Source organism: Ahaetulla prasina, chromosome 2 (assembly GCF_028640845.1).
Source record: "Ahaetulla prasina isolate Xishuangbanna chromosome 2, ASM2864084v1, whole genome shotgun sequence".
Lineage (NCBI taxonomy): Eukaryota > Metazoa > Chordata > Lepidosauria > Squamata > Colubridae > Ahaetulla > Ahaetulla prasina.
In genome coordinates, this window is record NC_080540.1 from 274409145 (window position 1) to 274481233 (window position 72089).

General features: G+C 36.9%; 1 protein-coding gene across 3 annotated transcripts; it reads right to left on the reverse strand.

Annotated features, from left to right (window-relative positions):
* Positions 1 to 461: 461 nt before the first annotated feature.
* Positions 462 to 60173, reverse strand: RNF180 (ring finger protein 180). Of its 3 annotated transcripts, none has more exons than XM_058169609.1 (6): positions 59978 to 60173; positions 48893 to 48988; positions 40400 to 41316; positions 19469 to 19682; positions 17014 to 17139; positions 462 to 2980 (listed from the first exon to the last, which is right to left on the reverse strand). In XM_058169609.1, the coding sequence occupies exons 2-6, from the start codon at positions 48945 to 48947 to the stop codon at positions 2784 to 2786; spliced, it is 1509 nt and encodes a 502-aa protein (XP_058025592.1). In that variant the 5' UTR covers positions 48948 to 48988; positions 59978 to 60173; the 3' UTR covers positions 462 to 2783. The 3 variants fall into 3 exon arrangements, with proteins under 3 accessions (XP_058025592.1, XP_058025590.1, XP_058025591.1); XM_058169607.1 differs by having other exon boundaries at positions 462 to 2983; XM_058169608.1 differs by lacking the exon at positions 59978 to 60173 and adding an exon at positions 59868 to 59967 and having other exon boundaries at positions 462 to 2983.
* Between the last annotated feature and the right edge of the window lie 11916 nt (positions 60174 to 72089).

Sequence of the window (72089 nt, forward strand, 5' to 3'; positions counted from 1 at the left end):
TTTATGCATATGTGAGTTTATATATATGTGATGAGAACTTGTTTATGAATTATATTTGTTCAATAATTATAATCTAATAATGGAAGATCAACATTGTGTGCAGCTCAAAATTCTAGCCAATGATCACCAGAACACACTACGCACTATAACTCCTCTACACACAAACAGATGCACTGGCAGTCTCTGAGAATCAGATATGGTTGAACAGAAAAAAAAACATTAAAGAGTATTGCGCTATAATAATTGTTATGTATTGATGTTATTGGATTAGTGCGGCAAAGCAATGCAATGGAAATTTATAATTAAAGTTTGTTGGACTCCTTAATTTTTCAGATCTTGCATTATCATTAAATCTTTTCACTTTATATGAAAAGCACCTCCTTTAGTTCTTTATGCATAAAAAAATGAAAGTTAACACTATAGATTTACAAAAAAAAACCTTAGTTTAATTGCTCCAAACATACAGTAACACTCTTAATAGTGATTAAAATTTAAAAGTTACTATGAGCACCATAATATTATAGATAAAAATATACAAACTAGGTAAAAAATATTCCAAAAATTAAACCAAGGCTCAGAAGCTTACTAGGATATCAACAGCATATTCATTATAGTTTACTTAACAAACAGACTTAAGCCTAAATATTTCAGAATTGTATTTACAAAGAATTACAGAATTAAAAATAAATTAATACTGTTTCCATTTCTATTGCTAAAATTTCTTTTCTCAAATTTGAAGTAATATTCCCAGTTGTTCAGTAACATATACCTGAATCCAAAAGTCATTTCTTCCATTATAATTTAAGAACCTTTTATACTGATTATGATTATAGTATATATTCAATCTTCTGGATTCAGACATTTGAGAAAGTCACTGTATTTACTGGAGTCTAGAAATAAGTATTTTAGAGATGGGAATTTACTTAATATCATGACTATTCAGATAGAAAGGTTACACTGTATCTTTGAAAATAAATTAGGCCAGGAATTTTAGAGAATTGTTACTTATATATGAAAAATAGCAATCAAGAATGTGATCCCAACATTTAATCAACTGCAGGTACAATTTTCAATCATTAATATTTTCAAGGCTGACACCTATCTCCAACTCCTACAACCAATACAGAATATTCCAAACTGTTAAAAGTATTTCCACAATTTACTTCAATCTGTAAAAGGTTTTTTAAAGAAAATATACTGCATAATTATACATTACTTAATTGAACTTCATCTTTTACTTTCCATTCATGTAACTCAAGGCAGCTGGAAATGGTATCACTCTGTAGCATTTTGGTAGTGGAAACTGTTCCAGAAGTGAAAGGAGACGTTGATGACTACTGGAGAAAATCTGGTCCATAGCCTAACTTAGGCTTTCCGCAGAAGTGCACTCCTAGTATACCACGTAATGCAGACTCCTGCTGATTTTCACTAACATCTTGTTTCAACTTTTGAGTCAGACCGTAATCTTGCACCTTGCTTTAGGTTTCAACCACACACATTTAAATGTGATTGCTATGGAGATTAGCAATTTTACTTCAAGGCTGAAGAGATAAACAGCAAATGAAGAATGTAAACAAAACAGAAGCTAACTTGTAGAGTTAGTTTTCAATAGGAGCACACAGAAGAATAGTCCAAATCCAAGCCAGAGTTCCAAGAGCCAGGTCAAGGTTGTTAGTTAGTCAAGAGGTCAGAGGTTCAAGGTTTCTTACAAACAGAATTTATAGGAAATCATATAAGAGTCAGGGATCAGACATTTTCAGCAATATGGGTCAAAGGTGCTTCTGAGTTTCTCTTTCTGGCCATCTCTTTTTTCTCTCCTCATCTTCCCAAATTCGGGGAAATTGGGTAGATGTTCACAAAACATTAGAAATAGCAAAATATACAGACTTACAACTAGATAAAATTAGAATAAAGTGCTCCTTCCTTCCTTCCTTCCTTCTTTCCTTCCTTCCTTCCTTCCTGAATCAATTATTCTTGGTTCTATATACATAGGTAGAAAATCTGATTTTTGTTTCTTTAATGTCAGCTCTTAATATAAACATGCTGATCAATAAGGCAAACCAATGAGTCTTTTGAGTAATTTGACAGACATCCACAAATAAAAAGGAAGCTAAATTGTCTCTGCTGAAAAACTGACCACCATAGGCACTATACACATTTCTCTAACAAATTTTCCCAAGTCATATCCCATATATCTTAAAGTACGTAACACATTTTACTATTTAAAAAATCTCTCATAAAACTCCTGAAATGATTTCAAGAGGTGGAAAGCTGAGACTTAACATGACCATTACATGCAATAAGCACTGATATAAAGAAAAACATCACACTGTACTCCAAAGTTGATGAAAAAATATTTTAACTGAACATAAGCATTAGCATGTGAACTATCTCTACAGAAACCATTAACTGTGAGGTGATAGTTTGTATACGTATTTTATACATACCAGGTAGTAGTTGAAGTTAATCAGTGAAGTTTCACTGCTTTATGAATACTCTCATGAACCTGCCCAAGTTTATGTACAGATTGCAATCATAGATTCAAAGCACCAGATCATCTTAATACGTATTAGAAAAAGCAATCTAACATTTTTAATATGCAAATGTTTTTTCACTTCAAAATATAATAAAAATTAGTAAACCAAAACACAGTAAATTATTGTTGTGCAGTTTTATCAGTGTTATACAGGAGACCCGAGATTGTATACCATCTGCATTCTTTAATCCAGATTTGTCTATTTCTTTGTCTTGCTGCTCACATACAAAACAGGGAACAGAAATCCTTAAAAAGGAAAGAAAAAATAGCAAAGAAAACAAAACACGATAAATCCCAAGACCCAGTTGATGGCATAAATGTAGATTATCACCATGTCCATGTCAAATCCCCATCCACGGCTATCGTCCTCAAAGTCCATATAATCCATTCTGTGAGCAGCATGTGGAAAATGCCTTCGTGTAAAGGAGTCTGTACTCTGAAAACCTGCTGAATAAATATAATAACAATTTGATAAAACAGCTTATGGAAAATAATTTGATTTTATAACCTTTACAACTATGTATGCCCAATACATGGAAATGAAAATGCATAAAGGAAAAGAAGGAAACTTGTGTGGGTTAATTCAGCGGCCCCCAACCTTTTGGGCACCAGGGACCGGTTCTGTGGGGAGAGGTTTTTCTATGGATCTGAGAGGGCGTAGTTTTGTACGCTGCCTGCATCCGGTTGCTGGCATGCCATGGCCAGTGCCAGTGCCAGTCCACGGACAGGGAGTTGACAAGCCTGGGGTTTAGGGTTTCTATAACCTTTATTAGAAACCAAGAGTGAAGTAGGAAAGACTCAGAATTTTCAATCAAAAGTCCTGTAGCAATAGAGCAATTCCATAGCGCTTTACAGCAGTGATCCCCAACTTTTCTGGCTCCAAGAACCAGCATTGGTGAGAGCAGTGAGCAGTGGCCAAGAGGATGATTTTGCAACCTAGATCCCCTGCTTGCGCAAAAGAAGCTTTACACACTCACCTGCCGCTTGTGCGGCCCAGTTCCCTTTATTTAAATGAAAGACTTCATTGTGCAAGTGAAGTGTGATCTCAATATATCTACCCGTTATATATTTTAATATGTATTAATGGCTAACCTTATCAATTGTACTGATAATATCCTATGCTGTTGCTAATAATTAACTATAATTATAATGAAACCAATTACATGATAATAATTTGCTTAAATCTATAAAGAGAGCTTGTAGCCAACCCACTTTAGGCTTACATTTCCTTGCTTCTTATACTGAATCTGTCAAACAATCAGTTTGGTATAATGTTTGGTATAATGTATAGTGTCTCGATCGCTAAGTTAAATGTACCTGTTGAGAAAAAGCCCTCTCCTTCAGGGATGATGCATATCAACATTATGATATCCATCTTTAAGTTTCCTGGGCCAAATAAGAGATTCTCTAGAAGTTCTGACCAGGTTTGGATGGTTAAAAAAATCTATTCATTTGGCATATCCCAGACAACTGATAGACTCAATGTGCTTTCAAAGGGAACTTGGTGTTTTTTTTCCTGAAGTATGGTGCATGGTTCAGTTAAGGCCTTGGTTGCAAGCATGGAATGAAGCCCATTATCTGGCACCTTTTTACTCAGGATTCAGTTGAGTTATAGTACTGAGGCAGTATCAGTTACACTTGTGATTGACTACTGGAGTGTTCAGGATCAGGATGGACCAACCATCCTGGACCTCTCAGATCTGTTGGCAGTCTTTGATACCATTAACCATTTGGACTAACTTCAAGGACTGGGAGTGGGGACAACTGTTTTATAGTGATTCTGTTTCTTCTTCTAGTGATTCTGTTTTTTCTTCCATAGTGATGGACAGAAGGCCTGATTCTAGACTCCTTCTAAGTGATTTGGATCTCTCACTGCTTCTCTTGGTAAGATAAATCCTCTTGGTAAGGTCATTTGACAATAGAGTGCAATTATTAACAGCATGCCGATTGTACCCAATTGTATATTTTCACTCCTGGCTGGGACAGTGATGCTGTTCAGGTACTGATTCAGTGCCTGGAGTCTATGAGGGCCTGGATGGGGAAGAATCGGCTGTCACTCAGCCCTAATAAAACAAACTTGATAGGTGCGAAAGACCAGTCCACACATGAAGGTCCAATTAAACTGATCTATTGCTAAAAACCTATGCATAGGAATATTTTAATCAACAACTAGCTCCTAATGGAGCTAGATAAGTCAATGAAATTCAAGGGGATTGGATTTAGTCCACTTGTAGTTAAATAAGGATTCTAGGCTGCTGCCTCTTGATTCTGCACCCTGGTTCTGCTACAGGCTTTGGATCTTTGGCTCTTCTGGATCTGGTGAAATGTAATCTCTGATTCTCAACTGGTAGCTCTCTCCTACACAGAGCTGGTGTGCAACTGGGGGAATCTATCTGGAGTTTTTTTTAACAATCACAGAAGTTACAACTGGAACAAAATGTGGTGGTACACACAATTTCTCTTGGCTTGCTCAAATTACATTACTGCTGCATGAGCTGTACTGGCTTCCATTTTGTTTCCAGGGAGAGGTTGTCTGCAAGACTCTCCCTCCCTGACAATATTTGTCCATTGTATTAGGTCAGTTAAGCAGTTAAGGTAAACATGCTTAGATCCTTTCCCTAAAATGTTATCTAGTGTAGGGATCTCCAACCTTAGTAATTTTTAAGGTTTGTGGACTTCAACTCCCAGAGTTCCTTAGCCAGCAAAGCTAGGACATGTGCCTTCTTAGTAGCAGTTCTCACCCTGCCAACACCCTCCCATGGAGATCTAAAATATCCCTACCCTTCTAGTCTTAAAAATCTGGCTTCTCTCCAAAACAGTGGGATAGGTTTGGATTGGTGTCCAGTGATTGTGACTGTTAATGTATTGGGGAGTGGTTTTTTTAGAGTGCCAAGAACTGGAAGGTTTTTGAGAAAGGGAGCTCATTTTATTGCTAATTTTGTTTTTATTGTTATAATTGTGACCCACCCAGAGTTATGATATATGAGATGAGTGACTGTATATGTCTCATTAAGAAACAGATTCAGACTCAACCATAGAAGACAGAATGATCATTTCTTTAAAAGGCTGTTGATTCTGGCTGTACCATCTTAATGTAATAATGGAGAACAGACTAGCAATTTGGAAATGCTTCTGAACTCATGGCTCCTGTTAAAAAAGCAGATGGAGACCATGGTCAAATGTCTTAATCTGGCTCCACTAAGACAACTACTGTGGTTCTTATGCTCAAATGAGGCACTGCATATGGTCACTCACAATCTTGTTCCCTCTAGCTGGATTATTGTAATTTGCTTTATGTGGAGCTGCCTATGCAGAGCACCTGAAAACTCATGCTGAGAAGCCTCTTCACTGTGATACAATATTTCTGCTGAAAGCACTGAATTGACTTCTAGCATAGTTCCATGTATAATTCAAGATTTAAAATTAACATCCCAAGCAAATTCTACTATCCTGCTCAGTCTACTTGACCAGAAAATCCCCGTGGAAAATGTCTACCTTCTAAGAAATAAAATGGGAGGGTGCTCAAAAGAAGGCATTTTCTGTGGTAGACTGAGGTGACTTATACATTTCTTACATAAATAAAAATATCACTATGCAGTGCAATTCCTTTGTCATCTTCCTAATTCAACATGGAAAGGGGTCTTTCCACATCTACACAAAAGAAAAGAAACAGGTCATTCCATTTGCTTGGCTTATAAACTTCACTTGGTCCTCTAAAACAGGGGTCTCCAACCTTGCTAACTTTAAGACTTGTGGACTTCAACTCCCAGAATTCCTCAGCCAGCTTTGCTGGCTGAGGGATTCTGGGAGTTGAAGTCCACAAGTCTTAAAGTTGACAAGGTTGGAGAGCCTTGCTCTAAAATGTTATCATTCAGGATAGTTTGAATTTACTAACAAATGAACTCTTAATATAGAAACAAAGAAAACCGATGGCAGAAAAAGTCCCAGTAGTCCATTGAGTCTATCCTTTGAATTTTTTGTTTGTTTTCTTTTTAATTTATTATTTTTATTTATTATATCCCATTCAAATGATCAAGCTATTCAAGCCAATGAAGACATCATATGTAACAATAAATATTTTATTCCAAATTTGCCAAATTTAATTTCACAATGTAGAAATGAGGTTTGATATTATTAGAGTGGCATTGTCTCAAGCATGTTTGATATACTATGTTAGTGAAGCTCTTAAGATTTAAATTACAAAGATAAATGTTTGATTTTATATCCGTCCAGTGGTGGGATTCAAATAATTTAACAATCGGTTCTCTGTCCTAATGACCAGCTGGGTAGGCATGACTGTATGGGCGTAGCCAACTCAGTGTTACTACATCGATGGGCGCTTTGCCTTAGCTGTTACAATGTAATAATGGTTAACCAGAGAGGCAGTTTCTGTAAGCAGGACAATAAAGATTAGGCTGGAAACAACACCAGAATGTTTCCTTCCTGCCTTCCTTACAGGATTAGCCTTATAAAGTGGAAAAAAAACAAAATAAAATTTCTTCCAACAACTGGTTCTCCAAACTGCTTAGAAAGTTAACAACCGGTTCTCCCGAATAGGTGTGAACTGGCTGAATCCCACCACTGTATCCGTCCTTTTGCAAGTTCTTAAGAGTGTTTCAGTTCTGTGCTGGCTTACATCCTAAAGATTATGCCTGTATAATCTGTTTTTTAATTTGATTTCCAAGAAATGAATTTGTAGCTTCAGCTGAAAACACTTTACTATTTACTGACCACATAGAAATCCTCTATATAGTATATCCTCTAGAGAGCTCAAATCAAATTGGCCACAAGTGATTCTTTTATTTATTTCCACTCTTACAGAAAACAACACACAAATATGCCAAGGGGCTATTTTTGCATCATCATCTTAGAATCTTCTTGCAATCTCTAATCAAGGCATAGTTATGGAAACACTTAGTGATATTTTATGATATGTTGCTTCAGCTGAGAAGATTTGAATGAATAAATGTAATAGTTGATTTGTATCTCTGTTGGTTTTACTTTAAGCAAATCTACATTAAATTTATCCTAGATTAGACTTTATAATGTAACCATTCTTCATTCAATAGTAATTTTATTACTGTAATTGTTTTTGCTGTAGGAACCGGAGATATATCTAATATTGCATTAGTTAAATGCCTGACTCAGTTTTTCTCACCTGAGAACATACGGCGTCCATCAAATGAAGAAAACAAACACAATCACAAATCTGAAGTGTAAGTGGCCGCGGTGTGGCTCAGGCTGTAAGAAGCTTGTTATTAGAACACAGCTGCCTGCAATTACTGCAGGTTCTAGTCCCACCAGGTCCAAGGTTGACTCAACCTTCCATCCTTTATAAGGTAGGTAAAATGAGGACCCAGATTGTTGGGGGGGCAATAAGTTGACTTTCAACCTGACTTAAATATACAAATAGAATGAGACTATTGCCTTACACACTGTAAGCCGCCCTGAGTCTTCGGAGAAGGGCGGGATATAAATGTAAATTAAAAAAAAAAAGTTATAGGCTCACATTTTAAAAAGCTTCAAAATTCTAACACATGCTCTGGCTTTAAGATCTGCGTATGTAAGCACGGTGAAGATATTCTGCAATCTCAGAAGAGTTAAATTTAAATGAGCCTTGATAGACCTGAATATTACTGAGTGGTTAGATCTACCCTTGCCAATAGTTTGTGGTTCAAATTATGTGGTCATGAATAAGCAGAAAATTTTTCAGATGGCAAATTTTCTTAATTTTATTTTTCATAAATATTTTAATATATTTTTACTTGTTTTTTTAACTTGAATCTTAAAATTAGGTCATATAATGATCCAATTCAAATTAAGACTCTTATGTTTTCAGATTCTAAAATCTACTTCTTACGTGTAATGTTGAAATAAAGAATTCCAAAGTGAGCTGCATTTACTGAACTGAAAAGAGTTGGGCTTTGCTCCAAGCATGGAACTGAGATTCAATTAACAGTCTGCTCCCATCTTCTTTCCTTCAGCTCCTTTCATTTCCTTGCATTGATTTTTGTAGCATTTAAGAAAGGAACAATTCTACTCTACCCACCCCAGTAAAGAAAATGATAGTCAAAAATCCATTAGATGGCATTAAGGAAGAAGATGCAAAATGATGACAACAACAACATAGCATTTTCATTTTATTAAGAACAAAAGAATGGCACACAGTGAAGTGATGAAAAATATGGATATTATTTGTTCTAAGTTGCTCTTCAAAGCGAGCCAACATTTTAGAACATTCCCAGCAACATCTGCATTTTTCAGTTAAAAATTATTTTTATCAAATGAGATTTACCCTTGTATGATAATTGGGCAAAGCAATTTATATTTAGACGCGAGTATGGTGTGATGTTGAGAAAATCATGTGGAAGACAGTCACTCAAATTCCTTTTAGGCTTTACATAGCCACAGCTGTTAATGAACATAACTAATATGGGTGAAGCTTTATATAAGAAGACAAAAGAAAAAAATAGATATTATCTGAAAGTTCTATTGAGATGAAAATATTAATCAAGCAATCGGTCAATTTTTAAAAAATGACTATCATAAGTATGAAATGTAATATTAGCATTAAGAACAGAGGAAGCAGACATATAACTGTGCATCTGCGCCACTGCTCTCTATGAGCCACAGTGGCGCAGTGGTTAGAGTGCAGTACTGCAGCCTACTTCTGCTGCCTGCAATTTGACAGTTCAAATCTCAACAGGCTCAAGGCTGACTCAGCCTTCCATCCTTCCGAGGTAAGTAAAATGAAGACCCAAATTGTTGGGGGTAATATGCTGACTCTGTAAACTGCTTAGAGAGAGCTGTAAAGTACTACGAAACATAATAATATCATCCCATAATAATAATAATAATAAGCCATAATAATCTAATTATCCAGCAGGACCCCATGTAGCTACCGGCACACATGGGGCCCTGCATAATGCACACACATAATGCAGCAGGCAAGCTGAGAAATGGAGGGATGGAGTGGGAGGCTGGCCTTGGGAGGCTTGTCTTCACATGTCTCAGCTTTCCCACACGGCCCACACAGCACGTCGGGATCACCTGTCTTCCCCACTGCATCTCTGCATCTATCTGCTGCCAGCGCTGCTGCGTGAAGGCGAGCCTCTTGCGGCCACCCGCCCTGTCCAGCCTGACTCTTGGTTTTCCCACCTCCTGCATGGCATATCCGGATTGTGTGCCTCTGCCTGCTGCTTGGACAGGTAATCAATTCACTTGTGCTGTGCAGACTGCAGCTGCTGCCAGACCGTGTCGGCCCTCGCGCCTCCATTGCTGACCATGCCCCCTCCTGATGACCTTAAATAGGGCTTATTTTTTGGGGTAGGGCTTATATTAGGAGCATGTTAAAAATCAGGCTAGGGTTTAATTTTGGAGTAGATCTTATTTTCAGGGAAACAGGGTATTAGGATAAATACTACAAATACTAGATGAATAAGTATATCTTGCAATGCTTTGGGCAATATATATAGTACCTATACATCTTTTTCTAAGTATTTACATTTAGATTACAAATGACATTAAAACAGAAATTTGATGTGTAATCAACATGAAGATATAGTATGCTTCTTTGTTCCCTACATTTTAGTATAGATTGTCCTTGACTTACGACTATAATGGAACTTGCTCATCATGGTTGTAAATCGAAACAGTCATAAATTAGGTTTGCTGTCAATTTATCCAATTTCTATTGGAAAATAATTCCAATAGAATTAACTATTAATTAGAATTAATAAATATTCTATTTATAATAATATAATTATAATTCTTATAATAATAAGAATTAATAGAATTAAAATAATTCCAATAGAATTAACTATTAAATAGAATTCTATTAAATAGAATTAATTCTATTAAATAGAATTAATAGAATAGAAAATAAACAGTGTCAGCTGGCGGCCCCAGGAGTAGGGCCTTCTCTGTTGGAGCATCGACGCTCTGGAATGAACTTCCCCCTGGCCTACGTCAAGTGCCTGATCTTCAGACCTTCCGTCGTGAGTTAAAAACATATTTATTTATTCAAGCGGGACTGGCATAATGGTTTTAATAGTTTTAATTTTAAATTGGGGTTTTTTATTGGGTTTTTAAATCTTTTATAATTTTAAATTTAAACTTTTAATTTTCAGCCTTTTGTAATTTGCTAGGTTTTAATTGTTGGTTTTAATTGTATATGTACTGTATTTTATCTTTGGCTGTACACCGCCCTGAGTCCTTCGGGAGAAGGGTGGTATAAAAATTTAATTAATTAATTAAATAATAATAATAATAATAATAATAATAATAATAATAATAATAATAATAATAATAATAATAATAATAATTTTGTACCACAGATTATTTCTTTTCAATACTGATTTTAAGAAATGATTAGTTATAAAAGTAAAGAAGAAATTAAAAAAGAAACTTAATAATGAGAATATAGGCTATTAAGAAAAAATTCACAAACGTGTGGAGCAATAAAACTTATGTACTCTGAATGTTTTGAAAGTCTAGAAAGGTGAGAAAAGAAATATAATCCATTATGTTTAAAATATAACCCACAGAATCTTTGGGAGGAATGACCTAAAAGACTTTAGAGACATTATAAATATTTAATCAGTTGTAAGAGATACAATTTAGAAAGAATAGATGGCAAGTAATTTCCCAACAAGTATACAGCATTACAAAGATACTCTTTAAGGATTTTGCCAAAAGCACCCAACTGAATATAACTTGATAGAAATGCACAAAACAATTCCCATTTTAAAAAATACTGGGGATTGTTTTAATTATGACTATTTAAATTGGAGGGAAAAAAAGGAAAAATCTGTTAAGAGTAAACTATAGTTTAAAACTTCATCTAACAGAAAACATGTATTTCTAAAGCAAAAAAGGACATATGGATTAATACTATAAAGAATATGAATTAATACTACAACATTACCAATGTTTTCCTAATATTACTTGTTAACCCTGGGAAATTGATATCTAGCAAAATATCAATTGACAAGACAAAAACTATGTCAGAAACTATGAATTTTTTTGGTGAACCCTAATTTGTATTGATCTTGAAGATACATATTGGCACTTCTAAAATGTGGCAATATTTTATATTTCCAGTATTTGAAGGATGGATTTATATTCAAATATATATAATTTATATTTAGGAAATGTTTAATAAAGAGGAAAGTAAGTGTTGAACAGAGAAGGGTATCACAGGTAGTAAGTTGACTGTATTAAAGAAAACATAGTATGTATCACTTTCAATTGGCTACAAAAAAAGGCAGCTTTCTAAATCATATTTGGCACAATTTCAGCTTTATTTAATTTTTCTTCTGATTTTCAAAAAGGTATTTTGAAGCTGGAAAGATTCCCCAAACTAACAATTAAAAAAGATACTGAATCTAATGAGGAAAGTGTAAAAGTTAAGATTATTATTGTAGTATTTGATGAAGTAGACATTCTAGATGTATGGAAACTGCTGTTCACAGCAATGCTCATCTTGATCTTATTAATAAACAAATAGCTGCCAGCACATTGGTTGGTATATAATATTCCTCATGCCGCTTCTGCACGCGTGCCACAGGTTCGCCGACACTGCTCTACGGTGACAGGAATACCTGACAGTCGAGCATGTCTATAATTGTCCCTAGGTATAATAGGCAATTTGTTGGGTTCAGATGGCTCTTCCCCACATTTATGGAGAAGCCATGTGCCTGCAGTTAGCGTATCGTTGTCCACAAATCTTCCCCTGCCTGCACGGAAGATGTTGACTGAACTGGAATATCCCCCAGATAAGCCTGAAGACGAATCGGTCTGGCTCTGAGTGAGGCCCCCAGTGCTGCCAGGATTTTGTAAAAATCCTGGGAGCGGATGCTAGGCCAAATGGGACAGCTCGGTTGTGGAGGTGTCTGCCGTTGTAGTAAAACCTTATCTACCACCTGTGATCCCAATGTATTGGGACATGCAGATACGCCTCCATGAGATAGATGGAGGTCAAGAAGTCTCCCCTCCGGACATTCTCTAGGATTGACCGGAGGGAGTGCATCTTGAAACTCTGATACCTCAAATACTGGTTTAGGCCTTTTAGATTGTGAATCAGTCACAGTCCCCCGAGGCCTTCTGGATGATGAACAACATCAAATAATACCTGTCCCCGTGTTCTGATATCGGGACAAGTTCCACCTCTCCAGTGTCCATCAAATGCTGAATGGCAGTGTCCATGAGTTTTCTTTTGGCCGCATCCCGTGATGTGGAAGAAATTCCAGGGAGAGACTGGATGTTATGGTCTCCCTCACCCAGGCGTCGGTGGTCGTTCTCTCCCACTGGTCCGTGAAGAGGCCTAGATGGACGCCAATGGGAGCCCTGTCCCTATAGTCAATGGGGTCTGTAAAAGGAATGGTTGTTCCCTCCATGAAACGGTCACTTAGACTGCACTCGTGGCCTGTTCCTGTCAGAAAAATCCGTCCCTGACTGGTAGAACTGTCCTGATTGGCCTGCCTGACCCTGAGCGAACCCTCATTGGTACCTATTAAATCCTGATCCCCAGTAGGGATGAAAATAAAGCCTCCGAAAGGGCATTGAAACCCAAGTATTTCCTCTCTGTGACAGGGCCAGCAGCATCTTTCTCCTGTCCTTAGGTTCTGCCAACAAGGAATCTAAGGCCACCCCAAACAACTTAGAACCTTTAAAAGGCACCAAAGCCAGGTGCCACCTTCGTTTGGTGTCCGCCTGCCAATTTCTAAGCCAGAGAAGCCTTTGAGCCATGACTGTGGATGTGATGGCCCGTGCTCCGAATTTAGCTGAGGTCAGGGTAGCATCTCCTGTATATTCCGCCACTATTTTGTTGAAATCCTGGTGTGCCCTAAGATCCGTCACTGGCACCCTGTCCTGCATTTGTTTCAGCTACAGCAGAGTGGCCCTAGTAAAAAAAAGATACTGCTGTGGCAGCTTTGATACCCCAGGCAGCCCCCTGGTGTGCCTTTCTGAGAGCCTGCTCCAACTTATGGTAATCAGGCTTCAGTACTTCCTCTGGCTCAGCCAACTTAGCTGAGGATGATGACAATGCCAATACAGGTTCATCTACATACGGAACTCAAAGGAGCTCCGTCAGATCTGGTGTTGTATTATAAAATCTCCTCTCATAGGACATATTAGGGTTTGCCCCTGAAGACTCCGAAGTTTTGAATTATGTCTAGGAACAATTGGGGAGCAGTAATTGTCTCAGTCTCAGTGGCTGGTTCCAAAAAAAGCAGGTCCGTCGGATCCTGCTTGAATCGAATACCTGCCTGCTTCAAAGAGGCCCCTTGTTTAGTAGATGTTTTGGCTTAATAAGCAGGGGTTTAAAGAGATGTGGTCTGAACAATTCCTTGAAGGTGGGTTGATCTGGCAGTAGGCCCTCCTCTTCTGATAATTCCTGTTGCCATTGTTGCCTTATCCCCCATGGATAAGGAGTCATCAGTGTCTGAGGCAGGGGTGAAATCTAAAAATTTTCCCTACCGGTTCTGTGGGCGTGGCTTAATTGGTGGGCGTGGCTTGGTGGTCAGATGGCTTGGTGGGCGTGGCCAATAACAATAAATAATAAAAATAATAAACAAAGTATAAAAAAAACAATAAGAGGTACCAAAAACCAACTTTCACACTTTACACACACACAATACAACACAACTGACTCACACACAATGTAAAAGCAGCTGCACTTCACACTTCACATAGCCACAAAAAGCTCAAAAACCAATTTTCACTTTACACACACACAACACAACATAACTGACACACACAATGTAAAAGCAGCTGCACGTCACACTTCACACAGCCACAAAAAGCTCAAAAACCAACTTTCACATTTTACACACACACACACACACACACACACACAATATGCCACATACAGCTTTCTGAGATTTTGTGTGTTTGTGTAGTTAGAGTGAAACACTACAGAAACACACCAAATCTCAGAAAGCTGCACAAATATTTTATTATTTTATTTTATTTTATTTTATTTTATTTTATTTTATTTTATTTTATTTTATTGTGGACTTCAAATCCCAGAGTTCCTTAACCAGCAAAGCCAGCCAGTTGATCACCGAGGAAATAATTAGCTGAACGATTGATTCTGTCTGGCTGAAACTGAAACTGCTTTCGGGCTATGGCCATGCGTTCATCAGTAATCAGGTAAGTGCCTTAGAATCTCTACTCTTACTTGTAAAAAACATGTTTTCTACAAGTAAGAGTACAAGTAAGGTTCTGCTGTTTTTTACTTTTAAAGGCCTGTTTCGGCTGAAGCAAAACCGGCTTTTAAAAGTAAAAAAAAAAAAACCTCTGCTGATGGTGGGGCTCAGCAGAGGCAGGGGGCCGGGGCCAGGGATTTTTGTTACCGGTCCTCCAAACCAGCAGCCGCCATCGCTACCGGATCGCGCGATCCCATCTGATCCGGGAGCATTTCACCCCTGGTCTGAGGGCGATGCTGAGGACTCAGAGTTCAATCCGACCCCTGTCCTGCAGACTTTCGGACTGCATGGCTCCTCCTGTATCGCCACTTTGGCCCCATGTATGGATTGCTTGTTGAGCCACTTTCTGGTTTTGAAGCCGAGCTGGACAGCTTCAGCAATCCATAGTTGGCATATCTGCCTCCCTGCTAACTGCCTGCCAATTTCCTTGTGGAGCTAACAAAGTGGTTGACGTTGAAATAGGCCGCATTCTCCTACTGGGGTCACCTCCCAAGGGAGGTGGAGACAAAGCTCTAGACTGCTGACAGGTGGTTGAAGGGCCCAGTATTGGTGACAAGGGCCTGTCTGCCAGGGCAGCGGTCTGAGAAGGGTCTTGCGTAATGAGATGTTTGTGCTTCTCAACAGCCTTAAGACTATTTTCCACCTACTTCTCTAAGGTGCTCTGAAGGCATTTCTCTGCCTTCTCCTGAGCCTTAGACGGGCATTTAAGGGCGTTTGCCCTTGAGTCTTGCTGCCACCTCTTTGCTGCCACTTCTTGTGCTATGATAACGGTTTCTTAAGCCGTCCCCCGAAACTCCCTGGGAGTGAGAAGCCTCACCCAACTCTATCAGGTCACTAAAAGAAGCCTCTGCTGCCATAGACAATATATTTGACCGCGAGGCCGCAGGTCAATCCCAACCGGGAGGCCTAAGAGCAATTAATGCCCACAACTTGGTTTAAACTGACAGCGGGCCTGTCTCCTTTGCCCTCAGCCATACTCCTGCTTTGCAGGCCAAAACCAGCTGCAACAAAATATGATTTTAAGCCTCAGCAGCCTGAAGCGGCCGCACTAAGAGCTAATTCGTAGGCAATTATGTCTGTAATAACTTGGCAGCATTATTTAAATTCCAATCCTCTTCACCTCAGAGGCCCGAAGCGGGCTTGGGCCCAGGGCCCTTCACACTGCCGTCCGAGGGCTTTGCTGTAATGGAGGGCTGAAAACCGAGCCCTAGAACAGCATTCACCACACGGCAAACAAGAGTCCAAAATTGCTCCCGCACCAGGCTGCCTTCCAACAGCTCTGAAAATGGCACTGAAATTTCCTGAGTGCCTCAGCCCTGCCATGGTACTCAATTCCACCCTCTCCCGCTTCTACTTACAGTCTTCTAGGAGAGAGGTGGTCCTTTGAAGCCGGGCAGCTGATGAAGGTGTAAAATGCATCGTGCTACAGCTGATAAAGCGCCGCCGGAGTCGCTTGCAGCCGAAAGGACTCCAAACGGCCCCAGAAGTCTGACTCCCAGGCAAGTTCTCAATTGCAGCAGGCCTAAAAAGAGCCACGCCGCCACTTTTAAATAACCGCCTGCTCCTGCTAGGTGAAAATCTTCCCAATGCTGCAGCCTCCAGTCAAAACAGCCCTCAATGGCTGAGCGCCACCGCAATTATGTGTCCCACGGCTGGTGCATGTTCACCAAATGGCGGCTGCCTCAAATGCCGCTGCCCAGCTGATACAAAAGCCGCCGGAGCCTGATTTTTAAAGAAAACTGCAAACGGCCTCACTGTCCACTGAATAAGAAATTCCAACCCTCTAATTGAGGAGCAACCCAAATCTGTCTTAACAAGTTCTGGAGTGAGTTGAAACTGGGAATCTCTGCAAACCTCTGCGTTTCTTCAGTTTGAACCCAGTCCATAGAGCCAGAAGACAGAGAGATATCCATGCCTGGAGTCTCAAGTTTTCCAGCAGGAAAATAAGAAAATTCATGAGTTTCCCTTTTCGATATCTGCACATTGAAATAGGATATCTTTCTGCATAAACAACTAAGTGAGAATGTTCTGAGAATGTTCTCAGGCATGCAAATATATAGTGTAAATTCAAACAAAAACTCAACTTGTATTATTTCTACTGCAATCCTATATAGTTTATGGTATTACTTTCAGAATGGGCAAAGATAAAAATTCATTAAAAAAATCACAGGGAATAAAGTATGATTCAGTCATGCATATCCTTGAACATTTAACTTTTAAGTTAATGAATTTCTAAGGTAAAATAATCATTAATAATTTACTTACCATCAATAACTCTGAATACTTTTTTGCAACTAGGGAGAGGCCAATTTGCTAAATTTGATTTTTGAAAATTTTCCTTTAATTTTGAATATTCCATTGGAAATAAAGTTTCTGTGGAAGTATTCAGTTCTACAATAAACAAGAAGAAGAAAAATAAACATGTTAGCAACCTTTATTTAGTAACGAAAATACTGGTATCAATTTTCTAGTGTTTTTCATATTTATGAAAACTTAAGAGAATCAGTTCTTGAAAATAGGTCTGTTACTTTCCAGAAGTATTTATTATATCCATCAAGATGATTGAGACAATCTAGAGAATCATCTGATGAACTCTTAGATAACCTCTTTTATCTTTTTGAACAGTTGACAACTGTGCTACCTGACAAATGAGATTTGAAACTTTAGGCTCTTTCAAAGCATTTGCAAAGCAATTATAAGAGAAGTTGTGGGTTTCTCACCAAATTCAGAGAATATGAAGACTATAAGACTATACAGAGCAGAAATGATATTGGCTGGATATAAAGCAATAGATATTTTTAAAATTACATATGTCAAAAAGAAGAGCCAGTTGGACAGATAAGGCCTTCTGGACTGGGGTCAGTCTAGAGTCCAGTAGGTCCACATCTTCACCCTATTTAAATATTTTTTATGCATTAAATTTATATACCACCCATTTCCCCGATAGGTGACTCTAATATTATTTCACTCATCAACATTCAATCAATGAATGCATTTGATGGAATAGTAATGAGACACCCATTTCTTCTATTGAATATAGTTCGAAGAATAATACAGAGTGTAATTTGTTCTAGGACCTTCTATTATGCAAAACCATCTAAAGTGTAAAAATACATAAATAATACCACTTCTCATTTTCATTAACTTTGCAATAAATGAGAGATCTTTATATAAACCACAATCATATGTGTAATTACTGTTTCAGTCACACTTTTATTAAATCTTGTTACTAATGTGTTTTTCCTCTTACACAGAAAAAAAATTAATATGGAATAAGAAAAAAATCTTGTTATCTTGATAAAAGTTCCCAAATGATAACTTATGGCTTTTGTGTATAATGGACAATACAATAAATAATTAGCTAGATGTTCAGTTATTATATATTGCCAAGAACCCTTTCTTCTGTTACTGGCTTAGAGACTTATAGTTCAATTTGAAATACTGCATTTTTAGATTAAATTCTACTTCTGTACAATTTAATGTTACAAAAGGGGAATTCTTTGGTGGTAAGTAACTTTTTCATTAGCTCTTGGAAAGACAGATTATAATGTACTGAAGACACAGTATGCATGTCTGGATCTGTTGAAACTGATTTCTAGGCCTAGATAATGATTATGAGATTATTGTACTTAAGAATCTATGGTTAATTTTAATTTACTAGACAGAGTGATGTTCTGTATGCATCTCAAGGAGGCAATGAAAGAAAGCAGTAAATGTTAAAACTAAGCTAAACTAGTATGGAAACTTACTTCCAATCTAGTTATATAAGGGGTAAGGGCAGTGGTGGGATTCAAATAATTTAACAACCGGTTCTCTGCCCTAATGACTGGCTGGGTAGGCATGGCCGGGTGATCATGTGACTGGGTGGGTGTGGCTCATCACACCCAGCCCCACCTCCCGGCCACTCGCTTCAAAGACCTCAATAAGATAAAATTTCCCTCTCTATTTATTTACTACTACTGAACATCCAAAATGCCACCAAAAATGCCCCGAAAAACAGCCCAAAAACATCCCCCCAAATGGGTGGGGATGTGGCCAGCCAGTGGTAGGATTAGCCAGTTCGCCGAACTGGGCAGAATTTTAATAAACAGTTCACCCAAATTGGTCCGAACTGGCTAAATCCCACCTCTGGGTAAGGGTCTCTGAGAAATGCTTGCCTCATCATAGTTTAACTCCACGAGCGCTTTCTTTTCATTTCTCATTACCGAGAAATCCTCACATATAAGCCTAGTTAAAAATTAAGCTGAACACAGGCACTTATTATGAGATGGGCAGCATATACATTTAATAAATAAAATAAAAATAAAAATATTTGGAATGGCAGACTATGCATATAAATGATAATTGAGGAGAATGTAATACCCGCTACATGCATCTGGATTTTGCCATGAAGATGTGCCAGTTGTTGAACAATTTTGACTGAAATACATTCAAATATTTACATATTAACTATATAACATTGCCATTGATGACACTAATTACTTAGACAATTACACTTTCAGAAACCTATATCAGCTGGCATCACATCGAATTTGGTTATATTTTCATTGGCTATATGTTATTAATATATATATTAATAACTGTATTTGTATTAATAAATGTATTTGGAATACATTTAATATTGAATATTTTCTTGAGAAGGATAGTTAGTTTTAATATTAGTACTAATTTGGAAATATAGGCAGCAGTTACTGAAATGTATTTTAGGAAGGCTTTTTACCTGATTGAAAAAAAACGTGGGTAATTGCAGTACGGCAGAGAGGACATGGAGTGCTAGTTGGATTATCCTTGGCAAGCATACGTAGGCAAGGTTCGCAGAAAATATGATGGCATGGGTAGCACATGTAAGGATTGAAGTAGATATCCAAGCAAACTGCACAGAGGTAGCTTTCCTTATCTTTTCTGTGTTCATATTCTTCTTTTGTATTCATTGTCTACAATGGAATAAAAACATGAGGCAATGTCAAAAACTATGTTAATCATTCAAATTAAAGATGCAATTCATGCCATAATGTCATTTATGACAACGGAATGCTTATTCTAAGTTTATTTTGCAATATATTCTTTGCTTTAAAATATTACTACTAAAATAATATGAAAAATTATAGTGTGGTTCAAATAACCAATATTTAATAAAAAATAAAGAAATCAACCTACTTGGTTAATCACTATTAACTCTCATGATGAGCATACTTTATGATAGTATTCAGTTATAGATACAATTATATACTTTGATATGGGTCTATCAACTGGACTAGAAAAAGGTTTTATCAATATGAATGGATCACTCATTAAATTAAGTAGTTGGTTACTGATGGAAACAAAAAGCTGGAATAAGACTAGACAGGTCCTGATGGCTATTCTTATGCTCTTAAGGTGTATGATTTTGTAAACTAGTAATCTATTTCTAGTAGTTCCAGGATGCTCTTCTGCCAGACTTACTTTTTTTTTAAAAAATGTTGAATATAGGCTTACTTGCTTCATGATAATAATCAAGAGCAGGTCAGATTTTGAGAAGTTTTATCTTGTTAAAAGCTGAGCAAGAATTTATAATCTTAATTCTGGTCTACAATTTATATGACACTGCATTAAGTGATATACATACATACACATTATGAAATTTAAACATATACATTTTGAAAATGCAAAGTTAAAAAGATAAACAGAAAAAAGATCTGGAAAAAAAAAAGCCCAGGAAAGAAAATGTGAACATGCAAAGAAAGAAAGTTAAAGACAAAAAAAAAAAAAGAAAAGCAAATGAATAACTTCTGATTTTCCTTGGTACAAATATATTGGTAAGTACTCTAAGTTTAACATCTGTATTACTTCCATAATTCCATATAATTGTAATCATAAAATCCTACAATCAACATTTCATTTCTTTCAGTTTCTCATAAAAAGTCCAAAAATGGTTTCCAAGTAGAAATAAAATTTGTCAAAGCCTTTTTCTCCCCCCATCAAGGTTGTCAATTTCATCATCCTGACTTGAACGAGCTACCATAAGTCTTCTTCTCCTGACTCTGTTTCAATGTGGGGAAAATAATAGCTCATTGGGGAAAACGAATGAAGAAAGGTTGTTTTTACTTATAACATCAAGAAACAATGATTCATGTACCCTGGTAAAATGAAAGGATGGAAAATTACAGCAGCATTCATTGAACACTGATGGACTCTGGACAACAAAAAAGAGTAAACTGAAGCAGAAGTTCTCGGTTAAAATGTATCTCTATTTGAATTCAAAAGATGGCCTTTAGGAAGTTCTTCTGATTTCCTGTTTCACCTTTATTACCTAGAAGATAATGGCTTAACTTAAATGGCTGTTATAAGGCATACTAAGGAATTGTATATAAATTATTATCCAGAATAAATTCCCTAAAGCACTAAAGCTAAGCATTAAACTTGCACATGACTGAGTATTCCCGTAGGTTTCTTGTTAATAGCTAATAGAACTGCTTGGGGTCAATCCACACATGCTTAATGCATTGACTGGAAGCATGTCAAGTGGATATGTACTTCACCAAGTTATTGTGATGGTTGAAGGAGCAAGAGCTTCACAGGAAAGAGAGCCAGAGAATATCTATTGATCTTGAATGAATCTATATCTCCACAGCCAGATGGAATGGACTCTATTCCATTCCAAACCTGTATCCATTATTACTGAGAAGTTCGGGAAAATGAATTTTACAAAGCATCAAATGATTGAAAAGAAGCAAAGATTTTCCCTAGCTTCTCAAGGAATTAGAAACCAGTCCTCTAAAAACTGACAATTGACCAAATTATGTTATAAATTATTTATTTGTAAATGCTTTAGAAACATGCACCATTAATTAGTCTGTAGACAGGTTTGATAAAAATTTGTGTCATGATTTTTTTCAACGGGTAACTTTCTTAGTGGATTGTAAAAATACTAAAGCATTTGACAAAATTTTCCATGACATTCTGACTGATTCATCAGGTCCACATTGATTCTTAGTGACCAGATAGATAAACCTTCTCCAGAATGAGGGTCAGATAACATGAACTAATAAACATGAGATTCCAATGGTATTAGGATGATTTGCAGATGTCAAAAATGATAGAATGTTCATCAACATTCCTCAACAAACAGAAATAAGATTATCGTGTCAGATGTCACAGTATTCAGTCAAGGGCTGAGTACTCCTCAATATTTGCATTAAATTTTGGATAAAACAATAGACAGAATGTTTTCAAACTTGCAGACAGCATAACATTCTGCAGGATAGCTAATATTCTAAAAACAGAAACAACATTCAGAATGATTGCTTACTGGAATGTCTGAAAATACCAGAATGAACTTTAAATCATGATAAATGAATTTTTTTCACAAAATCGAAGGAATTCAAATGACACTGGTTTGATAACAGCATATATGAAAAGGATCTTAAAAATTGCAATTTATCACAACCTGACAAAGAGCCAGCAATACAACACAATTGCTAAAAAGCAAATGCAATTTTATGTTGATCAATAAAAGTCTACTTTCTAAGTCAGAGAAATTAATTGTTTTCATTCTGCTTTGATAAGAACCCATCTTTAGTTCTAGATATTTTTTAAAAAATGAGAAAAACTGGAACAAAGACAGAAATGCTTAAAGATGACTAGAAGATTGGAAGTTAATCCTATGGGAAAAGACTGAAAGGGAATGTTTAGCCTTGCAAAAAGAAAAAAAATTAAGTTGCTAGTGAACTGTCATATAAAAGAATGGTTTTTATTATTCCAGAGTGCCTGATTCAGTGTAAATATCTTAAGTTTCAGGAATACAATTTCTGGTTGAATGTGATGAAAAATTAGCTGGTAAAAGCAGTTCAATAGTAGTACCAATTACCAAAGATGATCCTCTGTTTTGATGTGCTAAAGCAGAGTGTAGAAACTGAACTTTTGAGGATGCTTTAATTTGGTATCATGTCTTGGAGGGAAGGGATGTTGGACTCAATAACCTAAATGTTCCCTTTAAAATAGGTGATTTATGTAGCATTTTTAAAAAATAAAATAATATGGAACAAAGTTTCATTGAGATTCAGAATCAAGTCATTCTAAGTCAGTAGTGTAACACGAGAATTTTTGATGGCATTATAACCTAGGAAAAAGGGTTCACTTCTCTACCGTTGCGTATATCAGTACTGAATTATTTCACCTCCAGGTTGCAATGGAATTGCAAACATCCTGATTCACTCTCAAGTAATACTTTACTGTCCTATGTAATTTGTTCAAAAGGATTCCATAAAATCAATTGTCAACCCTGAAGCAAACCTGGCTGAGGCCATCTTTGAGGCTTAAGGGTTGCCACAAGGCAGAAGACAGGACAAGGAGGGAGGACAATAGATAAAGGGGTAGTCAAAACAAAAAGTTTTCCTGTGGGAACTAAGAAGATTCCAACAGTTGCTGAGAAGAGGAGGAATGGAGTAACCAAGCAACCAGCCAGCACCTCTACTGGACAATGTGACCGATGACTTGGGGGAAGGGGGAGCTTTCACTTTTTAATTAGGTGAAAACCACGGGAACTTTAAGAATTGGTTTTCACCAGTTGTGCCAATATGATGTATCCAATAAATTGTTCTTTGAATCTACCTGCCTCAGAGTTCTGCTTTCTATGCGTGCATTACTTGGAACGCTGATACCATCTTTATTCAGAGTTCTATATAGAACATATGCAAAACCAATAAACAGTAGAAAGGTCAACAGAAAGACTAAATTTATTTGGCAACCATTATGAATGTAAATAACAAATATATTATGTTATTTCTTTACTATGAATATATCAACAGATTTTATAAAGACAACTGAAATTTAACTTTTACAGTCAATTTTTAAATACAGATTTAAATGTAATTAACATTTCCTTATTTTTCATGTCTAAGAAGCACCAGCAATAAGAATACTTTCAGGGTAACCAACCAAAGAAAAACATAGGAATGAAAATGTTTATCTGAAGCAGAATTATCTACATATTCAACCTGATCCCTAAATTATTATTGACTACACTTACAAACCACAGATTCCATGTCCTTCAATATTATTTCATTTGCAACTGCTATTATTCAATTATTTCTGAACATATTAATACCATTATCTCAGCTTAACATTTAGTTGACTTTAGCTTTGGCTCTCAGAAAATAAATCCTAAATCATTAGTTGAGGAAGAAATGTACCCATCAACATGGAACAGTGTATAAATGTCTACACGTAATAGGCTTAATTTTATTAATTAACTAATTAAACTCATCTTCCACCAAGTCACTCATGTATAAGATGAGATAGAGAAACGCTTGGCAAGTGTTACAAATATACATAAATACAGACTGGGATCAGTCTTAACCAGCTTGATGCGTGATGTAATTCTTGTTCTAAATTGTTCAATGTATGTATGTATGTATGTATATATATATGTTGTGTATGTTTATGACTATCAATCTCCTAAATATAACTCTGGGCTGCTAACAATTAAAACAAAGTAAAAAATAAAAACAATCAAAATTAAAAACAACAGAAAACATATACAATACCAGCTGAGATACTCAAAATACTCAAACTGCTACCTGTCAAAGTGAGAAATCCAGAAATCAATAAGAAGGCCCAAGCCATCATTAATTCCTGAAACTAAGGCCCAAGCAGTCATTGCATAAATGATAAATTCTAACCCATCTCTTCCTTTTCATTATTTTGGAAATTCAAAGATGCAATAAGAAATCAATTTCATCTCTAAAAAAGAAAATAATGTTTGCAGTTTAATGACTAATTCTTACAATGTAGAAAGTTGACTGAAATAGCTATAGAAGAACTCACTGGTTTTTTTAAAATAAACTTCACGGTACGTATATTTGCTTATTTGTCCTTTCTCTACATTAATTGTACATAATTGTTCACATCAAAGTACATTTAGAAGAGTTTTAACAAATTTATCTATGACTGTCTGCAAACCCATGTTCATTATTAGTCCATTTTTTCAAAGTGTTAGCATTACATTACAAAAAAATTGTGTAAAAGATTGAATAATTCACATTACTTCTGTCAAATCTAACTTCAAAAAATAACAGAGCTATACGAGTTTGAAGATATCTCATTTTAATGTTTAAAAAATGTTTATTTGACTGTATTAGATATTTTTACCAGGTCCGCCTGGTTTGCCAGTTGCGCCCCTTTCTGGACCGGGATGCCTTATGCACGGTCACTCATGCTCTCGTCACTTCTCGCCTGGATTATTGCAATGCTCTCTACATGGGGCTACCCCTGAGGTGCACCCGGAGACTTCAGCTAGTCCAGAATGCAGCTGCGCGGGTGATTGAGGGAGCACCACGTTGCTCCCGGGTAACACCACTCCTGCGTAGTCTGCACTGGCTACCTGTGGTCTTTCGGGTGCGCTTCAAGGTTCTGGTTACCACCTTTAAAGAGCTCCATGGCTTAGGGCCCGGGTACTTACGGGACCGCCTGCTGTTACCTTATGCCTCCCATCGACCCGTACACTCTCACAGAGAGGGTCTTCTCAGGGTGCCGTCCGCCAAGCAATGCCGGCTGGCGGCCCCCAGGGGAAGGGCCTTCTCTGTTGGAGCACCTACTCTCTGGAACGACCTTCCCCCCGGTTTGCGCCAAATATCTGACCTTCGGACCTTTCGTCGGGAATTAAAAACTCATTTATTCATTCAAGCGGGACTGGACTGATTTTTTAGATTTTTTAAATTTCTAAATTTTAAATTTTAAATTTTTAAATCTTCTGTAATTTTATATGGGGTATTTTAGGTTGGTCAATTTGACGGTTTTAATTCGGCCACTATTGAATAGGTATTTTAAATTGATTTTTAACTTTGTATACTTATTGCTTTTTATCTTGGCTGTACACCGCCCTGAGTCCTTCGGGAGAAGGGCGGTATAAAAGTTTAATAAATAAATAAATAAATAAATACATAAATAAATGTAGCCTCACTTCAAAATTGGTTCTCCACTGTAGTGGAGACAGCATCCAGGAATGAGTTGTCCTTGTCTGCTAGCCAATAGGACTGAGTCTGCCAAAGCTATGAGGACACGCCTACATCAACGGTCTCCAGCTTTTGACTCAATCCTAGCTGAAGACAGATGTGTTCTTTGCTTAGGACAACTCATTCCTGGATACTTTTTTCCAATTTTATACCCTTACTACCAATATGGCAGCTATATCACCAACTTACCAGCTGTGCCACCAAGTATTCCAGTGAGAAAAGCTTTTAGCTTGAGCCTGCTGAGGGCCACACAGCGGCGATTAAGGTCACCAGAGGGTGACTCTGACAAGGCAGCCAGATCGAGCATAGCTCGCAGCTCTGACTCAGAGCCTTTTTGAAGCCCAATCAAGCTCCAATGCGTTCCGGCTTGGCGGGAAGCTTCGCGCTCCGCTCCTTGCCGATGGTTGGCCAGCCTGTCAGGTAAGCCTGGGACTGTCACATTTGACAGCCACTGCCAGCGTTTTTGGCCTGTATTTGACAAGTCCCCGCCTGATTGCAGGCATACTCGGGAGACACCAGCAACCGCCGCTTCAGAGCATGGGCCAGATCCTGAGCCTCTGGTTGCTTGCGGGCATATTCGGCAGCAGCTGCAAGCCGCTGTTTTTAGCAGCAAAGCCTTTTGAATTTCAGTGGAGTGGCAGTAGCCTTAAAATGAAGAACTCGGTGTCCGCCTTCAGTGGGGAAGCTGCTTTGCCAACCAAACATTTCAGTTTCGGACAGGAGTAGAGGCAGCACCGCAGGAACCTTGGGATCGAGTCCTGCGAGTCAAAAGGCTGCAGCTAAACTCTTCAGTAGTTCAAAGACCCTCACTAAATCCTCTAAAGCGGCTGAGAGGGACGCCAGAAGGTGCTTGACTGCAAGGTGGCCAGGGCACCAAAGACACTAGCAGGGGACTGCCTCAGACTTTTGGGGCAGCTTGCTCCTGCCATAATGCAGAAGAGCAGTTGGCTCTGCCTCAGGCTTCTGACAGCTGACCTTCCCAGTTTCTGTTACCAGATGGCACTGCTGAGCAGCTTTTAACAGAGATTAATCTGCCCAGCAACAGGGAATTCCCAGTTCCTCCCAGATCCTTTTTCTGCCTTAACTGCATGGCAACAGCCTGTCAGAGTCAATATCTCACCTGCAGAGGCAACCTTTACTCCAACTGCAGAGGGGATCTGCTCAGGGGAAATTCAGGAGAGGCAGATACCTGCTGACATGGAATCGTTGATCTCAAAGGCCATTAAGCGGGGCAGAGCAGCTGGCTTACAGCAAAGCCATAGAGCTGCTTCCATCAGATCTGACCGTTCCTGACCTGTAGATCTGCCACTTATGGCCCAGGCTCAGGGGGAAAATTTGCCCACACAGGGCCGTTATTCCCCAGTCCCTTCTAATCACTCTGCCTCAGAGGAGGAACTGCCCAAGGACGTAGACCTATAAGAGGATAAGGGTGTAGCCCTGGATCATCCAGCTTTTGCTGGTCTATTCCGCCCAGCGCTATTCAAGACTTTATTATACAAGGCTTACAGAGCACTTAGCGGGCCATCTACCAGCTCCAGAGCCACCACCGAGTCACTTCCAGACCCACAAGCTCGCTGTTTTCTGAGTCGCTGGCTGAGGCAGAGGTAGTCCCTTCACCACAATTATTTTTGGATATTGTAAAAAGGCAGCGGGCAGCGACTGGGGCGGGAGCAAATCCCAGCAACCTGGATTCTATAATGTGGGCCCAGACTTGTCCAAGGCACTTCAAATGCCTGTAGTGGACAGCGCGGTGGCTGTTGTGCCTCGTCCTCCCTCCTCTCCTCAGCCGGGCCCCTCCCGTCTCCTCCCGGGCCTGCTATCTGAGTCTGATAACGAAGATGAACGGCCTGTCATGCCCGGACAGGATGTGAGGAATGAACAAACAAATCTCACTGATGCGGCGTGTGTTCCTTTGGCTCAGCCATCAGAGGAAGAAAGCCATGGATTGGAATTGCTCGGGCCTACGCCTTCTGACCCCTCCCTTTCTCAAACAGCAGAAAACAATTCAAAGTGGGAAGATCCCCGCTTCCGGAGATCTGAGAGGCAACGTCAGCAGAAGGAAGGAAGGGGCAGGCCTGAATAAGTGCTGAATCATGGAGCCACACCCCACAGCCTATATAAAGGACCTGTTTGAGTCAAGCAACTTTGAGTCAAGCAAGTCTCATTTAGTTTGCTGAAGTCACAACCTGGATTCCTGCCTGCCCTGAGAAATCTGAAAGGAATTTGGCAAAGCTGCAGAGGCTTCGTGGCCATGCTTGATACGGACTTCCTAGACCTGGTCGTCGGAGGGGGAGGGGGACACGACAGTGGCAGCACTAACTGCACCATCCATACTGGCAGACTCACCTGAGGATGCCCTCCAACCCGAGGACAGATGGGCGGAGCAGTCCCTCAGGAAGGGCCACCAAGCGGCAGCGTGGGCTGTGAAAGTGTCCATGGCAGCATCTTTTTTTAACAGAGCCTCATTGATGTGGCTAAGACAATTGCAGGACAGAATTATTGTGACAGATGACAGTCTCAAGACCTGAACAAGCTTTCAGGTGCCTTGGAATTCTCTGTGGACACCACGTTCAATGTGGCATGGTTCGCTTCAAAGGTCATCTCTACGATGACTTCCAGATGACTCCTATAGCCCTGCCAGTGGCAGGCAGATGCCAAACACAAGTGGAGACTGGCCTCCACCCCATTCTCCGGAAAGCGGCTCTTTGGAGTTTCCCTAGATCTGATCCTGGTGGATTCATGTGACAATTGTAAGACCCTCCCATCTCTCTCCTGGTGGGTAAACTCCTGCCCGCCGCCGTACTTCCGCCGTCAGACTTTCAGGGGATCAGACAGTGGCTTTGGGCTGCCTCGGCCACAGCACCCTTTCCAGCAGCAACAGGATCAACAGCAGGATAGGATGGGGAGATACAAGCAATTTCCCCCTAAATGGCCCTTTCGAGGGGAGGAAGCCATTCTTTCAGATGCCAGAAGTAATAGCAGTACTGGCTCTCCCATTGGGGGATGCTGGCCCAGTTTGCCGGGCAATGGGAGAATGTTACTATGGATGCACGGGTTCTGGAGATGGTCCATTGGGGCCTCTCCTTAGAGTTCCTCGCCACACCCCTGAGGTTTTTCATTCGCTGCCCTGTGTCAGGGAACAGGATCAAGCTCATGGAAATCACTATTCAACATCTGTTGGAAATTCAGGCGAGGGGTTCCAGAGGACCAGCAGAGAATGGGATTTTATTCCATCCTCTTCGTAATTGCAAAGCCCTCAGGGGGTGGGAGGTGGTACAAGGCAATTCTGGACCTTAAAAGACTGAACTGCTATATAATCTACAAATGGTTCAAGATGCATTCACTTCAGTCCATTTTGGACGGCATCAAAGAGGGCAACTTCCTCACCTCTATTGATTTCACTGAGGCTTATCTTCATGTCCCCAATTTTCAAGAAAATAGGCAGTATCTCCACTTCTATTATGCAGGCCGGCATTATCAGTATATGGCACTGCCCTTTGGCCTGTCGTCAGCACCCAGGGCATTCACAAAATTGTTGGCTGCCTTGGCAGCACACCTCTGGGCTCTTCCCATGCATGTCCAGTGCTACCTGAATGACATCCTGATCCAGTCCGCCTCTGAATCCCAGGCATGTGATGATCTCAGAATCACTATCCAGGTGCTTCAGAACCATGGGTTCTCAATAAACATCAACAAGAGCCACTTTACACCAACCAACCAATTGCTGCATTTAGGAGCAGAAATAGACACCACTGCGTGCAGGGTACCTCTCTCCCAGGACCAACAGGCAAGAGTATAAGGGAATTGGTGGGTCAGATCAAGAGGGACCCTGTTATGTATTCTTGTCTGTACCTTTAAATATTTGAGCGGGAAATCAGCACGTTGCTGATTGGACGAAGCCACCAGTAGAACTGTATAAAAGGAGAGGTTTTTCCCCAGCCTGTTGCTGGGTTCACCCTATATTAAAGAGCTGTTGTCACTACCCTGGTCTCCAGCCTCGTTACTGAGTTAAAGATTACAAATAAAAAAATGGTGCTGAATAACCTATGTGGATATTAAATATACTAGAAGCAGTGGCATTAGTTAATTGTTGAATTGTATGCTACCTCAATCATTAAAGTAACCTAGGTAGCTTAAACATGGTAACAGTAATCCAAGGTGGTCTATATTCAGTTTTATCTTTACACAAAATAAAAAAAACTAGGTAATTTTTAAATTTCAAATACGTATATATTTACGTATATATACATAAGATATACATATATATCTTACGTATATATTTATAGAAGCATTTCTAAAAATTCACAATTATTATAATTACATAATAATTAGTAGTATTTTGTTAAGTAAAATGTTTAAGAAAACATGTTTCTGAAAAGTTGATTAGAATGTATGAATTCCTTTTGCAGCTGTCATATACAAAATATATTAGTGTTTTGAGGTAGGCCCAGTGATGGGATTCAGCCAGTTCGCACCACTTCGGGAGAACCGGTTGTTAACTTTCTGAGCAGTTTGGCAAACTGGTTGTTGGAAGAAATCGTTAGGGCACAGAACCGGTTGTTAAATTACTTGAATCCCACCACTGGGTAGGCTGGATCAGGAAACAGACCAATGTAACCTTATTTTATCACATATATCACATTTGCTATTCTATAAAGACTACAAGACAAAATGCTGTAAAGATAATTTGGCTTTTAATTTGACTCAGTATGAGCAGCAGCCTTAAAACTCTGACTTAAATCAATATGATTTCATTTAGCCATAATTTACTTATTGTTTCATTGATTTTAATAGGCTCATTGCATATATAGAAATTTAATGTTGATAACAGTCGAGGCTCTAAAACTGAATTTGACATGTTTTCACTTAAATTTTAAAAATATTTGTCAGTAACATTTTACCAATAAAAAAAAAACTCATTACGCATCTTCACTTCTCCAGTAGCTTGATCATGTGTTTTCTCATTGTCACATTGACCAATTTCCTTCGGTTATTTCTATTTGCCTCCATATGCTCATCAATTTTACCTACCTATTCCTTAATTTTCTTATATGTTGGGTTCCTTTCTGCATTAATCTCTATACATCTTTCCAAATTTATTATTTCTGTACATATTGTTAATTTTTCATTAAATATTGAATATTCTTTTTAATTCCCTAACATTCAAAGCTTTTCTTAATCAGTTCCCATATTTTACTATCTTTTACTATCACTATTAAACAGTCGTATAAGTTTGCTTTTGTATTGCACTTGCTGTTGGGGATGAGAGTCTTACAATAACACTTCTGGTAAGGCCTTTATAGTTTTCTTTTCTATTTATCATCAATCAAAGCACCCTATAAAGCTTTGCTGCTCATTTAGCATTAAACACAAGGCAACAGGATCAGGTTGTTGTTGTTGTTATTATTATTATTAAAGAAATATTTGGAAGGAATGTATAAATGGAATATGTTTGAGAATTAAAACATAAATTCAACTTTAAGATAAGGTGAAACAGCAATATTGTTTCCTCAGTGCAATTGCTAAGCATATGTTTTCCACCTGTCCATTTGATTTCTGTTTTCTAAATGCATACTTTGTTTTATTCTCAATTAAATGTTATTTTAGTACTTTTCAGCCTATCTCTACTAAATATTATTTTTGTCTGCTAGGTTATTAGTTCAATTTTTTTTGGAAAATTTTAAACACACAAATAAGACTAATACGAAGTAAAATACTGTGGAAAAGAGAAAAAGAAAGAAAGGAAAAATTAATGGTGCAGAAGGAAAAGGAGTAGCAGAAAAATAGAAAAGAAAGAAAACAGATATAGAGAAGTGGTTTCCAATCCCCTTTATAGCAATTATAAGTACAATTATAATTTGACCTTTCTCTAAAGTTACATTCTGACTCATTTCTTTTTTTTTTTTATTCAAAAAGTTTTACAAAAAATTTCCCCCCCCCTTTCCCCCCAACCCCTCTCCCTTCACAAACCCCCTCCCCCCTCCCCCCCTGGCTTCCCGGAACAAACACAAGGTATAGTTAAAAATAAAACAAACATATGCTAAAAAATTTTTTCCCAAAACTATTATACCAATTCTCCCTCTCTAGCTCTGACTTCCTCCTTACATAACCAAATCCTTCAAAAAATTAACAATAAACAGTAATAAAATATATAAATCAGTAGAACAAATTAATCCTAAAATATTTAAAACCAGCTAAAGCATAAAAATCCAATCCAGTTCAGAGAATATCTCCCTTATAGCTTCTATAACCATATAACCATATAATTTCCCCCCCAAGTCTTTCTTACATAAGATCTTTCAAGAATATTCTATTTAAAATTCAATACAACAGATTATAAAATTTATAAAATTTCAATAGAGAAAATTACAATATTATTTAATTAATTACAATATCTATTCAACTTTAGTCCTTCCTCATCAAAATCCAGTATATCCAAATATCTAGTCTCTTATAATCACAAATTGCCTTTCGGGACACTAATATTTTGTCTATTAATATTTTAAAAACCTTGTTTCAAAATAATACTTTTGTCTCTTGCCATTTTTTGGTGCATTAATCTCTGTCTTTCCTTCGTTGCTCCTTTTAAAAGTCAATCACAATATTTCCTAGTAATTCCTTATGTCCAGAAATCCAAAAATTACTGCCGTATATTCCATCAGTCCAAAAGAGAACTCTTGGGAAACATTAAGCTTGTGAGTCTTTTCCATTTGAGGAACAATCTCCTGTAGCACAAATTCAGGCAGCTCATCCAAACTATTTAAAGAAAACTTCTTTAAATCACCTTGTTTCTTCACGATCAAATCTTCATATTTATCCACTTTTATTTGTATGTCCTCCATTCCATTTTCCGAATAATTACACTGGTTAATTTGCTCCAAACTCTCATCCAAAACGTCCCCATTTTTTATCAATTCGTATTTTTGAATAATTAAATACATACTTTCTGTGTAGTCCTGTATAAAGTCACGAATCCATTCTTCTGAAAGAACCTCCATAACAAAATTCCTGCTGAGAATCCCCTTGTAAAGTACTTAAACAGCGTAATATAATCCAACAGTCCACAGTCAAACACAATAAGTTAAATCTCCATTCAGTTTCGATTCAACAGCAAAGCTCCCTTTGATGTATCGCTCTGCTTTCAGTTTCTCTAAAACGAAACTGAAGGGGAGGCGGAAGTCAGAAAATCAAAAATACTTGCAAACCAATAATTGTTCCTCACACTCGTTCCGCCTGCTTTTCGTATCCACAAAAAGAAATCAATTGTTAGCAGAAGTGGACACCTTCCTCTTTTCCTGCTTTTTCAGGAGCGCAGAGAATACTGGAGGTGGGGGAGGGGTAAATAAGGGGATTCGACCGTTCAGGGCTTTGTATTACAAAAACAAAGCCCCTAGGAGAATCTACCCAAATCCTCCCCCTTGCTCTGTCTCTCTCTTTCAACCAGAGAGAGAAATGAAGCCGGGATCAGTTGTTAAATCCGGCTTTTACCATATTCAATGCGGAGTGCCATAAATTAGCACCCAACGAGAAGGGTGGCGCCACCCAGAAGCCACACTCTGACTCATTTCTTTCTATAATCTAGAAAGGTTTCCAGTCACAAATAAACATAAGATATTATCTTTTTAATCAAGCCAGTTGGTTTGGCCTATCGTCTTCACCAACTATTCTTCTGCCACAGGTATTACCAAATATTTCTATTTTTGTGTTTAAAATAATCTTGGTGTAGTTATCATACATAAAAACAATGTTCCATGATTTTTTTCAAACTCCCCATCCCACCCCTGCAAATATAAAACAAGCATAGCAAGCAAAAAGACAGATTAGAATTTATCTTCTTTTTTTTATCTGCAGATTTTGGGTCAACACTTAAAAGCAGAATTATCTATCTGTAGGACTATTTTTGCTGTATTATAAATTGCACAATGATGAAAAGAGAACATGCACTTGCACACAAGATACGCTGGAAACAGTAGCTGACAAAAAATAGTTCTATTTTTTCTTTCTTCATCTCCATTTTATATTTTAGAATCTGGCCAATTTGTTCAGTCTTGGATATAGAAGAGTCTACTGTGTGCCATACAAAAAAGGGCCGTTGAAGCGAAATTAGCACACTATGTGTGAATCTTCAAAGCCATTGGATATATCACATCAGATACATTCAGTGCATTCCTGCATGATAAGGTATCCTATCACTCATATTCCAAAAGTTCAGTGCATTACAATCTGCATATAAACTCCAGCCATCAGCATGTGTTCACAACGCCATCAAGCTACTGATTGCAGAGAAACTCAGATTGAAGCAGGGTAATCCAGTGATAGCTTTACAAAAATCTACAACTTTTTTTAAATAATTTGTCTTCATTGAGAGTAAATATTCCTTATAATCCATATAATATATATCTACTTTTAAAAATTATTTGCATCTGGGATTCTCTTTTGCTCATCATTAGGATCTATACAACAAATATAGATCCTTTCGGGGTGAGTTGTCAGCTGTATGGTGACGATACTCAGCTGTACATTTCCACCCCGAACCACCCCAATGAAGCCCTCGATGTGATGACTCGGTGTCTTGAGGCCGTTTGGGTCTGGATGGGGACGAACAGACTCCGGCTCAACCCATCCAAGACGAAGTGGCTGTGGATGCCAGCGTCCCGGCACAGTCAGCTTACCCCATTGCTGACTGTGGGGGGGCGAATTGTTAGCCCCCAGGGAATCGGTGCGCAATTTAGGCATTCTCCTGGATGCACGGCTGTCTTTAGAAGACCATTTGATGGCCGTCGCCAGGGGAGCTTTTTATCAGGTTTGCCTGATTCGCCAATTGCGCCCTTTCCTGGACCGGGACTCGTTATGCACAGTCACTCATGCCCTCGTCACTTCCTGTCTGGATTACTGCAATGCTCTCTACATGGGGCTCCCCTTGAAGGGCACCCGGAGGCTCCAACTGGTACAGAATGCAGCCGCACAGGGGATTGAGGGAGCTCCTCGTAGCTCCCATGTAACACCTCTCCTGCGCAGGCTGCACTGGTTGCCGGTGGTCTTCCGAGTGCGCTTCCAAGGTGTTGGCTATCACCTTTAAAATGCTCTATGGCATGGGACCGGGATATTTATGGGACCACCTGCTGCCGCCAGTTACCTCCCATCGTCCAGTGCGTCCAGTGCGCTCTCACAGGGAGGGCCTCCTTAGGGTGCTGTCGGTCAACCAATGTCGGCTGGTGGCCCCTAGGGGAAGAGCGTTCTCTGTGGGGGCCCCGGCCTTGTGGAACAAGTTGCCGGTGGGACTCCGTCTTCTCCCTGATCTTCGGACCTTTAAGCGCGAGCTCAAGACTTTCTTTTTCACCAAGCGGGGCTGGCCTGATTGATTTTAATACTGAGGGGTTTTTAGTGAGCTTTTAACTGGGTTTTTATCTTTTGTAATTTTTTTCTTATTTAATATTTTTAATTATACAGCATTTAAATTAGATTTTTAAACTTGTTATTGTATTTTAATATTTTTGGATTATTGTTGTTTTATTTGCTGAGTCTCCGGAGAAGGGCGGTATAAAAATGTAAATAAATAAATAAATAAATAAATACTCTCTGTTGTGGTTAATACAGAGAATAAAAATATGAGGTAGTCTTTAGAACTATTTCAATAAATCTACATATATACCACAAACTCATTTGCTTGTGAAGAATGATGCTTCATCAGTAAATTTATACAACAAGACTTCATATAACAAATTTTGTTTTATTTTTCTTCTAATTTTCTGTAAGAGAACTTCTGTTTATTATGAGGTGCACTTTCCAAATCTATAATGTAAAATCAGTATATACATTTATTATTGAATATACAATTCATTCCAAAGCAGTTATATGAATTTCCCATTTTAAAATTCCATTTAGCATACTACTCAAAAATGTTGATAGATGGCGCTTCCTTTTGCACTGATACTAATAGTTTCTGTGCATCTCTTGCCATCTCCTTAATTTACTATACCTTTATCCTCCTGTAACAATGATTAGCAAATGATTCTTGAATAAACTTTAAATGAGATGTATTTCTGGTGTTTTCATAGTTTCAGATGTCTTCATGATAATTTTATGGTCATTGGAATTAGACTATTCTTTGCTATAAAAATTTCTAGCACACAAGAAAAGGCAGCTATGGTATATTTTCAAATCCTACATCCATCAAAAACTAGGTTAGCATAGAATATCTGATCAACACAGACTAATCTTAATAATAGATGACAGCTGTAGTTAAAAAATGTGAAGCCATCAACTGAATACATCAAAGGGCAGCCATATGCTAAATAAATAAAATCAAAGTGCAAACATAACAAAAATCTAATATTATTGGAATGGCAATCATTTAAGCACTCAAGAGAGTCTAAAGTAGTAGGAATAAGATATCACTTTTTTTACTTCTCCGTTCTTTTCCCTTACATTTTTCTTTATAATTTCCTTTTCAAGCTAGGATAATCAGAACACCATATTACAACCATGGCTGTATCTTGCATTTCATTACAATGACACTTTTACTTGTAATCTCTTTCCTATTTTTTTTTAAAATCCAAGAAGTTAAATGTCATGGAAATGAATTTCGAAACAGCATGGCAGGAATGAGGACTGCTTTCCTATCATTTATCTTACTAACAATTGCATTAACTCTTGTAACTGCAATTATAGCACTGCTGTAATTATCTGTACAGCAGAACCCATTATCACCATTTGGTGGAGAAACTACTTACTAATTGTGTATCCCTTGTCGTTTTAATAAGCGATACTGTCATGGGTCACATAGTTTTGTAAGTCACCATTTCAAAGAAACCAAATATTACACACACAGAAGATAGACTTGTGAACTGAATAATATAGTTCATTCTATTGTGACAGTACTTTTGAAAAATCAATTTTATTTCAAATGAACGTAGGCCTGTCATACTGATTTAGTTATTTGTGCTACTATATATGCCTTCCTTTTAGATAAAATTTACAGGTAACTCATGCAGAATTCAGTATGTTCTTTCTTATACATGTGTTTCTGTAACTATGAATGAAATTTTGTGCACATATAATAATGCCCAAATTTTAAAATTAGACAGTCTCTTTTTTGGCCTTGTTTATACACAGCCACAGACAACTTTACAGTCATACTGAGACTACATTTAATAATCATTTAAATAGTGATTCACTGTTGTAACATCGAAGAATTTTATTAATTTTATCACTGTTTTTATTCTCTATTATTACGTTATTAACAATTGAACTTATGCTTCGTATAAGTTCAATTATATGAAAAAAACCAAAACCCTCTACTCCAGGGGTGTCAAGCTCGCGTCCTGTGCGCCAGATGCATCATGCGCTGGCCATTCCCACTCACGGTTTAGCAAAGGGGGAAAAAGTCACAATATATCATGTGACAACAATGTGACACTGCGAGTTTGACTCCCCTGCTCTACTGACATGTCGCTATAGTCAGCATATATTAAGCTTGACTTAAAGGAGTACATTTTTCTAGCCTGTACAGGTAAACGTTTTTAATAAGACCTTGTTTAAGTCCTATCAGTATCACTTTCAAATCAGTGTTGACTCAAGTCCCTGAGTTTTTCTTGGCAAGATTTCGGAAGTGGTTTGCCATTGCTTCCTTTCTAGAGCTGAGAGAAAGCCAAAGATTACCCAGCTGCCTTTGTGTTTAAGGTGGACCTAGAATTCAGAGTCTTCCAGTTTGTAGTCTAACTACTGCACCAAATGAGCACTCTCTCTCTCTGGTACCCAACTAATAAACTTCAGCTTTATACCCCTCATCTGAACTTACTGAAAAGTAGATGAGTTTATACCTGTGGAATTTTGAAGGATTCAGATAGAAAATAGTTATTTTTTACTCTCTAATATCTGACCTAAACTATTCCTGCTAGAAACACTTCACTGCATTCTAAAATAACACACTAAATCCCTCCTAGGTTCCATGAAACAAACAATATCTGTAAGAATGTAATAAATATTTATTTTTCCTTTAATAGCTTGGAGCTGAATCCCTGAACGCTGAATCCCTGAATCCCTGAATATTGCAGCTGCTACAGTACTCTTGGTGACTTGTACTGAAGCCAGAACTGGCTGCTTCTCATCGTACTCTGCATTTGAGGTCATCCTGAGGCAAACTTTTAAAGTCAGTTGATTTCCTTGGATATCACTTTACTTTCTTAATATCCCCATTTTGTTTCTCCATTCAGGAGAACACCTTTCCAGAAAAGGTAGGGGTCAATATCTAACCTAATGATGTTAACTAAGAAATGCCACTTTCTCTGCTTCCTTCTCTCTTAAAAATGACAGTGGTTTTTGAATTGAATTTTTATGTTTCAGGTTGCTTTTTTAAATTACAGTTAGAAAATACTTTGAATAATAGATTCTTTTTACAATATTGTACAAATTCTGGAGCATTTAATCTGATAAAAATAAGTACTTTCTAACTTTCTAGAAGAAAACCAAATTTCCTATTTAGTCTCTTCAGGGTGCAGTCTGAAAAATCTACATTGCCTATCAAGTTTGATACAATTGAGGTTTGGGACATGGAATATTTTCATAGCTCCAAAAATGATTCATTAAAAAATTAACTCTCACTGATGATGATATAAAGCGCTTATTAAATTCTTAGCAACAAGAAAAAATAAAGTAGAGGTTCTGTTTTATAGCTAATGTAAAGTTTAGCCAATGATTGAATGTTATTGAGATTTTTTGACATTGACTTTTAAGAAAAAGAAATCCAATTCCTTGACTAAATGCTACACATATTTATCACCAGCATTTTGAAAATGCAATAAAATCAATCACAAGAAACAACCTATTGTACAAAAGTTAGCAGATGCTACATTTCAACACCAGATATAAGCATTATTATTTCTAAATTCTGCTGCCAACAAATGAAATAGTGTTAAATTTTACTTTATAAAACTTTTTGAGCATAATATAGCATGTGGCATCTTATTTATTAAAGTTTACAATCTTTTGTTGCTTGGTAGCTGGAGGAAATTTGGTGCCCCCTGCTGTTAGAAAAAAACCCACATTTCTGTTACTATATACCTACTTGAGAATTCCTTTATTAAAAAAAAGTAAAGACAAAATAAAATGTAACTCAGACATATGATTAACTTATAGCATGCTGGCATGCTACATAATAAATGGCAGCATTAGTAGGATATTTTAAAAAAATAGTTCTTATATTCAGGAAATAATAAATAACTACCATTGTGTGTTAACATGCTAAAAGGGATTTCAGTGTGGATTACTGACATGAAAATTGATAGGAATGCTGATGCAACTGTAGACATCTTTATATTTAAAAAAATGTATAACTTCTTAATGTATAGGGTGAATTATACCAATGGTTTAACAAAAAGGATAGAAAAAAGGGTGAATGGAAGAAGTTGAATGTTCCAGCATACTATACAGGATCTAATTTCAACACAATAGAAACTAGGGGTCCAAAAGAAACAACATTTTGCAGATGTTGTGCTTCTTTAATTCTCACAGTATTTTATCATATACAAATCTTTTTCATTCATTCCATTTGTCCCAGAAACAAATTTAAACCCTGCATTTGAAACAAACAGACCTTTTTCTAAGCAAACAATGATGATTTTCATTTATTCTTCGGTATCCAATATTTTTTCCTGTAGTCTCATGTTACTTTACTAAACTTATACCTACCATATGTTACTTTACTAGACATTCCCTCAGATTGCATACATTATAATTTTTCTCAAACCATATTTTATTTATTTAAAGCATTTATATAGCTGCCCATCTTAAAACAAACTTTGGGTGGCTCGTAGTCAAGAATCATGCAATACTTTCTTTCATACTTTCACCCTGATGTTGGACATTAGTAAATAAAATACAGTGTTTGTATCATGATATTTTTATCCTTTTACGTTTTTTATGTTTGTCACTTGCCACCTCTTGTGTTTGTTAAGAGTCCAATCCAAATAGCTGATCAGGTGAGTCATCTAAAAATTAGAAAGTTAATAACTGTTCTGTTGTCACAAATACATCACTTTAGACTTCTCTATTGTTTTCTAATATTGTCTTTTCAACATCTGTTTTATTCTCCCAGGCCTTTTAATTTTATTTGTAATGAATATGTTAATATTTTCCTAGACTGGAATTTGTTCGATTTCATTTCTGCTTTTGTTGCCATTGTATCAAGTTCAGTTCCTAATGACTGATGGACAAATGCTTGCTGCACTCCAAGAAAAGTCCTGTAATTGATACTATTCATCCATTTTACTCATTGTTGCCATTGTCTTCTAATTTTACAGTTGCTGTTGTATATTTTAACCCACTATTACATTTTAGTCACAATTTCAAAATGTTTAAAAAAATACTAAGAAAACATTTTCTGAAAGAAAGCCTTTTATTCCAAAATAGATACCCAAATATAAATATGATGTTGAATGTATATTTCATGATGATTGTAGAATAGTTCTATACAAAACAAAATGCTGGAAATATTGAAATAAAAATTGAGATAAATAGTTATTAAGTATGATAGGTTATTTTTATGTTTAGAAGTTCCAAGGAAACTTTTGGAAAGAATTTCACAATATACAAAAGCTCCACTTAGTACTCATAGAAAAATTCTTCATCTAATATAATCTATAAATTGTTGTAATACATACCTGGTCTTGCCACCTATGTTTTCTCCCCAAATTGTTCAACTGGTTTCTTTTTTTCTTGTACAACTCTTGATCAATAGTTGTGAAGGGCTGAAGAAGATAAAAAGGTATGATATGCAGCTGGAGAGTATTTTCTTTTGCAATATTCTCTGATGAAGGTAAGAACAGTTGTTGATCAGTAACAGCACTCTCAAGATAACTTTTTGAAGCTTTCCAAACAGGATTAAACCCAGTTTCTTCTTGTGCTAATATCCTGTAAGAAGTAACTAAAAAAATCTTTGAAAGCTCAGAAGTATCTGATTCAAGTCGGAACTGAAAATAATTATGTAATTTGTTGGATTTCAGTGGTAAGCAATCTTTTGAATTAAAATGCTGTGTCTCATCATGTTGCCTAGAAAAAACAGGTCTCTCAATTGTGGATATTCCATATAAAGTAGGAAGCAAGACAAGCCTCTTTCTCAAACTCTGTGGTATTCTATGAAAAGCTTTTACAGTGTATCCGTCATTCTGAGCCAGTGAAGCTGAAATACTTGCTTTTAGATTAGACACTTTGAAGCATAGTTTTTTATTATTCATCTCAAAGTTAGCTGATCTCAACTCTAGGCAAAGTGCCTCCATTAATCTTCCAGTACTGTCATTACTTTTAGCCAGATATGGAACTCTTTGATTTTCAGGTCTCAGAATTCCACTTGTAGCACTCTTGTGTATTTCTTTACTAGAATCACAATTGCATTTACAAAGTGACAAGTGCTTTAGTTCTGATTTTGGTAACCTAGTAGCTATCTGGCAGCCAGTTTGTCTTTTATAAAGATGTATATCTGTAAACTGTCCACATAAATACGCTGTATTACTGATAAAGTTATATTCTCCAAGGCAAGCCTCACAGAATGGGAAGTTCAATTTTCCAGTTGTCCATTTGCCTATGGGAGAAAATAAGCCATTAATTCTTCATAATTCATGAGATAAGAAATGGTCATGAAGTCAATTTTCCCCCACAAAATAGGAAAGATTTTATACTTATCATTTTATAACTGAAAAAGAGCAAATAATCAAATAACAAAAGACAAAACCTAACACTTTTGAAAAAAATCCTTGAGATAAATACATCTTGGAAATGTTCACATTAACGATCCATTGTAAACATTTTAAAATATTATCTGATACTACTAAACACACTCATTGTATTTATTTATATTATATTATATTTATACTAACTACTGGGTATTTTTGAACGTTAGAGATAAAACCATCTTAGACATTATAATACAATGTGCAGTTAATATTACCTGATAAATAAGCTATACCAAAACTGAATAGCTTATGAATTTTTATTTTTTTCACTAACGTACTACAGAATTTGATGTTGATGCTATTATACATCTTGGCACAAATGATCTGTCCCAAAAGGATGCACTGTCCCAAAAGGATGCACTTTCTGTGCAGAATGATTTCCAAAGCTTGGGATATGAGCTTAGTAGTATAGGTTGTAGGCTTATCTTTTCAGAGGTTTTACCAGTATATAAGGAACAAAAAGGTAAAGGTCAGCGTATAATGGAGTTTAATGTGTGGCTAAAGGAGTGGTGTAAAAGGGAAGGCTTTGGTTTTATTAGTCATGATGTCTGCAACTGGTCCAATGAAAACTATACAAAAGAGATGGATTGCATCCATCAAAGAAAGGGTCTGAGTTACTTAGCAATAAATTCACAGATTTTCTGGAAAAACATTTAAACTGAATAGTGGGGACAGAGAATTAATTGATACAGAACACTTCTGTCCCCAGCAATCCAAAATTAATAGGGTTATCAGTGCATGTAACATAGATGTCTGTGTGAATAAGATTATCAGCCCTGCTATCAAGCAAAACCAAGCATTTAATAGTGAGTGCCATACCATGTGCACTAATCAAACAGGTGGCAAGAAAGTAGGGGCAGTCATGCACAACACAGGTTATGTAGACAGTAAACACAAGGTCAATCAAAACAGACTCAAATGTCTATACACCAATGCAGAGAGTATGAGGAATAAACAGGGTGAATTAGAAATTCAAGCAAATGAGGGCAGATATAATATTGTTGCCCTTACGGAAACTTGGTGGGATGAAACTGACAAATGGAATATACAGCTAGAGGGATATAAATTATTTAAAAGAAATAGATCAAATAAAAGAGGAGGTTGAGTTGCACTATATATAAGAAATAACTACATCTCTACAGAAATAGAGCAAAACAATGATGAAAATTATCTTGAATGCATTTGGGTCAATATTAAAGGGAGGGAAAATGATATTGCCATAGGTATATACTATAGCCTACCCAACCAAACAGAGGAAGTAGATGAACTTTTTGCTAGTCAGCTATCTAAGGTATGTAGGAAGCACATCATAGTAGTAATGGGGGATTTTAACTACCCTGACAATAACTGGGAGACAAACTCTGCACCAAGTGGAAGATCCAACAGGTTCCTAACAAACCTAGCAGACAACTTTGTTTCCCAAAAAGTAGAGAAGGCAACAAGGGGATCAGCCATATTGGACTTAATTCTCACTAACAGAAATGAAATGATAGAAGGTGTTGAAGCTATAGGAATCTTGGGGGCAAGTGATCACGCAATATTGGAATTCAATATTATGCAAATACTAGTAGTAGAACAAAGTCAAAGTAGAGTCTTGGACTTCAAGAGAGCTAATTTCAATAAACTCAGAGACAGCTTAAGAAGGATTCCATGGACGAGAATCCTCAAGGGGAAAACAACTCAAGAAGCTTGGGAAATTTTGAAAAGTGAGATTATAAAAGCCCAGTCTAGCACAATACCAATGAGGAAGAAAATTAATAGATCTCAAAAGAAACCAGCATGGTTGCATAAAGAACTATCTGACAAATTGAAAGACAAAAAGGACAAGTATAAAAAGTGGAAAGAGGGGCAAATAACTAAGGCAGAATATCAGCAAATAGCCTGAGCCTGTAAAGATGAAGTGAGGAAAGCTAAGGCTCACATTGAACGAAGGCTAGCGACAAAAGTAAAAAATAACAAAAAAAGCTTCTTCCAACAAAAGCTTCTTGTTAAAAACAAGAAAAAAGTCAAGGAAACAATTGGCCCATTTCTGGGAGAAAGTGGCAAGAAGATGACAAGCAACAGGGAGAAAGCAGATCTACTTAACTCATATTTTGCATCTGTCTTTACACAAAAGGAAAAAACAATCCAACCTATCAAAAACAGCACCACTAAAAACAGATTAGGAACACAAATTAAAATAGGGGAAAAAATGGTAAGTGAACATCTGTCTACCCTAGACGAGTTCAAATCACTAGGACCGGATGGATTACACCCCAGGGTTCTGAAGGAACTGGCAGACGAAATCTCAGAACCACTGAACTATATCTTTCAAAGATCCTGGAGCACAGGGGAACTGCCAGAGGACTGGAAAAGAGCTGATGTAGTTCCCATCTTCAAAAAAGGAAAAAAAACAGATCCAGGAAACTACAGACCTATCAGCCTAACCTCAATACCAGGGAAGATTCTGGAAAAGATAATCAAGCAATGAATCACCAAACACTCAGAAGCAAACAAAGTAATAACCAAAAGCCAACATGGGTTTGTCAAAAACGGATCATGCCAGACTAATCTTATTGCATTCTTTGACAAAGTGACAAAATTAGTGGACCAGAGGAATGCTGTCGATATAATTTACTTGGATTTCAGCAAAGCATTTTTATTTATTTATTTATTTATTTTATTAAATTTTTATACCGCCCTTCTCCCGAAGGACTCAGGGCGGTGTACAGCCGGAATAAAATACAAAATATATACAATTAAAAGAAATTAAAATAAACTATTACTAAACGGCCGGTAATTTAAAAGATTTAAAAATTTAAAATATTACTAAAACCCCAATTTAAAATCAACTATTTATGCCAGTCCTGCTTGAATGAATAAATATGTTTTTAGCTCATGACGAAAGGTCCGAAGATCAGGCACTTGACGTAAGCCAGGGGGGAGTTCGTTCCAGAGCGTCGGTGCTCCCACAGAGAAGGCCCTACTCCTTGATAAAGTAGACCATAACCTACTACTAGATAAAGTAGAAAAATGTGGGTTAGACAGCACCACCACCAGATGGATTCGTAACTGGCTGACCAACCGCACTTAACAATTAGTCCTCAACAGAACTACATCCACATGGAGAGAAGTATGCAGTGGAGTACCCCAAGGCTCTGTTTTAGGCCCAGTACTCTTCAACATCTTCACCAATGACTTGGACAAGGGGATAGATGGGGAACTCATCAAATTTGCAGATGACACCAAGCTGGCAGGAATAGCCAACACTCCAGAAGATAGGCTCAAGACACAGAAAGATCTTGACAGACTAGAACATTGGGAGCTATCTAACAAAATGAAATTCAACAGTGAAAAAAGTAAGGTTCTACATTTAGTAAAACAACAACAACAAAATGCACAGGTACTGGATATGTGGTACCTTGCTCAATAGTAGTAACTGTGAGAGGGATCTTGGAGTCCTAGTGGACAACCATTTAGATATGAGCCAACAGTGTGCAGCAGCTGCCAAAAAGGCCAGCACAGTTCTGGGCTGAATAAACAGAGGGATAGAATCAAGATCATGTGAAGTGTTAATACCACTTTATAATGCCTTCAGTTTTGGTTGCCACGATGCAAAAAAGATGTTGAGACTCTAGAAAGAGTGCAGAGAAGAGCAACAAAGATGATTAGGGGACTGGAGGCTAAAACATATGAAGAACAGTTGCAAAAACTCGGTATGCCTAGTTTAATGAAAAGAAGGACTAGGGGAGACATGATAGCAGTGTTCCAATATCTCAGGGGTTGCCACAAAGAACAGGGAGTCAAACTATTCTCCAAAGCACCTGAGGGTAGAACAAGAAGCAATGGGTGGAAACTAATCAAGGAGAGAAGCAACTTAGAACTAAGGAGAAATTTCCTGATAGTTAGAACAATTAATCAGTGGAACAACTTGCCTGCAGAAGTTGTAAATGCTCCAACACTGGAAATTTTTAAGAAAATGTTGGATAACCATTTGTCTGAAATGGTGTAGGGTTTCCTGCCTGGGCAGGTGGTTGGACTAGAAGACCTCCAAGGTCCCTTCCAATTTAATAATATATCAAGATAGGGCCTACTGCAGGTTCCTCTCCTTTTGAGCTAGATAGATCATGGACAAGGTAACAGGTCTCCTCAGTGGTAGTCCACAATTTATGTAGAACAGTGTTTCTCAGCTTTGGCAACTTTAAGATGTGTGGACTTCAACTCCCAGAATTCTGGAAGTTGAAGTCCACACATCTTAAAGTTGCTAAGGCTGAGAAATACTTTTGTAGAAGTACAGATGGCTACATTCCTGTTAGCATTTTACAACCAAGCTAAAGTAGAGTTCTTTCAGCATTTGTTAAACCCTTGAAATAAATTAGTTTAATGTTAAGAATGCTGATTTTGATGATTATTCGTGCAGCTGTTGATAAAAATAGGATCTCCAATATGATCACCAATGTCCGATGACATATATGGCACTAGAAGAAGAAGAATGTAAGAATGCCTATTTTTATTAATGGTTTTAAATTATATTAACTGATTAAATTGAGCTTTTATTTTTGTTCTGATTGCATTTGATTTTTTGCATTCTACCCAGAGTCCATTAGGATTGTGTGGCTTATAACTATTGCTAAATACATACCTAAGTAACAAGATAAAGACTACAGTGTGAATCATCTGCATGGTAGGTTTTCCCATTTTGAAGTAGCTTTTTCCTATGCCTTCTGAAATATAATGTATAATCTCTTCCTTATGAATTATAACTTTGAATTCCACTCGCTTTGGCATTCTTGTGACATTAACAGACATACATGGAAATCTGTACATGATGTAAATGAGAATATGTGGCAACGGATTATGATCAAATACAATTCCATGATCTGTAGAAAATATATTATCTTAGGCAGAGAACATAAATTTGACTTTCAATCAATTATTTAAAGGTTTTTTATAAAATAAAATAGAGCTACTTCTTAACTAGACCTATCAGAAAAACTAATGTTCATACCGGTAATACTATATGGGACAATATAAGGAACATAAGATGTGCAAGTTTAGACTTAACTGAAGCATAAAAATCAGATTTTAAGATCTGATTTTACAGTAAATGTCTGGCTCTAGATCACATTTAATATTTGGAAGGGGTCCAGGGATCACAGTGGCCAAAATCACAGTAAAATCTATAGGATCTGAATCCTAAATTTTGTTTTCTTGGATTTAGAGGCAAAGTTTTAAGCCATAGACCTCAAACCTTTGCCTCTAAATCCAGAATATTTGAGCTATTTAATTGTGGATTAAGTTTCATGTTTTTCTGAATTTCTCTTCAAAATGACAGCAAACTACATCACCAATTTTTAATAGGGAGGGAGCACAAAAAAGGATGATCACATGTAGCCCTAATGTCTCCAGTTTCTATAACTCTACTGTATACAGCAGCTAAACACAAATTCCATACATTTGGTTACTGTTAAAAAGCATAGCACCTTAAGTCTCAGCAAGTTGCCTTATTGTTGTTGTAGTGTTCTTTGGAGGGATGACCAAAGGACATTGTCAGTATATGCTAAAAGGACTTAACCCTACCAAGGTCACCCAAAGTATGATGATCACCCCAGCAGACATCATGGGACTATCCAAGGAGTCAAAAAATGAATGGAGAGCCAATAAATATCTGAGTGTCAATTGATAGTTTATAACTGATAGAAGGTTGATTAATATAGCTCTGTTGGGATCTCTGGAGAGCTCCATGCCAGTCCCTAGCCTTTAAAGAGAGGTGGCTAGAAGCAAGTGTTACTCGGGGTTGGATGATCAACCATTAGCAAAAGCAGCATTGAGTTGTTATTGGCTTCAATTATTACTATTGTTATGACCGGTCACACAATCAATCAGATATTTAAACTAGATTTCTCACAGACTATCGAGTCCTTCCCAAGGACCTGGGATAGGCAAATGTTGTTTGATAGTGTTAAAAGTATTATCGCAGAATGTAAGTTGTTCCAGCTAAAGCTTGGAAAAATTGAATGAAGGTGATTTTTGTCAATGCTGATGGTGTTCAGGTGGTGCTCCAGATGTTTTGGGATTATACCCAAAGTACCTATTACTATTGGTAACTATCTTTGTTTTCTTTTGCCACAATTGATCTATTTCTATTTGTAGATTTTTGTATTTTGTGATTTTTCTCCAGTTCTTTCTTTTCTATTTTGCGATCTTCAGATACTGCAACACCCACTATCCAGACTTCTTTGTCTTTCTTATTGACAATTACTACATTTGATGTGTTATGTGGCAGGAGTTTGTCTGATTGGACCCTTTAGCTTCATCATCATCATCATCATCATCATCATCATCATCATCATCATTTAATTTTTATACCGCCCTTCTCCCGAAGGACTCATTCTTCATTTTCTATTACTTTATTTTCTGGTCCTACCAGTTCTTGCTTTGCAAGCAAATAGTACTTTTTGCAGATCTTCCAATGCATCATTGTTGCTACTTTGTCGTGCCTTTGCTTGTAATCAGAGTGTCCTGTTTCAGGCCATGAGCACAAGCACACCAGAAGGGACCAATTGTTTTATTGTCACAACTAAACCCCAGCATTCCGCAGGCCCCCAATGTACATGTAAACACCTTTACAGCAAGTCCTGTTAGAGTGCCACTTGGGAAAAGTTCTTTCAAGGGCCTTGGCTAATGGTAGCAGATATATGTGTTAACCTTCAATGGACTTTTACTGATTAGGACTAAATGACAAGGCCTAAAAAGTATTGATAATAGATGTGACAGGGGAAGAAGAGTTATTTTATTGCATTATCCGAGAAGATAATAAGTTAATGAAATTATCTGTACTTTTTGTGATAAGGGGAAAGTAATTTCTTTATACATTTTTTGACTTTTTTCCTGCACTTTTTGTTTTATTTTTGAATTTTTTAGTTTATATTCTAAACTTTAATAAAATTATTATTTAATGAGACATGAAGCAGTTTTATAACATCTGTAATGAACCTGAAACTAGAAACAGGCATGGAAAAAAGGAAAGTCTCTGATTCAGAAGGAGAATTCAGCTTTAAATTGATATGCTAAAAGATGTCAATGGACAGAAAAGAATATAAAAGAAGAAGACCAGCAGCAAGTTGGATAGACTCAATTAAAATAAACAAATCATTGGAAGACCTGAAGCATGAAGCTGGGGACAGATTATCTTAGAGAAAACCTATTAGTGTGGTCACTAAGAGCTGACACCAATTTGATTGTAAAAATAATAATAATAATAATAATAATAATAATAATAATAATAATAATAATAATAATAATAATAATAATAATAATAAGTAATAGTAATAGTAGTAGTCGTCGTCATCAAAACAGAGTGGGAATTAGTCATTTCAATCTGTATGGAAATACTATGCAATAATGGACTCAATATTTTAACCCATAATTAAATTGGGCTCTTACCTTTTCTATTATGCAAGTCACCCAAACTGGAAAAGCTTGTATGTTCATGTGCCATAAGTTAGATTTATCCAGGGAGGTAATAGACAATCAAAGTTTCTATAAAATAAAATTCAATATATTATTAGCATTGTATATATTTTCACTTTGTAAAGTTTTTTAAAATATTTTTACTTCCAAAATCCTATTATGTATGTTCATTGTATTTTTCTTTCCCCTTTTCACTCTTTGTCTATCCTCAATATTTCTATGCACAAGCTAGTTTATCCTTAATAAAGCTCTACTTTTATCCTTCTTCCATACGCTTTCAACAAGCTTAAACAAATGGCTGAGATTAAGTATGTCTTGTCTTTGTAACATCATCCTAACACTCCAAGCTGATTTATTTCTTGCCATTCAGGTCCGGAAGGAAATGTAAGTTTCCCACATAATAATAATAATAACAACAGAGTTGGAAGGGACCTTGGAGGCCTTCTAGTCCTACCCCCTGCCCAGGCAGGAAACCCTACACCATTTCAGACAAATGGTTATCCAACATTTTCTTAAAAATTTGCAGTGTTGGAGCATTTACAACTTCTGCAGGCAAGTTGTTCCACTGATTAATTGTTCTAACTGCCAGAAAATTTCTCCTTAGTTCTAAGTTGCTTCTCTCCTTGATTAGTTTCCACCCATTGCTTCTTGTTCTACCCTCAGGTGCTTTGGAGAACAGCCCGACTCCCTCTTCTCTGTGGCAACCCCTGAGATATTGGAACACTGCTATCATGTCTCCCCTAGTCCTTCTTTTTATTAAACTAGACATACCGAGTTCCTGCAACCGTTCTTCATATGTTTTAGCCTCCAGTCCCCTAATCATCTTTGTTGCTCTTCTCTGTACTCTTTCTAGAGTCACAGCATCTTTTTTACATCGTGGCGACCAAAACTGAATGCAGTATTCCAAGTGTGGCCTTACCAAGGCATTATAAAGTGGTATTAACACTTCACGTGATCTTGATTCTATCCCTCTGTTTATGCAGCCCAGAACTGTGTTGGCTTTTTTAGCAGCTACTGCACACTGCTGGGTCATATCTAAATGGTTGTCCACTAGGACTCCAGGATCCCTCTCACAGTTACTACTATTGAGCAAGGTACCACATATACGGTACCTGTGCATATTTTTTTTTGACTAAATGTAGAACCTTACTTTTTTCACTGTTGAATTTCATTTTGTTAGATAGCGCCCAATGTTCAAGTTCAATGTTCCCTGTCAAGTTTTTGACCAAGCCCAAGGCTGATTAGTTTCAGCAAGTACTGACCAAGCCCAAGGTTTCACATTCAGTTTTTCATATCACAGTACAAAACACAGTTTTACCATTAGATCCCAAACATTATAAGCATGTTTTTTATGGAGCAGTGTTGTCCATGGGATTGCAATGAGTCGGACACAACTTTGCAGCTAACAACAAAAATGGAATATTAATCTTTATTTACATAAATGAATTTTATGAAACAATTTGAAAACAGGATAAAATTGTATGTTTTAAAGAGTATAATTACAGATGTCAAACCACATTAAAGTTCATCCTATTATTTTAATCTCATTTAACTGGTTTATAGATCATGTCAGTTTCTACACTGCAAAAGTACTGTAATAATGAGAAATATGTATAATTAGCATCTGTTTATGGAACTATCATTTTATTTTTTGAAATGAAATGATAGCTTTGTTGGCAATCTTAAAAATCCCTATTTTAACAGTAGCTTTTTCATTTGGCATACCAATGGGAAAATGTGTTCAGATTCTAGAGTAATAAAAATTATTCTAAATTACATACCGTTATTTTTAATTAAGAGACAGTGAAATATGTTCTTTTAGTAAGTTTACTATATTTGTCAAAATAATCACATTTAAAACATCTAAGATATATTTTCTGGCTCCAAAAATGTTACATAAAATGAAGAAATTAAATACTCAGTTTACTTAAACTGTGATCTGATTGTGGAAGAAGAGGTGTTTAGCATTTATGCAAGTCATTTCTCCATTAACTCCTCTGATACTCAGGGTTTTATAATCAGAATTGTAAATGGAAATTGAGGTATCTTACAGCAAGGAGGCAGAACAATAATTAAGCTGTACTGTGTGACTACTTTAGTCTCAAAGTAAATTCATTTTTAAAAAAAGGTGACATAAGTTGACAGCTCCCCAGTATGAACTAGAAAATTCAATCAGAAGCTACTGTTTCTAACATACAAATGTTACAATGTAAAGAAACTAGTAGAAATAAATAGTGATAAGAAAGCTTCTAAAATAACTTCTTTGGTTGATGCAAAAGTTTTTATAAGATTTTGAAATGTGTTTGACTTCTTTTGGGTTTTCCCAAAGATTTATATTTTGGACTGAGATGGCATCCTTTAATCATGAATGATCAATGTGTGTTCTTCGTTATATCAAGGTTGACACTGATGTCAAGAATGCCCTTTTTATTCCTTTTTAGTTAATTCAGAACCTCTTCCATGGATATTTGGAGTGCAATTGAACAACTTATTAAAGATCAGGAAGCCCAACAGGATTTAGCCAAGAACATTTTCTTGAGCAATCATGCATTCCTTTATAAACCAGCGAGATACTTTTATAGCTGTTTCTAAATTTCAGAGGGCAGCAAATCTAGCACCTTTTAATCCTCTCCCCATAGCAGTTCTGGAGGACCAATGTAAACAAGTCCGATAGAAGCCGCTATTTGGTCTTTATGGACAGGGGGCCATTGAAGTCACAGCTCATATTCTGCTATATTATTCCCCTATAAAGACTCATGGATTCATTTTATAACTCCTTACCTGACAAAATAGTTGGGAAATATTGATCTCTTTTATGTAGAGCTATTACTATCAGATCAGTATGATACAGGTAGTCCTCAACTTACAACGGTTCATTCAAAGTTACAATGGCACTGAAAAAGTGACTCATTACTGTTTTTCATGCTTACTACCATTGCAGCATTCTTAAGGTCACATGATCAAAATTCAAATGCTTGGCAACTGGTTCATACTTATGATGATTGCAGCGTTCTGAAGTCATGTAATCAGCTTTTGTGACCTTCTGAGAAGCAAAGTCAATGACGAAGCAGATTCACTTAACTACCGTGCTACTAACTTAACAATTGCAATGAGTCACTTACCAACAGTGGCAAGATAGGTTGCAAAATAAGGCAAAACTCACTTAACAATTTTTTTCCCTGGTCTATGGCCGTAATAAAAGATTGATTGATTGGAAATCATTAATACATAAATTAGGTATCCTACCTGGTACTCCAAAAACTGGATGTGATAGAATAGAAAATGCAGAACGTTGTCTCCTATCCTATAATATGGTCTTCCATTCCTCTGCAAACCATTTTTTGTGCAGGTAGTCCTCTATTTACCACTTGTCATTTAAGGACCATTTAAAGTTACAACAGACTTTTAAAAAGCTATTTACGACCTGTCCTTGAAGTTAGGACTGCTGCCCCACTCCTGCAGTCATGTGATCACATTTTAGGCACTTGGCAATCTGTTTGCATTTATGACTGGTTGCCAAGTGCCCCACAATCATGTAATTACCATTTGCAATTTTGTCTGCTGGCTTTCCCAGAAAGTCAACGGAGAAACCAGCAGAAAAAATTTGCAAGCTATTGCTGCCTGCCAAAGGATTCCCCCTCATCTCTGTGCATTTCGGGTGGGGTGGGGTGGAACTGCTATGGGAAGAGGAGAAAGGAAACTTGGATCATGAAGACCCAAGCTGCTTTTCTCCAGCCCAGCACTAGATTTTTCTTCTGTGCATGGACAGGAGAGGAACTCCTGCAACAAGCTGGAGAAAGGAAGATCGGAATACAAAGATCCAAGCTTCTTTTCTCCAGCTCAACTCTGGATTTCCCTTTTGTACATGGAGTGAAGGCAAACATTTACAGTGTGCTGTAGAAGGCAGCTCGGATTTTTGTGATTCAAGCTTCTTTTCTCAAGCCCTTCCTGGAGTTCTCTTCTACACATGGATGGAAACTATCTACCCTCCTTTGGCAGGTAGCTCTTTCACTCCATGTGCTTCATAATGTTAAGCAGTCCCTTAACAACAACTGAAACAGTGGAGCATCTCATTTAATGATCAAAACAACTTACTTGTTCTGTTCCCCCTCCCCACTTCACAGAGCAAACGCAAAGACGCGTGTCTCCCACGCGTTTTATTTGCTACAGACCTGATTTTCTTCAGTTGAGGAAATACTTGGCAGTGACCATGCCAAGTTCTGCCAAGTTCTGAGTCCGTTATCTCGTGTCCAAGATCCGTTGCCAAAACTCACTGACAAAGTAACCCTCCAACAACCGAGCTGCAGTGCACCCTTGGTAGCTTTTTTGTCCGTCACAAGGGCCATATGGCAGCTCCACCACTTTTATACCCTGTGGGGTGTGGTCTCAGTGACTCAGCAATCTCTGAGCCTGCCATACCTTTTCCTCTGCTGCGCACGCTTATCTTTTCGTCGTTGCCTCGGATCAATCCAGGATTGATCGTCAGCAGCTGGGACTTGAGGCGTTGCCAGGGAGAAGGAGGGTGCGGGAGAGGGAGGCCTTGTCAGCTCCTCCTCCTGACCTGCAGCTGGAACTTGATCCTGGCAAGGGAGGCCTTGCTGGCTCCTCTCCTTCACTCTCCGAGTCACTCTTCCCCATGAGGACAGGCTTGGGGAGTGGAGTCACAACATTACTGTATGATCAAAACTTTTGAACTCACTTGTGGTTGTAAGTCGAGTAATGCCTATACCCTGTCAGATGCAGCCTGGGAAACTCCCCTGGAAAAAGTGTTGGACTAAGGAAACAAGGAATTATATTTACCCAAAACTATTTTTTGAATTCAGGGGAAAAGGGAAGAAGACTGAAATATTGGTAGTGAGTGTTGCTTTGGCTTAGTGTCATAATTATGGAGTTCAGAGAAGGAAGAAGATGGTAACTGGTGATCCAGGATGGATTTTAAATATAAATTTTAAAATCATTTCACATTTCTAAAAGTGTGTCTGTTCCAAAGTAGTCCAAGACAAGCCCAGTTAACATTTTTGAGTAGGTTGGAAAGACTTTTGAAGAATAGAGGTGAACTAGATTGCAACATGAGACATATCTACTGGGAACAGAGGGGTACTGTGTACAAGAGTTTAAGAAAAACAGTAAGTAATTACATATATTTTCAATTAGTTACTACATAGGAAACTACAAGCCTAGGTATCACCTGCAAATATAGTCAGAAATAATCCTATTCTTGTTGAGTATAAAAACATGCTCAGTATCTTATATAGTTATTAATATAATTCAGTCATGACAAGTTGAGAATAAATGAGAAAACCATCAAAAGGAAAATTGAAAATATTAAACAGGATCAAACTACAATGAATTGTTGACATAAATTATTAAGGAAAAGCTCAGACTGAAAAAGATAAAGAAATGGATAGCAAGTTAAATTTTACAGTTTATGGAATAATGTTGTAAAATGAAAACATAAAAAAGGAAAAATAAACAGAATGCACCAGAGGATTATGAAGAAAAATTGATCTATAAAATAAAAACATTGGATTGAATGTATACAAAATAAGCTGGTCTCCTAAATTGTGAATACAATTAAGGAAATAAACCTGGAATATTTAGAATTCATAATATAAAATGGGAACTATCAACTACTTAAATGAATTCTCTAATGAAAATTTAAGATAAATGCAGTGTTGGCAGATGCAAATCTTGGCTAAAAAATCTATGTAAATAATTAGGCAAAAATATAATGTCCTTGTTTTGGAAGGTAATATTGAAAGAAAAAATAACACTGGTATTGCCAACATGCAACAGAAAATGAAATAGCATTTAATTTAAAATTTAATATAGCAAAAATATTTGAACAATAATAGATGATACTTGAATGCTATTTAGGATAGATACTATTTAAAATATTTCTACAAGCATCAGCATGATTTGCTAGGAAACTGAGGGTTGTTGCCTTCAAACCCACTCCACCTACATAGTTCTTTGCTATGTGGATACAAGTGAATATCAGGAGAGATTTCTTTGATTTGCCTTTCAATACTAAGATGGGAATGAAAATATAAAAATTAATTTTTTTCTGCACTGAGTTACTAAGTACTACCATATAAAGTTCCTATGAATGAAATCAGCCAGCGCTTCCTAAAAATAACTAATTCCCTTTTGAATACCTTAATATTTTGCACCTGGCAAGCTAATACAACAGAAAGCAGCTGAACAACTAATTATTTCATTCTTATATTTCAATAATAATTACTGTGTTAACTTGAAAGAACTGGGATAACTAAATGCCAGTTTTTGAAATCAGAGCACAGAAACCAATGGCTAGTCAGTGTCTACTTTAAGATAAATATAAGAGGTCTGGATTAGCTTAAAGACAGTTTGGAAAACCAGATAGTAATCTACCAAACTTGAATCATGGTAATTAGAAAAGATAAAGATTCTCACAAATTACAATTATTCTATATAGTAATTGGGACAACCAAAAGTCAACAAAATTCAAATGATCTTCTGCATTCCTAGAGTGTTGTTCTCTGTAGTTGGTTGAAATTTTAATATAGCAGGCACAGAGTTGGAAGAAGAATTTGATAACACAACTAATTTTAAAATTAAATAATTTAACATTAATAATTGCCTTAAACTGAATCTATATATTATTAAAATGCTCATGTCTGTGAAATGGTGTATTATAGACCAAAACCTTTTAAACAAGGTATCTGAAATAGGCTAACATACAGAATGTGTACAAAATCTAGGACTCACAAATTCCACTGAATTGAAATTTGGCAAATGCTATGAAATAATTTATACATAAAATTATCATAAAACATATTATTATATAATACAAATTACAACAATTTCCTGTGATCAACTGCTGATCTTTGACTGTGCTATACAGTTCAACATAGACTACTTTCAAGACTGATACATCTCTGAATATCTCCCTGAATTTTTAAAACTGTTCAAGGACATTAGATGCTCTGCCATTGTTGAATACTTTGAGGAATCTGGTAAGGAAATATCTCTGAAATGATGATCCAAGGGGTTATGGGTTGTCTAGTTTACCCTAAAAATGGATTCAGATTCCATGCATCAATAAACGTTTAAATCACCTTGCCGTATTAGATGCTAAGTTTGTCAAAGCTATGCAAATCTTCAGATCTGGTGACCAAAATGATATCTTTGATTCACTCTGAGCCACCTGCTAAGGACCAATGATTGAATACAGATTTATTCAGAATTTATTTACATGGAAGGCCATTATCATAAACAACATCCTTTCGCCGCGAACTTAAAACTTATTTATTTCGTATGGCTGGACTAGCCTGATTTTTATTTTTATTGGATGGGTTTTTAAAATTTTGTGATTTTACGGGGGAGTACGTTTTTTAACATTTTGGGCATTTAAATTAGTTTTTTAAGGGATGTTTTTAATTATTGTGTGTATTTATATTTTATCTGCCTGTTCACCGCCCTGAGTCCTTCGGGAGAAGGGCGGTATACAAATTAAAATATTATTATTATTATTATTATTATTATTATTATTATTATTATTATTATTATTATTATTATTATTATTATTATTATTATTATCCTAGTCACCTGTTGACAAGCCTGACAAGAGGCTTCCTTCAGTTAAAAAAAAAATGATAAAATTGGTATATATCTCTAGTCTAAACAAATGCCTTCTCTCCAGAACATTTAGCCCATCCAAGACTTGCTTCCTCATTTCTCAAGGATGTATACAGGTGATCCTTGACTTATGACCATAATTGAACTGAACATTTCTGTTGCTAAGTGAGCTAGTAGTTAAGTGAGTTTTGCCCCATTTTTGACCTTTCTTGCCATAGTTGTTAAGTGATTCACTGCAACTGTTAACTTATAACACTTTAAGTAAATCTGGCTTCCATACTGATTTTGCTTGTCAGATCACAAAAGGTGATCACATAATCCTGGGACACTGCAACCATCATAAACTGAGTCCTTTGGGAGATAGGGCGGTATATAAGTTTGAATAATAAATAAATAAATAAATAATAATAAATAAATAAATAAATAAATAAATAAATAAATAAATAAATAAATAAATAAATAAATAAATAAATAATAAATATGAGTCAGTTGTCAAGTGTATGAATTTTGATTAAATGACAATGGGGATGCTGGAAAGGTTGTAAGTTTGAAAAACAGCCATAAGTCACTTTTTTCAGTGCTGTTGTAACTTTATGTGATCAATAAATGAATTGTTTTTAAGTTGTATTTCAAAATCACAAGGAGGAAACCACTATTCAAAAAGAAAAACACTGTTGCTCATCTGAACATTGACTGAAGGACCTGGATTGACTCTCTACATTTTGACTCATTAGTTCAATTCTGTCAGATATATATTTCTGACTGAAATAAAAGTAAAGTGACTTAAATAGCAACAGCAATAGATGTATATGCTGCTTCATAGTGCTTTACAGCACTTTCTAAATGGTTTACAGAGTCAGCATATTTTCCCCAACATCTGGATCTTCATTTTACCAACGGATGGAAGGCTGAGTCAACCTTGATTCGGTTAGGATCAAACTCCTGACAATGGGCAGAGTTAGCCTGCAATACTGCATTCTAACCACTGTGCTACCACAGCTCCTTAAATCAATACTGAATTCCATAATAAGAACTTCATAGTGATGAAGTTCATAGTGACCCCCAGGGGGAGGGCCTTCTCTGTGGCGGCACCAGCCCTGTGGAACGAGCTTCCTCCGGGATTACGACAACTCCCCAACCCTTCAGACGTGAACTGAAGACTTTATTATTTCAGCGCGCTGGACTAGCCTAAGAATAAAATGTTTTAACTAAATTTTAAGGGTTTTTAATGGGTTTTATCATTTTTAGTGATTTGGCCATGATAATATTTAGTTTTAATTGGGTTTTTAATACTTATTTATTATATTGTTTTTTAATATGCCTGTGAACCGCCCTGAGTCCTACGGGAGATGGTGCGGTATAAAAGTATGATTAATAAATAAATAAATAAATAAATAGTAAGTATAAAGCATGAAGATGGTAATGTTATGATATGGGAATTCTTTAGTGCCTCAGGACCTGGATGACTTGTTATCACTGAAGAAAGAATGCTCTGCTTTTTATCAGAGAATTCTATGGGAGACTCTTAGGCCATTTATCTATTAAGTGAAGCTGAAGTGCAAGTGGGTGATGTAGCAAAAGAATGATTCCAAACATACAACCAAGTCTACATGATGATGAAGATCAAATCCAGTGTTTTGAACGGCCAAGTCCGAGTTCACAGAAATATTGTCTCATAACGTGAAATAGTTTGTGCTAAAAGACATTTGAATGTTACTAAGGAAAAGCAGCTCTGAATTCCTGTATGCTGATATAAGAGACTGATCACCATTTATAGGAAATGTATGATTTCAGTTATCAGAAATAAATTTACTGAATCTAAGAGGATGATTCTTCTTTCACGCTATAATCACGTGTTGGATGATTTTATTTAAAAAATAAGCAAGCACCAATGTTTGATGCTATTTTTTATTTATATTCTCTTTCTGTACTAGTGGGACCTGCTTTGCTAATATTCAGTGCAAAAAAAGGCCAAAAAATTCTGAAACTCAAAAAAAAAGGCTTTCAAGTTTCTTTTATTATAACTGAGAGCAACAAAGAAGCATTCCTCTAATCTTTGCAACCTCAGTTTCCTGACCTGGCCTATCTCAAAAAGTGTAACAGTGTAAAATTAATCTGCTGAAGATGAATTCAATCCCATTTTCTCCCAGATACTTTGATTCAGCAGTGCAACCATAAGCAGAAATTCTTGGTTTGAGCTGCAGTAACTGTTAAAACACAATTTTCAACAAATTTACTAAATTAAATGGTAGAGTGGGCATTATCAAAAGGTAATTATTTCAGGATTACTTTTTATTTTAGTTACATCTTTTTTTAACCTGATGGAAATAGTTATATGTTTTAATTATTCTTTTATTTAATTATTTTTTTTAGATGTCTTCACTTGAAAATAACATAACAAATGGGTATATGCCTGTTGACAGTGGTGGGAACACTAGCTGTTTCAAAGACAGTTGTCTTACTTCCTTGTTAACTGTTGTGTCTTTAATCATGTAGTGGAGGACAACAGGCAGTGAGATATATTTCTGGATATAGCTCCATCTTTTGCCTATTTTTGGATTAGAGCAGGGATGCTTTCCCCCATTCATCCCAAACATAGGAACTCATCAAACCAGTTCCTTAATTTTATTTTATTTATTTATTTATTTGTCAATCACATATAAGGTAACAGGCAAAAGTATAAACATAATTTGGATACATGGAAAGAGTAAGTAAAAAAAAGGGAATATTAGGACAAGGTTACCACATTAACACAGGTCATTTCCACAAAGATGATTTACAGCATCACGCAGACACCCTTGAAATAATATAAACCTGCCCAACTTACTGTTGTTTTGGGACAGTGCTGATTAAACTTACACCAAACTATTAGTTACTTGATTAGTTAGCAGCCTCGCTTACAGCCAGGGATGGGGAAGATGCTGCAACCATTAAATAACTTTTAATTGCTACCTCACGGATTGACTTAAATGTCATTATTACTTTAAAAAACAAACAAACCAAATCCCTGGTTACTCGAAAGATTTCTCGTACAGTTTACAATAGAAATCTCTCTTCCCCCACACCACCCTCGCCCACACTGCAATAATACACCTAAGGAGAGGCGAGACATCTTGCAAAATTCAGAAGACACCCATTCAAAAATAAAGGGATTTATTTTTCAGGAGCCCATCCCCAACTGCCTTTCCGTGCTCTGCTATAACCAAGCGCCGTGAAAACGAGCGCTGCTCTTCCTCGCAACAACGGGAGGGAAACCGGGGCGCCCCAACTCCAAAGCGGCCCTTGCTCTCTCCGAAGAGAAGCAGCACCTCGCCCGACAGCATCTTACTTTCACGCTCCCGTCCTAAGACAGCCGCCGCCACGAGTAGGCCTCCCCCTCGATAGAACGGCGGGCCGAGCCACCGGTGCTGCCTGACGAAAGGCCCGCGGCCAATTTACCTGCTTCGGCCTCCCGCCGCCGCCGCCGCCGCCCGCGGTCCATGCCGGAGACGCTCCGAGGGTGCGCTGGCAGGTGGGCGGGCCGCGGCCGGGAAGGAAAAACGAGGAAGGCCGCCTCAGCCGTGTAGTCCGCCGGGTCCGGAGAGGGGTACAGTATTGGTAGCGCCGGCGGCAGCGGCAGCGGCAGCAGCAGCAGCAGCAGTGGGAAACGGGAAGAGACTGGAGACAAACGGCACGAAAAGCGCTCAGTTCCAGGCAAAAGCGAAAAGCTGGTTTGCCTTTGCCCACCTTTCCTTCGTCACCGCCCCTTCCCCAGTCGGTGCGAAGCGGGAGGGAACAGCTTTTCATTTATTGGGCTGCCGCGGGGGGGGGGGGAAGTGGGGGGGGTCACAGCAGAAGAGGATCAGCTAGAGGTTTGCCACATACACCATTTTGGGGGTGGGGGGACAAAGTCAATTTGCGCATTTTGAAGCCAAGGACGGTGCTCGAACCCGGGAACTTGCCATAGAATGTCAAACCTGCAGTCAGAAAAGTCAAGATGGTGGCGAGAACCGTGCGATGGAAGCCCCGCCTTTTTTTTTTGTAATTGAGGCACGTGAAAGATAGAATAGAATAGAATAGAATAGAATTTTTTATTGGCCAAGTGTGATTGGACACACAAGGAATTTGTCTTGGTGCATATGCTCTCAGTGTACATAAAAGAAAAGATACGTTCATCAAGGTACAACATTTACAACACAATTGATGGTCAATATATCAATATAAATCATAAGGATTGCCAGCAACAAGTCATACAGTCATAAATGGAAAGAGATTGGTGATGGGAACTATGAGAAGATTAATAGTAGTGCAGATTCAGTAAATAGTTTGACAGATCGATCGTCATGGGAAAGATCTCTCTAGGTAATCACTGGGTATCAAGGACGATTCGTCGGCCCATAATCGCATAGAAAGGGGTGGTTGACGGATGTAGAAAGAGGAGGGACTTATCCATCGCAGGCTTTTTGCCGCCATTTTGACTTTTTGGACCCCTGTCCCTCCCCTCAGGCAGCCCGGCAAAATTGGCTAGTCATTGGAAGGGAAATTCTCGGGTAAATATCATTTTAGGCTACACTGGGAAATTGGGTTAAACATCCTTAAGAAGTAAAATGCTGATATTGCTGCCAAGGAAATTTTACTGTCTAGCTGTGTTCCTGAAGTCACCAAGAATTAAATTTATGGAGATTTGTTTTACCAAAAGTAAATGAAAAGGGAAGTCATGGCTGCTGTTACAACTGCTAGTTAGAAATCACACAGAAACTGATTAATAGATCTGCTTCTTTTGCCTATGGTTGGGAATGGGATGCTTTTTCTTTTTCAGAATATGGGGACTCAACAGTACATTATTTTTACTATTCAGGAAAAGATGCTGCAACGGTCATTTGTCCTCTTGAAAATTGAAAATTAACTATTGGCATTGTTCTAGCATCTTATATATAATATTTGTGAGAATATAATGGTTCCTTAATGAGGATCCCAAATCTGAGGGGATTCTAATTACTGTGAAAAGACTATATGCTCAAGGCTTTACAATGATTTTATTTTTATTTTATTTATTTATTTTGTCACAACAGTATATATAAGTATCATACAAAAAAGATTATATAGTGTATAAACATATATATGAGTAAATATTAGGAGGAATAAGCAAATATATATGCTTATAAGAAGGAGAAAAAGAAAAACAATAGGACAGGAACGGTAGGCACATTTGTGCTCTTATGCACGCCCCTATTTGAGAATATGATGGCCTCATATTCTCAAATAGCCCAACCCACAGATATCTGGACTACTGTTTCTTTATTACATGTTTTCAGGGCTGTAAAAACATGGCTTTTCAAAAACACACGAATAAGATTTTTAAAAAATGCTCATTGTAGCTTGTTATGTTATTGGTTTCTTATATTTAAATTTTACATTGATACAGAATATAATAGAACACCTGTGGGTTTCCTATTGTGGAATCATATAAGGTGTGAATCTTAAGATTCTTTAGCAATGGAGCTGGAGATGGGGCAGAAAGAGAAACTTACTTTGTTTGTTGTTTTAGTCTTATTTCTCAAAGAAAAAGTATGTATATATTGAACAGGTAATTAAATTACCAATCTAAAAAATACACTAAAAATGAGACACAGAAACACACACATACACTCACATCTATCCCTACATATAGCAAGGGAAAGAAGGAGGAGGAGGAGAAATCTGTTTGATATTGCTGGTATAAGAGATGAACCTCTAAAGGGGCATTGAAACTGGAGTGCTGATACCTTCCTTTATTTTTATTCTTCCTGGAATGAAGATATATAAATTGTCCAAAACCCCTAGATTGTTTCAGTGAATCAGAATGACCTTTCCATCTTTTCTTCAGTCATAGGCAACTGAATCTTATGGGTAGGTTCTTTTAGATAGCGTCAGTGGGTAACAGCAATTAGCAATCTCAGAAAGTTAAGCAGGATTGGTTAGTATAGTGTATGAAAAACCTTGCAGAAAATAAACATTGTAGACAAGACTGAAACTTTTTTAAAATAAGAAAGATCCCCCCCAAAATTGGAAAGGTTCTTTTGTATCATTGGCAAGAAGACAACATGGATGTGATTATGTAGTCTACCAGGAGTTGTCCCTCAGATTGACTGAAAATCTCCATAGACATCTACCAGGAAGGGTTCACAGGTCCCTTCTTTCCAAAAAGGAGGCAGAATGCATCTCCCAGGCTGACAGTTTGTGCTCTGCCAGCTTCCCATTTAATTATTTTTAACTTAAAAGATCTTTAAAAAAATCAGAAGGAACATGGAAGCAATGAAGATGCTATTGATAGTACCATATTCAATTCACAGATTTTTTTCAGGCGTTCCCATTTACTGATGATGCTTTTCATAAATGGAAGATGAGACGTTAATCAATTAATAAAACAAATGCTTAAATAAAATAGTATGTTACTTAAGAATTGGCTGTCTGAACTGCTCTCAGTAAGTGGGAAATCTAGCTTCCCCTAATCAAGGAGCTCACAGAATGATAAAACTGATATATGTGTACTGCTTTCTGTTGCCAGTGCTCCTGATAAATCATATTACAGACTCTAAAATTATATGAGGAGATAAATATTTTCATTTTGCAGTCTATGAATAGAAGATGTAAGCCCTTTTGTGTCAGTGATGAGTTGTATCTTATTTGCAGAGCAATCCTTTGTGTATTTATCTTAAATTCCCTTTATATTCTATGGCAAGGCTTTTTCACTGTTCCACAATTGATGGGATTCTCTGAGAGACTGAAGACAAAAAAACCCAATTGTCTGTCATTAGAGTCTTGTGTCTTGATTGGGGGTTCTGGGAGATTTTTTTTTCTAACTTACTTGGAGAGAAGAAGAGAAATGCTGGACAACATGGGAAAGAAGTAGTGAGAAAATACCTAGCTGCTTTGAATTCAAGATGTCAGGACCAGATGGATTACATGCCAGGGTGCTAAAGAAAACCAGCAAATATGGTGTCAGAACCACTATGTATAAAAAGAAAAAAAAGGAGACACAAGAAACTACAGACCAATCAGCTTGAAATCAGTCTGGGAAATCCTAAAAAAGAATATCTAATAGTGGATTGGCAAGCAGATAGAAAGGTACAAGCCACTATGTTTTAATTTATTAAACATGTATTGAAATGTATTAAAAATAGATTGTGCCACACTAGTCATACTGCTTTTTAAAACTAAGTGACTGGATCAAGAGAATACTGTAGATGTTGTATAGCTAGCATGTAGTCAGCTAGTTGAGAAACCATAGCTCTCTTTTGATAAAATGGAGTAATATATGATGGAGGGTCACACCCAAATTCACAGTTTGGTTGAACAGCAATTCATGATCTTTGATGGATATATTTATAAATGGAGTGAGGTATGCAGTGGGACACTCAACAGTCTGTTCTGAGGCCAGTGCTCTTCAAATTTTTATAAATGATTTAGACAAAGGGATATGAGGTATACTCAGCAAACTTGAAAGTGACATAAAGCCATTGGAGGGGGATTGTTAACACCTTTGGAGACTGAATTAAGGTTCAGGAGGAGCTTAATCAATTTGCATATTGGGTCTTTTCCAACAAAATGTGGTTCAGGGCAAGAAATGTAGGAATCTGCCATTTGGTAGAAAATGTGTGTATAAGTACAAAAGGTGGTATGTGGTTCAGCACTGGTCCTGTGAAGAAGATCTGGGTGTTAAGCATACTGCAGCTGCAGAAAGAACCGATGCAATTTTGTATTGCATTAACAGTGTTATAATGTAGAGAATACAGTTCCACGCTATGTTACCCCGGTCAGACCACACATGGAATACTGCATCTAATTTTGGTCATCATAATACACAAATGATGCTGAGGAAACAGGGCAAAGAAGAGCAACGAAGAGGCTGAAGGGCCAGGAGATTAAATCCTATGGAAAACAATGGAAAAAATCTCTAAAGGAGAGAAGGATAAGGAAGGTCTGATAAAAGTCTTCTAGTCAATTAAAGAATTTTACAGGGAAGAGAATGTGGATTTACTCTCCATTGTGCCCCTGGACAAGGTAAGAGAGAGATCTAAACTCAAGATGAGTAATGTTCTGACCATCAGAGCTTATTACTTGTTGAAATGGCTGATCTCCTGAATTGTGGCTACTCAATCATTGGAGGTTTTTAAGCAAAGATTGGACAGTCTGTCTGAGATAGTCTGAGGATTTCTGCCCTGGGCAGGAAATTGTACACAAAGACCTCCAAAGTCTCTTCCAAACCTGTGGCTCTATAATTCTAGGTCTCTAGCCTGTTCAATGGGTTTTACTCTCAAGGACCAGACAAATAGCACCTACTCAAAAGTCCCATTGTATTTAGAAGGATATATTCCCAAGTAAGTATATATAGAAGGAACTAACTGTTACAAGAGATTAGCTATCAATAAATTTTACTGGTCCAACAAATCCTGTTGAATTGCCAAGTTCAGTGACAACTGATCATCTGTGGAGCCTTTGCGCAGTCACATTCTTCAGTCATTCAGTTGCTTCCCACTATTACAACCTATTTTTCATCAGGATTGTCTTATCATTAATTGATTATTTTTATATCCTTGTAAGTTTATTGTATCATTAGTGATAATATCTATGTTTCTTGTTTACTGATAATCTCTTTTTTTTGATTGCCTTCCATTTTATTCCAGCATCAGGATCTCTTCTATTAATTGTTATCTTTGTATTGGGTTCAACATATCTAAACTATCGCTTAGTTGTTAATGTTTCTAGTGAGCACCTACTTTAGTCCATCTAATACTGAATGATTTACTTTTATGCACTCCAAGGCATTCTCAACTATTTAAAAGAATTTCCTTTTATTTGTTCAACCTTTTTGATGTTCCACCTATCACAAATATATATTGTAATTGGGAACATCATATCCTTGGCATTAAGTATCTGTTGTGAATGTGATACCTCTGCACATTAATATTTTTTTTTAAAATGTGTCATAGTCTTTCTCCCAAGCAGCAAGAACTCTCTTTATGTTATGACTATACTCTCAATCCCTGTGAATTTTTGAGTTTAGAAGGATAAAATCTTCTATACATAGCTAGCAGTGCCTTTTTTAATTACAAAGCATTACACCATGATTTAGCAAGAAGAGATTAAATAAGCAGTGACATTGGGTGGTGGGCATGTCCCATGGCATAGGGCTGGGTTACTTACGGGACCGCCTACTGCTACCGGATACCTCTCACCGACCCGTGCGCTCTCACAGAGAGGGACTCCTCAGGGTGCCGTCAGCGAGACAGTGTCGTCTGGCGACACCCAGGAAGCCTTCTCTGGGGCTCCCACCTCTGGAACTCCCCAGGACTTCGTCAACTTCCGGACCTCCGAACCTTCCGTCGCGAGCTTAAAACACATTTATTCATCTGCGCAGGACTGGATTAGTTTTTAAATTCGTGGGTTTTTAAGGGGTTTTAAATGGGTTTTTAATGGGCTTTTAATGGGTTTTATTATTTGCTAAATTTTAATTGCGGCCAAATTGAATAAGTTTTTTAGTAGTATTTTAATAGTATTTATTTTGTAATAGTACTGTTTATTTTATCTGCCTGTAAACCGCCCTGAGTCCTTCGGGAGAAGGGCGGTATAAAAATTTAAATAATAAATAAATAAATAAATAAATAAATAAATAAATGTCAAAGGCAAAATGACAAAAATGACAAAAAAGCAAAATGACAAAAATAGTGTCATGTCATAATGGTGGAAGCTTTGTCCCTTTTGTACATACATATACATGACCCAAAATGATTGAACTGGCAGCAAATAAAGCAAAAATAAAGATCTTTTTGGAATTCCCATGCCTTCTCAATTGTCAATTGGGTGCCTTTGCCTTTTCTGAATCTGGCTTGTACAGTGTTCTCACTCCATCTTTTGCTGAAGTCTGCATTGTAAAATTTTGACCACTCTTAGTAGCATGTGAAATAACTATGTGATTGTTCTACTTGAGCATTCCTTAGCACTTCTTTGGAGTATTCAGATAAAAGATACCTTTTCCAGACCTTGGCCACTGCTGTATCTTCCATGCTTTATTTACAAACCACATGCAACACTGTAATGGGTTTATCTTGTGAAATTTTAATCAGTTATGATGATATTTCATCAACTCCTGCAGCTTTGTTATCAGCAATATTTTCTAAAGCCATTTAATTTTCCTTTTCAGAATGTCAGGCTCAAACATATCATTGATTTTGGGATCTTTCTGGGGACATAATAGCTTCTCTGAATGAATTGGCAGGAAAGACTGAAATATGTTAACATTTGTTGATCTTTAAATATAGTCATGTAAAATTGCTATATATGCAGAGAAGGAAGAAAGAAACCAGCACGAAGACCAACTAGCAGAAGGTCTAAACTGCGGATGATTCTGTATTTCAAAATTCCTTGCCTGTTGGACCATGCCAGCATTGTATTGGTGGGCCAGGCTGCTTGGTATACATTTCTGGAGTGATGTGATAGTTGAGGTCACTGAAAGCCTGTTAGAAAGTTTCAGCTTTCTCTCCATGTGTCCTCATCTGTCATATATTCTTTATTTCTAATATGATGTTCAAATATTATACTAATTCTTTTCTAGACACAAAAAGAAAATAACGGGGAGACATGAAGAATAGGAATAAACCACATTGAAACAAGATTTTAATAGGTTCTAACATGAAATAAAATCAATGTATTCAGAGTTTAATTACAACTTTTCTGTAGGAGCCATATTCTTTACATTAGCTTTCAGAACTGCATGTTTATTATAATACAAAACAGACCTAGAAATAGAAAGTAAAATCATGAGATATGGATTTGAGTGGTTGTGAAAGCTGCATTATATTTTGACCTATATAATACTGAAGGTGTAAGCTTCATAATCTCACTAAATATCTTGTGTGTTGTTATAGATTAACAACAGACTAAACTCTTAATTTTTTTAAATTAAGAAATAGCAAACATTTGTATATTTTGTTAATCAAAAATGAGGTTTTCAAATAAAACAAGATTTGTACATATTCCTCCTTACTTGGTCCAGTGATTGCAATGTATCTTAAAAACAATAGACTTAAAATAGCATATATTTATATCCGTATCTGTATATACCCATCATTCTATTTCTTTTCAAAGTGCAGAAAAAGAGTAAGAAATAGCAAACAAAAAAAATCTTGGCAGAAGAGAAGAAAAAAGCAAAGGAAATGCAACTAAATCTAATTCATCTCGATTTTCACTATATTCTGTACTTATAAAGGAAAATATTTTTAGCTCAGGACTGAAATGAGGGGTCCTTGGTGCTCTCTGAGCTTGGTTGTTTTCTTGCATACATTTCATTACTCAAACTAGGTAACAAAATCAGGTAACCTCTCATATTATATACTTTTCTATCTTTGCAAACTACCCTTGGTTCTATACATTAATTCAAAATTTATTTATTTTCTTAAACCTTTTCCCTACCTGTTTTTGAGGATCTTCTCTACACTGAATGTTAATGATATCTTTAGAATTAAAACAGTTTGCCAAGAGCAGTTAAACTTTTGTTTCTACATTTCATATCATTTGCTCTGATCATTGTAAAATCACAGTGCACAATCCAGTGAGCAATTTCAGCTCACTTTCTTTCAAGCATGAATGGAATATATGTAGAAACACAATCCTTAAGATTTCTGCACAAAGCTTTCTGTTGGAATAAGACCTTAACAAGAAGTATATTTATTTGTTTAATCGATGTATAGCTTTGGAAATGTGAGTCTCTTGTACCAGACAAAAGAAGAGTCATCTGAAGCCTATAATTGAATACTTCTGAATTATTTCAACTGAATATAAATTATGCAAGGGGTTATGAATAAGGATGATGGTACAGAATTCTTTCAACACCTTAGTACTATTCAGTATATGGTTTACCTGTCTGATGCATTGCCCCGTTTTCCCTAATGGTAGTATTTTCCCAGCTAGCAATATATTTCCTTTTTTAATTTTCTCATATTCAATTATTTTATTTTATTTCTTCAGTTGCAGTGTTCTCATTCATTTGCCCCAGAATTCCCATACAATAGTGCAAAATAATTCCATCCACATTCATATTTTACATGTATGATCCAATAGTATGCCTACTTAATTGGTTATTTTAGTATTGTAGGTTTTTAACATGAATTGTTGTTTCAAGTTTTCAAGTTTTCATATTGCTGTTTTAATTTTTGTTCATTTATTTTATGCATTTTTAAAATAAAAGCCTGTTATGGAAAACTTAAAAAACAAAATTTGTAGCTACCATAGAAAGAATATTGGATTTGTGGAAGGTTACCATTCATCCAGTCTTCTGGATAAATGAAAATCAGTTTCAGATGGTAGCCGTGAAGCTTAATACACGGTAGAACTTCTACCGGCTTTGCTTCCTTGCTTTTAGCAGCTGTGTGCTGATCCATAGATTTTAAATAGGTTAGTATTTGACCTATTCTCTCTTCCTATCGAGATATGCTATAATGTCACAATGTATGATCATAGTTACAAGCATAGAAATAAATCTGATATAATAATCCCAGAGCCTTGCAATGAGATGCAATGCCTGTCAGGTCACAGGAAAGTAAAGCATGTTTTCATTAAAGCATCTGTTTAATCTGCGGAATTCTTGGCTCCCCATTACATTGATGACTTTAATACTGATAACATTTTAGCAGCTTCTGACAAATCTTTCATGAATCTGGTAATCCTATTAGCAGTGATTTGATAAAAGTAATAGTAGGTCAATGTTTTTTGACAAGTGCTTCAGTTATTGGAACAGAACTGAATTCCTGTGACACTGCTGTAGCTGCACGTTTTGAATTAGATGTGGGAAATGCCACTTTCAAATATCTTCAACCAAGTAATCAAATCCTCTTTTCTTTTTTTATAGGTTATTTCTCTGACACACTTACCTGTCATTAAATGAACCATGACTTACTCAATTAACCTAATCTGTTTTTCACATCTCATGGGCTGACTTTTTTGACAACATATTAAGACTGAAATGGGCTTGTCTTGTCTGTGCCTCACTGTGTGATTTGTGTACTCCAGAGGTATTGCAGGAATAACCTGTACAAAACAATGTTAGATTCATACACAGGAACGGCAGTAATAACCTGTCAAAGCAAAAACAATTAGTGGCATCATGACTACTCGTTAAAAACACGCCCATGACTACTTAGTATCCCATGGTGGGTTCATAATAAAAAGGGCATTTAGCGACTATGTAATAGTGACAACCCTCTATTTGTTGGCAGGGCACAACATTGCTCTCTAAAATATCTCATTAGTTGAGATCCTACTGAGAAAACTGAATAAAAGGAATTTCTCCTTTGTTTCGCAAGAAAGCTGTCCCACATAATCCCATTTACCTAGTGACACAAGGAGTGAAAATTAGACTACCCTTTTATTATTGAACACATTAGGAAAATGGGATTTTCAAGTCATTGCTTCCCATACTTTTTCCTTTATTACCCAAAAACACTTATCAGAAAGTCCTTTTTTACTCAGTGTAGGTTAAACACTTGTAAGTCAATTTAGATATCCCTCTTGTGATTGCATAATGGGTTTTTGTGTCATTACCCAAATAACATTTACCACAATTTTGAGTAATTTACCCAGATTTGGGAAGCACTAGGTTAAATTGTTAGAAAAGTTTCTGATTTGCTGCCCTTAAGCCAAGACATCAGAAATGGAGCAATCACGCTACCAAAGGCTGTTTTTCATTTATGTCCCTTTTGTGAACATAGCCTACATGGTAGCCAGCAAACTCAAAGCCACAATCACCAGGGTAAGATAGCTCCTTAACACGTACGTAGTTAGAATACCCCTATTCCTGCCACTGCTGGGCATAAGAAAGAGTTTTGCTTTAAAAAAAGAAAGAGGTTGAAATCTGTGAAAGGGGGCTTAGTGAAGAGTTAGATGCTTCCACTGCCTTCAGAAGCATCTAATTAATGGGTGAGAGGCTGAATAGATAATGAAGAATACCTATGGCCTTCTTCCCACAATCCTGGCTTGTCCTTTATGTATGACCTACTTATCATGGAATGCGAAGCAAAGCCAGGCTGTTTCAAAAAAAAAAACAGGCTGAAGTCTGGACATGGCTATTGCTAGCAGGGAAAAAGCTGCCAAAAGCTCCATCCATCTGTCATCTGTTGATAAATTCCAGGATAAGAGGTTGAAGTGGGAAAGCCAGAAACATGAAATAGTTTTGGCTGCTGAAGTTAGGGCAGGATTCAAACAAGAAGGTCCAAAGGTATCAAGAAGATCAGCTGCCATGTTAGAGGCTGGACAGGCAGTACCCAAAAAGTCTAGGGGAGAAAGTGGCTAGGAAGCCAGCTAATGGTAATGCAGATTAGGGAAGTAGAGACTTTGCTGGAGGAGATTGGCTAAAAAAATCAGAAACATTAGTGGTGGACCATGAAATTCTTTTCTTTTCTTTTCTTTTCTTTTTTCTTTTTTCTTTTTTCTTTTTTCTCCTTTCTTCCTTCCTTCCTTCCTTCCTTCCTTCCTTCCTTCCTTCCTTCCTTCCTTTCTTTCTTTCTTTCTTTCTTTCTTTCTTTCTTTCTTATTCCTTTCTATTCTTTTAGTTTTTTATTACTGCAATAATAGTCTTCAATGGTTTTTTTAAAAAAAGAAACAGTAGTTGTGAAAAAATGGTCAGGATGGCAGCACCAAAAAAAGTGCATAGGTAGCCAAAGCAAAGGTAAACCTGGCAGCAAAGCAGGACCAGGGACAGCAGCAGCAAAGCTGTCAAAAGCCAAGCCTCTTCAATCCACTAGTCCACCCCAGTTAATCTCTCTCTTGGTTTTATTGATTTTGATAGTTTTAGGGGTGTATGCAATTGTCCTTGGTATAATACATTTTATTCTAGTTTACTTTTAATCTAGTTTAATAAATAAATAGTTCACAGTGATGGCAGAGGCAAGGGGAGATGTTCAGAACAAAGGTAAGAAAGGATGAATGTAAAAGAAAATAATTTCTCATACCCTAAATTATTTTAGGGAACAGCCAAGGTCAACCAGACCTGCTACAGATTTGACAGATGTTGCCTTGGGACTGACTGCCATAGTAACTAAGAGAAAGGGAATATGGAAAGTATACTAATTGTCAACAGGGTACAAAGGAAATGTCAGTTTAGAACTTTATGAATAAAAAGCTTTATTTTATACAGATGATTTCCATTGGCTGTTGATCTGCATGAGTCTTGAGATTGTGTCATCGCCAAAGGAATCCTGACACTGGAATCTCCATGAAGTTGGAGAAATCTTAATATTTAAACTCGTCTTCTGATTTGTAATATTTTTGAGCAGAAGACCCTTCATCTGTAGTGGGCCATCAGCGCTTTAAGGTCTAATTGGAGTATATTTTCTATTGGATTGCTTTTTTAAAAACAATTTTCAGGCAGTTATTACTTCAATCTGAACATCTCTATATGTATACAGAATGCACAGTATAAAATCTGAAGTTAAAAAGGGTTAAAACTTTAAGTAGCTTTATCTCTATTTTCATAGATCTGAGCTGAAGGAAAATGTTTTTGGGGAAAGAACTAAGGACATCTCAGATAGATAGACAA

Bases quoted from the DNA above. Each gene is read 5' to 3' on its own strand.
- RNF180 (XM_058169607.1), bottom strand. From the start codon at position 48,947: ATGGCACATGAACATACAAGCTTTTCCAGTTTGGGTGACTTGCATAAT. The intron at 17,140-19,468 runs GTAAAAAGCCTT...TGTTTATTGTAG, and splicing joins CCACGTTTTTTTTCAATCAG to AACTGAATACTTCCACAGAA. The intron at 2,984-17,013 runs GTAAGTAAATTA...ATATTTATTCAG, and splicing joins AGTATTCAGAGTTATTGATG to CAGGTTTTCAGAGTACAGAC.